This window comes from Balaenoptera musculus, chromosome 2 (genome assembly GCF_009873245.2).
Source record: "Balaenoptera musculus isolate JJ_BM4_2016_0621 chromosome 2, mBalMus1.pri.v3, whole genome shotgun sequence".
Lineage (NCBI taxonomy): Eukaryota > Metazoa > Chordata > Mammalia > Artiodactyla > Balaenopteridae > Balaenoptera > Balaenoptera musculus.
The window spans coordinates 43797409-43869497 of NC_045786.1; the positions used below are offsets into that span (position 1 = coordinate 43797409).

Sequence of the window (72089 nt, forward strand, 5' to 3'; positions counted from 1 at the left end):
CAAATGATTTTGAGCCTGGTTCTAGAAATAGAAACTTAAAGCACTTTGTAGCTGCCCCTGGTGCCTCCCCCGCCTGGAGAGGCCCTGCTGGCTTGGGTCTGCTTCCAATCCCTCCTTGCCATGGACGGGGTGCTCAGAAATCCCTCCAGAGAGTTTACCTGTGGCTGCATGGTCAAAAGAAGACCCACCTCTTTACTTCTCATCATAGGTTCATTTCCAGCAGGAAGGTGACACTCCCTGGGGCAGATCTAAATGTGTGTTTGCCCCCAGATAACCCTTAGCTGAACCTGTTGTGCAGCCCATCTGGACCCCAGTCGGCTCACCTCTCAGGATGCAGCTAATATTCGTCTGAAAGCTGTCTTCATTTCTTGCTCAACACCCTTTCTCTAGGGAGAGTCCTTGAGAAGCACCTAGGTTGACCGGAAAGGAGAAGGTCAGAAAGCTTGGCTTCCAGGAATTGATTCAACAAGTGTCACTTTGGTCTGCCTTTCTCTGGCTGATTGGGATCCCACCAAAGGACAGTGTCGGCTCTTGCAAAAGTCACCAGGAAAGAGAGGTGGAGCCTGACTAGCTCTCTCGTGCTGTTGAGTCTTACTGCCACATGGTGTCGCTGTTCAACACTGACACTGCGCAGCTCCCTGGACTTGGGCTATGCCAGCCGTGCAGACGCCCTGCCTGGCTGGTTGGTCCCACAGCAGGCTTCTAAAAAGGAAGATGGTCCCACTTCCTAGATGTTAAGTTCACTCTAGGATGCTCCACCTTTGAGCACGCATGCACACACACACACACACACACACACACACACATGCACACACACACATCACTCACAGTCACTATTTTCCAAAGCACATCCAGTGTGCCTGAGTGTCTGGGTCAAGGGTTGCTTCCACCCTACCACACTCTGTGCTAGAATCCCACCCTTTCCTTAGCTTACGCTCTCTTTGCACCTTGCTTATGTTGAGCCTGGGTCAGCAGTCTTTTCTCAAGGTAATATTTTATGCCTGAGTTTGGCCCACCCTCATCTACCCCCAAAAGAGTGCAGGATTTTGACTATCAGGAATTAGGGGTTGGAGTCTTCCCCAGAAGACCTTAGGTCCTATGCAAATAATCCACCTCCTCACCTAACTAGCTTTGCATTCAGGGCAAGTCACAGAAGGTTCTATAACAACGAAAATCCATAAAAAATGACTGCTTGCTCTCACTGTTTCTGCATAACTAAGAGGGATGCTCAAGTGGGTTTTTAAAGGGGAAAGATTAGCTTCTCTCAATTTAAAGAAAAATTGAAGCCAGCTACACTAACATTCCTTCTGTATGTGTGGTCCATTCTGTCTACTTGGGGAATATGGTCACCCTTTGGTGATCTTTTATTTATTCTTTATATTCCACTAAAGAGTTAACTATCAAAACCTAAATTCTAAGATTTGTTAGCATAGGCAATGGGTCTTCCCCGTTTAGAGCTGGAAAATAGAATAATTTCCCATGGGCTGTTCTTCTAGAAAAAGACTTAATCTAAACAGAAAATCCCTTGACCCACTTACTCATAAATAGTACTGATAGTGTTCAGTGTGGTACATGGAATGTCTGAAAAAAAAAAAAAACCTAAACTCGTTTGTACTCTGGGGCCATATCATAAATTGTATCACATTTGGCTCCATTTATAACTCTTCTTTAAACTTTTGTGATATTTAATTGGGGTGATTAGAAACCTAAACACGCCAAACTGTATTGGCCATGTGTTGCTTTGTAGCAGACCCTCAGCAGCTCTCTCCAATAAACATCTCAAGGAGGGATTTCTTACCTCACTGCCTGTCAAACCATTGCTCCTTCTAACTCCTTGTGACTGGTTTTATAACAACAGTTGAAGACCAGCCGCCAGCCAAAAGACCCCTAACCCCCTGGTCAAAGACCACATCCAATCTTATCAAATTATTATTATAAGTTTCTCTTTGTCATCAAAAAAAATCTCAGATAAAATAAATCATTGATGGAGAACCAGAATTTGCCCATCAGATCCAGGGAAGGGAGTTGTACTGGGAAGAGGGAAGAACGGGGAGCAGGTAAATTCTAGCATTCACTTTTTATTGAGTATCATTTCAGATCATTTGACACTTTTTACAGTAAGCAGTTACTTCCATGCTTTACTTTTATAATTCTTAATTTTTTAAGTTTTAGTAAAATGTCATTTCATTCTTAATTAAATCAAGTTATTGCTGTCTTCAGCTAATGTTGTACAAAAGAAAAAGGGATTTAAGCAAAATGGTCTAGAGCCAAATTGGCTTACTTGTTTATCATCCCAAGGAAAAAAACTTTTAGGAATAACATAGGCTATAGCTTGTGTTGAGTTTTGACTCCATTGACAAGAAACGCTTTGAAATGTGCTAAATGAGACCAATTCAGATCCCTGCACTGATGCATGTAGGAATTCTGTACTTTAGTATCAAAACAAGGCATACAGAAACTGTCATCTATCAGATAAGAATTTCTAGTATAGGTACATAAGAATATAGTCTTATAGCCATTCACATTTGTTAGTGACTTGAAACCACTTTTAGATGAACCAGATACAAGTCCTCCACTGTATAGGGGTAGGAATAGTTGAATTCTCCTCCATGCACATAACATGATTTCATTGCCATTAATAGACAACTGGCCCTGTACCCCAATCAGCTATTACAAATTCTGCCCCCATAACTTGGCTATATCCCCATACTTTTATTAACTGGGGTGACATTTTGAAGACATGTCTTTCTTGAAGGATGCAGGAAACTACTTTGCTCAAAGTTAATTGAGCATCTTATAGTGATTTCAGAAATGTGTCTCTAGGCTAAGGGGGCAACAGTTTACAACTGTTCAGAATGGTTCAAGCCAGATGAAAAAGCACAGTCAACAAATGTGAATAAACATGTATTGTGTTTGGTTTGGTGGAATCAAAAATTAAAACCTAAGATTGAAATTTAACTACATGTCACAGGTTCAAAATAGATCAAAGCTTTAGAAAGATATGATTTTTAATTGCATGAATTTCCACACTAAAAATACTGGCATGGGTTCATAATTGTTATGTTTTGTTCCTAAATGGTAAGAGAGAATGGTCATGCACATTCCACATATTCACATATAACACGTTACAGCAAAAGAAGGCTTTTCTTCCCACCTCCCTGAAATGCATGTTCATTTTCCTCTTGAACACTGGTTTTTGAGGTACCTCTCGATGTAAGCGTACTTCAGAATGCTCTTCAAACTAAGGATTTTGATGAGATGAAGGCAACCTAGACATCTGGCAAGGGTTATCCTGCAGCACATCTGTAGAATTATTTTCATGCTTACGCTCTGCATTGACTTGTAATTCAACATCAGGTTTCCCTTTTCTTCCCAATTTAAACTAACAAGTCCATTCTGGGTCTAAAACAAATACCAGAGGACTAAGGAAAAAGAGTTAAAACTCTTCGTTGGTCAGAAAGCATCTTGGCAGCTGGCAGTGATCAAGTCAGAGCTCAGCCCCTCAACCACTAGAGTCCTGAAGATGCTCAGAGCCTCCCTGAACTTCCTCCATGTGCAGCCAACACATGCACAGAGCGCCCACACTTTGCCTTAAAGGGGAATTGTTTAAAAATACATACAGATTTTTTTTTTTAATTAGACACTTACCTCCTTTAATTCCTCCACATGCCTCTCAGAGTTCATGAGCGAACAGTTGGGAAATGTCTTCTAGGACACCTGATGGAAAGACACAATGACTAGGACTCTGAAAAGTTTCAAGTGTTTGTTTAGGGGTGCTTTTGTCAGTTGGCTTGTTAGGAGGGTGACATTGTTCCTACAGGCCTGTGTGTGCTTTCTCAACCCCATGCTCTTCCAACCCATGGACTTGTTAGGATTCTCAGCTTTCCCAGAAGATCTCAAACCCACTCTGGTTGTACTGCATGTTTACCAGCATTGTGAAGTACTCATACTTGTGGGATTCATCAGGGATGATATACCATCCAGTTGAGAAAAAGAGGGGGACTATCCTGAAATATAGGCCAGTTCATTTGGCACTCCAGAACTGCCTTGTTCAAATCCGGTCCTCATTTTAATAAACCCCCAAATCGCATGCTGTCCTTTTAAGTTATCTGAAGTTTCAAAATAAATTCAACCCTATAACTTGAAAATTCAACCCTCAAGGCAACAAGACAACATGCCAATTTGTTTTCAAACTCTACAATAGAAAGGAAGACACAAAATGTTTGATATCTGTAGACTACAGTATGATATGCACCAAGATAATAGAAGAGCATCAACTAGAAAATTCTTAGTATTAATAAAATATTAAGGAAGTGGTAAGATACAAGATAAATATACAAAAATCTCCAAAATTGATACCTTTCCTATATTCCAACAACTGGCAGAATATATAGGGGGGAAATTGCACTCATAAGAATATTGAAAAAAATGTATAAACAACACTAATGAGAAATGTCTAAGACATATTAAAAACACAAACTTTTTACAGAGATTAATAAAAGAGAAAAGTTCATTGAAAGACATAAACTGGGATTGAAACATTGGCTATATTGACGCCATTAATCCTTGCCAAAGTAATTTTTAGGTGAAATACAATCCTAATTAAATTCCAGTGGGATTTTTTTTAACTTGGTGAAAGATGATAAGCTCATCTGGAAGAAAAAAAAAGAAAAGTTGAGAATAGCTAAGAATTGTTTAAAGAGTATCAAGAGATCAAGGAAGTACTCTCCCTAAGAGATAGATTTAACTATATTATTATTAATAAAGTAATTAGAATAGTGTGGTGCTGGTGTAAGACTATGCAAACCAATCAATGAAGTAGAACAGACAATCCTGAAATCTATTATATATTTTTTAAAAACTTAAATCTGAGAAAGGAACCACCAAAAAGCAATAGTTGGCAGGGGTGGGGGACAAATTAGGAGTTTGGAATTAACAGATACTACTATATATATATATAAAATAGATAAACAACAAGGACCTACTGAATAGCACAGGCAACTATAGTCAATATCTTGTAATAACCTATAATCGAAAAGAATCTGAAAAGGAATTGATATCTATATAACTGAACTACCTTGCTGTACACTAGGAACTGACACAACATTGTAAATCAACTATACTTCAACTTTTTAAAAAAGCAATAGTTAATGGTTGAATTATCTAAAAGTGAAATTGGAAAATGCGGCTTTTGGGGGGGAAAAAATCAAATTTTATCCCTCCCTCATACCACACTCCAAAATAAAATCCCAGTGTATTTGTTAAAAAAAAAAAAAAATCCAAAAACATCTAGAAGAAAATAGTGGAGTATATTTAACTAAAGCCAGGATGAGCGAAAGCTTTCTGAGCACGAAGCAAATGAAAGTGGTGATCGTAACAGAAGAATCAGTTATTTTAAAACAGTATCAACAGCCCAGTGCTTTGTGACCACCTAGAGGGGTGGGATAGGGAGAGTGGGAGGGAGACGCAAGAGGGAGGAGATATGGGGATATATGTGTACGTATAGCTGATTCACTTTGTTATACAGCAGAAACTAACACACCATTGTAAAGCCATTATACTCCAATAAAGATGTTAAAATAAATAAATAAATAATATAATATAAAGTAAAATAAAACAGTATCAAAAACATCCTACATAAAACATAAAGACAAAAGATTAAGTGGTTAAACATTTTTGAGGGAAATGAGCAATAGGCTTAATCCAGCAAATACTTCTATATATTTTTTTTTTTTTTTTTTTTTAATGGCTGTGTTGGGTCTTCGTTTCTGTGTGAGAGCTTCCTCTAGTTGCGGCAAGCGGGGGCCACTCTTCATCGCGGTGCGCGGGCCTCTCACTATCGCAGCCTCTCTTGTTGCCGAGCACAGGCTCCAGAGGCGCAGGCTCAGTAATTGTGGCTCACGGGCCCAGTTGCTCCGCGGCATGTAGGATCTTCCCAGACCAGGGCTCGAACCCGTGTCCCCTGCATTGGCAGGCAGATTCTCAACCACTGCGCCACCAGGGAAGCCCTACTTCTATACATTAATAAGGAAAACAACCATGGGCAAACTGAGAAGCCAGGCATACGATTTTTAGGAGAAACACATGTGTAACTAAATTCATGATAAATGTTTGAGCTCAAGGTTAATCAGAAAAAAGTCACATCAGCAAAATGAGACCATTTTTGCAGTTAATCTTTACGTATTTTGATTATATTCACAGTTGATCAGGTGAAATGGGGCAGTCTTGGGTGGGGGAGGGGTGCTGCTCAGTCACCTCCAAGAGAACCTGCCCCAGGGAAGCAGAGCTGACTGACAGCTCCAGCTGCCCGCCCCTTCCTCACCATGGAGGTCCCTAACCAAAGCCGGAGAGTGAGGAGTGTCCTTGTACCAGCCCATTCCTGCCTGACTCTCGGAAATCCACCTGCTAGAAACTTGGGTGGGGATTTCCCGTCCCTGTCCAAAACTTTCTTAAAATCGTGCAGCGGTCCAAGAGTCTCCTACCCAATCCTGTCCTCTCTCGCCTCCACAGACATCAGGCCTGAAGGCTCTCCTGCCCGTCCTGTTCCCTCCACCCTTTCCCCTCCCCTGGCATCCTCCTCCCCAGATCCATCTGGGTGTGTGTTTCTCAGACACCAAACTGGCAGATGAAGTGACACAAGCACTTTCATGTTGAGAACAGTGTAAATGAGCGCTTTTTGGAAACTTCTGCATAATGGAATTATGATACTCCCTCATTCAATAGACTATTGTGTGGTCAGTAAATGTCAGGTTTGGGAAGAGCCCTGGCTGGGAAAATACTCGTGTTATAATCTTAGCCAGTTAGAGTGAGAAAGTACTTTGATGGCATGGTATCAATTTTACAAACCATCACGTATAATGGATACATACACGGAAAAAAGGAAGCAAATCCACCCAGATGTACATGGTGACTATCTCCAAGGATGCAATTATGAATTATTTTTTCCCTTTATACTTTTCTGCCTTTTTCATATTTTCTGCCAAAAGTATAAATTCTTTCATAACCAGAAGACGTTGCTTTAAAAAAAAAGACAGATTCAAACGTTAAGCCAAAACAAGAGGGTTCAGTAGATCCAGAGCCTGGTGTAATGTCCAGAAACTGCTGTGAAAGGCAAGAGGACCCCTGCCCAGGCTGGATGGAAAGGGTGACATTGAGACAAGTGGAGTGGCCATGGTCACAGGGAAGAAATGATATGCACAGAGCATGATCTGAACCTCCAGTGGGAATGAGGGCTTCTGAAAAAAGGAACAGGAAATAGTAAGAGAGAGGTCCAAGTCAGACCAGCAAAGAGTCTTCAAGTGTTACACTAACTAGCAGTTGACACCCCTGAATGTTATTGGCATGGCCAGTTGACTAACACTGCTTTCTCTTCAACTTTCCTCAAAATCCCCCAACTAAACTGTTCACCCAGAGAAAGCACTGACACTCCTCAGTAGCCAGAAGGAGTTCAAGTCTTAATGGTCATGTGTGCTCCTACCTGACTCGATGGCACCCATCTGGAAGAGAGCCTGGGCAGCCGCAGCCCCTGGGGAAAACATAAACGGTGGGGGGCACCATCCCACCTTCCCATCCAGGGTATCGGGGCTTCCCTTGAAGAAGCTATTTCTTGGAACTTGTTTTTCTTCTCTTTTACTTTGTCTGTGTTTCAGATTTGAAAGCGGACATTTGGGAAGGAGTTTTTGAGTGTAGTGGTAGTCACACACCCCAAGAATGTGACTCTGAACATCCTCATGTTCTAGGATGCGGGCATGTTGTTGTATTCTGGGATGTGTAGAAACCTCAAGAAACATTGTGAAGGTGGGAGGTCATGATAAACAGAGCCAGTACAGGTGCTAATCTCTGGGGGAGCCCTTCCCGGTAGAAGCATACCTCACTGTCCCTCACATGGGCAAGTGGGACTGGGACCCATATCTCCCAGTCAGGCCTCCTGCCCCGAGACCTAGGAGGACATCTGAGAGGAAGGGGGCTGAAGACATTTCCACTCCCCCCATCTTCTTGTAAACATTGGCCGTGCAGAGTCCTCTTCTAGGTCAACAATGAGCGAACCAAAAAGAAGGGAAATGGGAACAGAAAATAAATTCCCAGCCCCGAACTTGAAGACTTGGAGGAAGAACATAGTTGTGGAAATGACCTCAGGCAGTGTTTCTTAGCCATGGTTTAGCCTGTATCTTGGGCAAATTATGAAAACAGCTCTTCTAAAGATGCTGCAGTTTGGAAAAATAATAGCAAAGCCCTGGTTCCCGCTGGAATGCCTATGTTAAGGGACCCTCCATTGCCAGTTAAGCCTGTCTCATTTTCCTTTTTGACTCTTAGGACCCTCGAGGATCCATCTCTGTCCTCACTTCTTTGATTTTATTTTTTTACTCCTGTATCTTGTAGCAAAAGCTACACTTGTCACTCTTAGACATAAACCATGAGCTCCCGTTCTAGAAGACTCCTCCCACCCCCAGCACTGTTCCCACCCCCCAACTCCTTCATAGGGTCTCCCTGGGCCACTGTGGGTCTGACCTACCAGGAAGAGGGTCCCAGATACACCCAAAGGTTGTCTTTTCCAATCTCCCTCCCATTGGAGGAGTGGGGGAGGGGTGCTCAACAGGGAGGGAGGAGTGGGAGAAGTGGGAGGAGGGAGGGGGAACCCAACCTCGGCTCTCCCCTTCCTTCCAAGCCGCAGCAGGGCTCTCTTCTTCCAGTCTGTGCATCTCAGAAATTCACAGGGATTCGAGGGGTGAAGGAAAGTCCTGGACACGTCATTTACACTCTTCACAGGTAAATGTTGGTCCTTTCATTAAATTCCCAAAGGGCAGCCCCTCCTACCCAAGTACTCTTGGCAAGGCCTGCTCCAAGAAGGGTGGGGACACAAGGCTCGTGATGGTTCCCCAGGCCCTGAAAGGACCTTAGACCCTCCGGGGGCCAAGCAGATGTCTCACATCTAGTCCAGGAAGCAGATGAAAAGGCTCAACCCTTTCTTTGGAATCTTTTTTTTCCCTCGTTCTGGGCTTCACTCTCACTCTGCATAACTCCAGGAGTAATTGGGATCAACTGATACGCTCTGGGACAGTTGTTCAGATATTTTTTTTGACCAGGACTACAGTAAGAAATACATCTCACGTGGGCACCCATAAGAAACACCCATTGGTGCACCTAAAGATGAAACATAAGTTTCACAAAACAATACTTACCCTACTATGTGTGGTGCACTCTGATGTTTTCTATTGTTACTTCAACATTGTCCAAGACCTACTAAATTATGTCACAACTCACTATTGGGTGGCAGCTGGCAGTTTAAGAGGTGCTGCCCTAGAAGATGGGTGTTATCCCTTGCACTCCTGGGCACCCCCGCAACCTCGTCTTAGGTGTCAGAAATGACTGGAATTAGAAGGGAATGGTGACAGGGCTCCCCTCCTTCCCTGTTTCTCCGTGGTGTGCCACAGGAAACACCTGGGACCCTGGCAGAGCTGCCAGGGAAGGCGGATGAGACACTGGAAATTTTGCTCCTGGAATCTGGACCACAGAAAAGGCACAAGATGAGTTGTCTCAGCAGAGAGTCCATTGTATGGATGTCATTCCAGAATCTCGTGTTTCTCCAACACTCACCCCTGCATACTTCCTGTCACTTTTTAGGTTGAGGAGGCAAAAATCTCATGGCCCCCCCACTGGGGGTGGAGGGCCGGGCCTGTAGGAAAGACCCTGGGAGAAGGGAGAATTTCCAAGGGACCCTGCTTGGAGGTACAGCCCACGTCCAGGTCACAGGCCAGTTTGCACAGCAGAACCACACTTTCTCTTCCCTGCTGAAGAAACACTATTTACCCCACAAGACAATCACTCAGGGAATCCTGGACTCCCGGACCCTGAGTCTCAAATAGAGCTGAGCTTATCACCCATTTCCTGAATGAATGGAATGGAGGAGCACCTGGGATGCCTTTAAATTCCAGCTTGAAGAGGGCGAGACCAAGCTCACCCAACACACATCCACTTCGGACACAAGAAACAAATGATTCCACCTCCCTGTTGCACCCTCTGCTCTCTTAGGGCAAGAAGCATCACCTGAAGGGTCCCTGGGGGAATGAAGCAGGAAGGGTGGGTGAAGCCCCCCTCCACAAGCCCTGCTTTCCTGACTGCGGCGCATTCTCATCACGCTTGCTTTGCCTCACCTCCCCATCTCTGGGAAGCTGTTGTCCTGTCCATTGAGCTGAGTGTTTCCAGTAACACCCCTCAGGTTGACAGCACCCTGGCATTGCCCGGACAGCTCCAAGACTTGGGGTGCTGCACACTAGGGTCTGGTCCCTCCAGAACTGATTTCACTGAGTGAAGGTGGGAGCCCCTCCTTTTTGTTCTCTCTCTTGCCGAGTCTCCTCTTTGGCTCCTGGCCACCAGAGACTGGCCCAGTAGAGGGATTTTATCAATCCCTGCCATCCAAGATTTGAATTCATTTACGTCTCCAACCCAAGTCACGGCAGACTCTCTCAAGTTCTTACAGACTACCATCACCCACAAGCGTTTACAGAATGCTCATTACACCACACACAAGCCCGAGGAAGCCGCCAAAGACAAGACAAATTCCAAACACTCAAGGAGCTTACAGTGTCACTTGGAAGACATGATGAACATTGACACAATATACACAACAATCCAAGCAACGTATAAGTGCCCACAAGTGGCCAAGATAGGAGTCTAGGGAGTGAGAGTTGGGCAGGATGCCTTCTGCACAGGGAGCTGCAATGTGGGCTCAAGGGCAGTGGTAGAGATGTGCAAGTCCAAGAACAATCAAAGACACCCTGAGGCCAGAAATGGAGAATTTGTGTAAGAAAGTTAATGGGATGGGGAAATGGAGGGGGTGTGAGGAGAAGGAACATGAGGAAGTGAGGTCAGCCACGCTAAAAGACTCTTCATGAGGCAGGCAATCAGGATGCAAGGAATCCTTGTAAAGTCATCTGGGAGTTGATGTTGCCTTTCCTCCAGAATCACAAAAAAATTGTTATCCTTCTAGAAGTGGCAGCCACAGCCATCCAGAAACAGCAGTTACAATTCAAGTCGCTGCAGTTTCCAGGGATCCTGTGACATCATCAGTGACATAGCACATTTCTGGGAGTCCTGGGATAACTAAAGCATGGGGATGACACAATCCCAGTCTCCCAGGACCACAAAGAATGGGCTCTCCCATGCAAGTAGCTTCTCTGGATTTATTTTCTCCCTCCTCTGTGTCATTATGTTTGCCAAGTGACAAGGAATGTGTTTGAAAGAAGAGACCCTTCCTGTTTTCTTCCCACAGTCTTTTGCTTAGTTATTCCTAGACCAGAAAGTTCAGCTTAAGTATGTAATGGAGGCACAGAGCACTTCCAGCAGCAAGAATAGTGCTTGTACTGGGCTGGTCATTGGAAGAGACACCTAAGATCCCTTCCAAATCCAAAGTCTGTAAATCTCTCTACTCCCACCCAAATTCAGTCCCTGTTTCCAAGGTTACTACATATATGACTGCCCATCCACTACCCTGTTTCCCAGTCACACTGTTAGGTGTGGCCAGGTGGCGACGTTCTCTCCAAAGTGAGCGGAAGGGTGTGTGCCACTTCCAGGCAGCCCATGACACCTCCCAGGCGTTCTCCTCCACATTTTCCCATGTCACATGCCTGGAATGATACTGACAATGATAGCAACCTTGGAAGCCACTTGTCGAGTATGGCAGAGCCACTGTCAGCCTGGGTCCCTCAGGGAATCTTACAGCAGAACTTCCTCCTCCAGTTCCAAGATTGTGGAACTATGGCCCTGGACTATTACGTGAGAAAGAAATAAACATCTATTGTGTTTGAGCCATTGTATTTTGGGTCTATTTGTTTTAGCAGTTTGGCCTACCCTAACATAATCTCAAAGACCTGAGTTTTCCTTTATCGGTCCACTAAGTGACTAGATACACAATTACTTACAAATAAATATGGGTGTTGACCACCTAGGGAAAGAGGCAACTAGGTAGTGATTTAAATGAAGGGTTACACATTCATAAACTTTCTCTAACATCTTTCAGAAGTGTCAACTTTGTTCGGTGTATCTCCATTTGAATTTTTTTTTTTTTTTTTGGCTGCGTTGGGTCTTCCTTGTTGCGCACGGGCTTTCTCTATTTGCGGCGAGCAGGGGTTACTCTTCATTGCAGTGCATGGGTTTCTCATTGCGGTGGCTTCTCTTGTTGCGGAGCACGGGCTCCAGGCGCCCAGGCTTCAGCAGTTGTGGCGCAGAGGCCCAGCCGCTCCGCGGCACGTGGGATCCTCCCTGACCAGGGCTCGAACCCGTGTCCCCTGCCTTGGCAGGCAGATTCCTAACCACTGTGCCACCAGGGAAGCCCTCTCCATTTGAATTTGAAGGCAGACTTGGAAAACCGCTCTAAGGAGGCATCTAATTGGGGATTGTTTTCCAATTCCACAAACATCTCCTGAGAGCCTCCCAGGTAGACCAAGTCCTGCAAAGGGAACTGTATACAGAACAGAGGAAACAGCCAGCCCTTGCCCCAGTGCAGCTGCCATATAATAGATAAGTATCAACAGTTTATTTTTGGACTCTGCCCTTTCTTCCTGCTTGACCCAGCTGCTTCCCAGCTCGGGGCACACCTTGTCTGATTCTGACTGAAGCAGTTAACAGGAGTTTGCTGAGCTTGGGGGTGTAGGGGCCAGAGCAGGGGTTCAGGATGCCCAGCCTCACGCCAGTCTTGACATTGTGAGCTGTATGTATGTTTCAAGTGACCTCTTAGAAACAATGGCGTCCTTTATTGGGCTCCAAAAAAGCAATCAAATACAGAGACCCAACGGATTTCTGTCTGCCAAGCTCCTTCTGTAAGCCCTGGAGAATACTGACACAGTGCTAATGTGGCACATATAAAACAGAAAAACAAAGAAGTTCTGGAAGGATGGGCTGGTGCTTTCTCTCCACCCTTAGAATGCTCCTTTGGAGGAGGATTGTGTCTTAGGAAGAAAACTACAGTTGTCAGCACAGCGTCATCCATGACCAGTAGGAAAGCAAGGGGGCACCTGGATTGGGGAGAGACACTCACCCTTGGACAGCTGCTAAGATGCCCTCATGAGCCCTCTATGATGCTTCTAGAGCTTACATTTTTAAAACACATGTAAAGCATGTGTCGGCATGTTGCACGCCATTGAACCTGAAGAATATCCTCTCCCCAGACCCCATTAAAATATCCTAAAATATGTCCATACCTGGGGTGGGGGAGCCTAACTGCTTTATTTATTCACGGTGGCAGATGGAGAAGATGCACCAACCGCCCTCTTATCTAGAAGAGGACATCTTGCCTCAAGGAAGGCACAAAACCACCCTGGCCTCACCTGTCTGCCCCTGACTCTGGGACTCAAGAGCTTCACCAGACCTGAGGTAGCTCCTCTGTACTCCCAGGAAGCTGGCTTCTGAGTGGGAGAGGATGGAGCGCCAGGCCTGCCCTCATCAGAGCCGTGTCTCCATGTCGATTCAGACAGAACTGACACTCTGTCTGAGCCCCCGTGCCGGTGGGGCTCACAGCCAGATTTAGCAGGTGACTAGGCACAGGTGTGTTGCGTCCCCGAAAAGATATTGTGCTGTGAATGCACCAGCTGTCTTCGCCCTTCCCACCCCCGAGAGTTCTGGTCATCACCTCCATTACCTCCTGGGGGCGTGGGTAGCTCAGTGAACGGACAGCCCTTTACCTGGCTGAGTGCGATTAAGGGGTTGGCACATGCAAGCTTAGACCTACAGGGGAGGACTGCCCCTCCTCACAGGACAGGACTGGGGGAGGAGAAGCAGCTATTGGTGGGAGGGGCCCTGCTTGTGATGTACCGGATGACTGGCTGTGGCTCAGCATGCCACTCCCGCCTCCCTGCCTCGTTGAAGCAGCCAAGTCTGCAGAAAGGACCAAGAAATGTCTGGTGGGATTGGTCTGTCTGCGGAGAATGGTGAAGGAGCTGCATTTCACATTTGCTAATTCAAGCAGGAGTCTGAGGCCAGGGGACAGTGAGAAGCCCCCTTCCGGAAAGGGGCAGGAAAACTCAGGCGTGCTTTGGGTTTTCTGTTGACCTGTGGCCTGGAGCACTGGTGATCATGGGATCCCACAGGCTGCAGATGATGCGGTGCCCCCCCCCCGCCCAGGACAGGCAGGAGGGGCGCATCCAGCAGACCACCCCCCCCCCATCTTGCACAGCAGCCCTGCTGTTCTTAAGGGAGCTCAGTCATTTACACATTTTGAGAAGTGCTAAATTGCAATCATGCAAATATGTGATCCATCCCATTTCTTAATCCGTGTAACGGAAAGCTGCAAATGAATGCATCCAGAAGATACTAAGACTGGATCAAGTCTTTTTTTCAATCGCTGCGGCCTTCTGAAGATAGACATTTAAACCCCAGCCGTGTCACCATCTCAGGTCCTAATATTGGGCTGAATGAACTTCTTCTATAACTCTCTTAGCTGACATCTGGGCCACCCAGGGAGTATGCCACATGCTGCATCTGACTGGACCCCAGCCCGCCCCCTAGCCTCCCGAGCCCCGCATTCCTCCCTCCGGTGAAAGACTGCTGGTGCCAACACTGAGCTCTGGTTTCCCTGCAACTTGCCCCACCCCACAGGTCCACACTTAATAAAGGGATCTGCTCAGCCCACAAAGGCTAGTGATAGAAGCTAAAGAAATTCCATGCACCCTAAGCTGCTGGCAAATACAAGTTCTGGAGGGAGCCGTCCTTGTTCAGGAACAAGTCAACCTGCGGGGCGGAGGGGGGAGTTGTGTAGCACAGGGAGAGGGAAATCCTACTCCGAGGGCTTAAAAGAGTGAAAGATTCCTAACGTTATCCTCATGCAGGAAAACGTTCCTAAGAATATGAAATCTACACGGGCAGGGCTTTTTTGATCTGCTTTGTAGGCTGGAGTGTCCACTGAGCTCAAAATAGGGCTTGACACACACAGTAGGTGCTCAGTAAATATTTGTGAAATGAATGAATCAAGTCCTGTGCAGTTACGAAGTTGAGGAGGGTCCCTGCCAGCCGAGCTGCCGAAGGCATGGTTACTGGTTACCGGTTACTGATAGCTGGCTCACTACCAAAGGGCATCCTTCTCCCTAGAGGCCATGGGAGAACCAGGGGGGGCAGGAGGACCTCCACCCTGGCTTTGCAAGCTCAGAAGCCTGGCTTTCCTTGGTATCCAAAACTGATCAACTCCAAGGCCAAGGTAATCATTAAGAAAAAGAGAAAGACTCCATCCCAGGGACCATCAGCATGGGCTGTAGGCATACCTCCCTGGTATCTTCACCCTCCTCTCTGATCTTCTGAGGTCTGCAAACCCCCCCAACAACCCCGACTCCTCTCTCCTCCTGGGCTGTCTCCAGGACACACATGGAGTTGACAATGTAGGAAGTATGGAATCAGGACAAGGCGCATTAACAGGGGCACCTGGGTGAGACTCAAGTTATCTGCAGCTTCTTGGTTTGCAAGCTGGTACAAACTCTGTAGAAAAAACAAAAGCAGTGGTATATAATATACCAAAAACTTTTGCCCTGAGATCCCATTTTCAGGAATCTATCCTGAGAAATGATAAGCGAAGGCAATCATAAGATGCTCATAAAAGGTTTTTCAAAGCATTGGTTATAACATTGGAAGCCACATAAAGGTCCTAGGATAGGAGAAGATTCAGATAAATGACAGCACGTTCCTCAGGAAACCCATCCGTGCCCTCAGCTACGCTGTAGGACTAAGAGATGGCAGGAACCTCAAATTCAACCAAACCAAGCCTACAAAGGAATTTGTAAATTTGCAGGAAGTGTGGGTTTTTGTGGAGAAGACTTACATTACAGAGTGTGCAGCATTTGACTCAAAAGAGAAAAAATTCCTGTCTTCGGCTTTTGTCCCAGAGTCTCCCGGGCTCACCTCCAGTCTCCCGAGCTCCCGGCCACCATCTAGACCCTGTGGACTCAGCATCCTCATTGCCTCTCTCTTCCTCCTTATTTGATATTGATAACAAGAAAGACCTAAATACAATGTATCCTCTGCCAAAGAAGGGATCATTGGCACAGTTGTCCGTGAGACATGGCAGAAGCAGGCCATAGGTCAGAAGGCACAAGCTGACCACAATAACATAGATAGATAGATAGATGATAGATAGATAGATAGATAGATTGATTGATTGATTGATAGATGATAGATAGATAAATAGATGATAGAAAGAAAGAATACATATATAAGTATATGGGAAAATAATTGGAGTGAAGTTGAAGAAATGTAAATGTAATTTGATTTCCACTTGGGCCTCTCTTTTTATAACATTGCCTAAGTTCAGGGGGAAATAAAACCCAGAATACCCTACCTAAATGCTTAGGCAGGAGTCCCCTAAAAATATGTGAGCTCTTTATATCTGCAGGCAATTTGATCCCTCCTCTCTGACCCTTTGAGGTCTGCAGGCGCCTCCAGCACTCCTGACTCCTCTTCTTTCCTTCTGTGCTGTTCCTATCCCCAAAGTTCCTGAGGGAAACATGGACTCAACAGCTGGTGAATGAAGATGCCAGGTCTAGAGGCTTCCTTGGGTGGCCCAGCCGCTGGACCCTTCAAACCCTCCTGGGAAGGGCTCTGACTTGAGGCTGTCCCTCTAAGTTCTTCTTGCCCCAAAGGCCCAGATGAGCCAGCCTCCACCCCTGCCCCAGGGCCCAGCTTGCCTCCCTCCGCCCTTCCCCTACACCAGCTCTGCTGGATACTGTTTTCCCACGGTGGGCATCTCTGAAGCTGGTAAGAAGTCCCATGTCAAGGAGGTACCAAGAGAAGTAACTAAGACTTCCCTTGGTGGAAATGGCCCACTAGGCCATTGAAACCATTCCCTGAAGACAGTTGTTGTTGTTGTTGTTGTTTTAAAAAAAGGTAGAATATTATAAAATGAACAATCTTCTTAAAGGCATCAAAGAGATAACAAGATAGTGGGGAATTACTGGGCAGAGTTATAGAGAAGAGAACCCAGAAGAGTAAACCCAGCTCTCGAAGCTTCTTTTGCCTTGAGGATTCAGCTAAATCTGCTTAGAAACCGATCTATGCTTCCAATGGGTTTGTATACAAAAGCCACGGCACAGTACCCACCAAAGCTGGGGACCCTACCGAGCCCTCCCCTACCTCCTTTACCCTAACCCTGAAGGGCTATGCTCTCAGAGTAAAGGTGAACCAGAATGAGCCAGTCCTCCAGGGACTTGCAGCTCAGCTTCCTGTCATCGAGTTGATTCAGGGGACCTCAAGCTGTGAACCTGAATGATGGTAGTCCTGTCTGGTACTGCCAGCAGTCATGTGTCAGAAGCAGAGAGAAGTCATGTCTGGAAAAAGATAACATCATCCTAGGCTTCTAACTTTTCCTACAAAGAAAGAGCCATCCTATAACTCCTTTCTCACCAGGAACTCCTGGCGGGTCCCCCTCCCTAAAAAGACTCATGGGAGTCACCTCGCAGGGATGCTGAAATGTCTGACCCCTCCCCAGGCTGCAAGGAGCCTTCACTGTTCCCTTTTCTGGGGTGAAACTGGATCCAGATGCAGGTTCTCTATGAAATCAACTGTATTGTTGCTAGAGGCCTCTTCTTGCCAAGTGAAATTTAAGAATCCAAACTAGAACAATGAAAACCCATCACCCTCTTCTCCCACATTTTTCTTTGCAAGGAGTCTTGAGGCTCTCTTAGGAATCAGGTAGCCCTGCCCTGGAGAGGGTGTCTGACGCTGGGAAACCAGCTCCAGTCTCTTCGACAGGAAAGACCTCCTGTGGTGGTCTCAGGACACACCCCACCTGGTAGCCATTTCTCCTGAGCCTCACTCAGGGTCCTCCCTCGTCCAGCCCTGTCCCTTCAAATTCAATTCAGGGCTGACCACCGCCTGTGCTCCATCATCCCTTAGACTCTCAGCAGGATGGCAGCTCTCAGCAGGATGGCAGGATTTTTATTTGCTTCATGTCTGTCTTTTGCTTAGTATAAATTCCACAGAAACCAAAGCTAAGTCTGTTTTGTCCTCTAGGGTGTTCCCAGTTCCTAGAACAGTACCTGGCACAGAGTAGGGTGAATGAATGAAATCACAGCGTTTCCTATGAAGCCCAGAGACTCAGGACAGTCAGCTTTGGGGATTCACCCCTGATTTGCTGCAGTGATGGACTCCCCCTTCCTTTACAAATACTGGGAGCCCCTCCCCTTATCTCACTTCATTCTCTTTTTTGTCTCCTCCTTTCCTACGAGACTTTTCAGGATCAACGGGGGCTTTCAGAGTACTCTTATAGTAAAGTGCTGGTTGACTCTATTTGTCACTCTAAAAACACTTCCAAAGTCACTCACTGCCGGGTCCTCCTACTACCGTTATTGTCACTATCAAAAGTGATCACTGTCGCTCCACCCAAGTGCCCAGACTTGGCACAACAACAACAACAAAAAAGAATTAACAGTCCATGGCCTCCTGGAAGCTGGAGCATCATGGGGAAGGCTGGACCAGTGAGTGCTCTGGTGACCTTGCAGTTATGTCAACAAGTACCTGGGGTACGTCTGAATAATGGCACCTTCTGAGAGAAAGAGTATTGTTTGCTTGGGGCAGGGCAGTGGGGGAGAGTGTGATCGGGGCTTAGGGCAGGAGGTGACGTCCCGAGAGCCTGAAATGGACCATCCCAAGGCTCAGAGAAGAGGGGGAACTAACTGCAAGCAACAAGCGGGGGGATTTGGAATGTTTTTGGTTGGGGGGGAAGGGATGGGAGGAGTACACAGAGGCAAGAGAGGGTGGGCGAAAAGAGCAGTGTTGGCAAGAGTACGAGGCTGGACGTTGGGAACAAGGGGACATTCCAGTGGCAAGAGGATGGAAAGCATGTTTAAAAGCAGGAACATGCAAAGCCCCTTTCTAAAAGTGGGTGCACGTATGTCTGCGGTTCACACGGTTAGCCCCCCCCAGAACACCCCCTGTTCCTCCAGAAAATCAAAACACTGCCCCCAAACATTTTACGTGATTGAGTTTTGATGTCATCTTACACCCAGGGTGACCCAGTAAACAGAGCAGATGTACAGAGGCAGAAACCAGGAGGCCAAGGTGACCCCGTGGTCACAAGCCCTCAGGTCTCCAAAGAAAGCACGCAAAGGGGGTTTGCCTCTGAGCTCCCTAGATCTTAAATCCCAACGGGGCCTGGCCACCTCAGAGAACAGACACCTCTCAGAGCGTCACCACAGCCCTCCTGGTGGCTGGCGTCACCACGTAAAAGTGGAGCTTGAACTGGATCTGGACTGGAAAGGTAGGGCATGGGGCATGTCCAGGAGCAATTGAGGAGGTTGACTGGACACAAACAAAAGGGCTGGTGGGGGTGGGGGGGCAACTAAAGGAGAAGGAGGCTGCGGAGAGCCTCCCAAGCTAAGTTAAAGAGTTTGGACTTTTAATCTGTTGGCAACGGGGAGCCACTGAAGGTTTATTGACCAAAGCAGCACCAGGGTCAAGCCCCGCCCCGTCAGCCCCTGAAGGTGGGCAGAGCAGGCGGGCGGCGCCTAGGGGCCAAGAGACTCGTTAGGAAACTCTGCAGGAGTTTAGGCTCCGGAAGGGAGGAGCGGGACAGGAGCAGGGCTGTGGATAGGAAGGAGGTCCCGAGACTTAACGAAGGCTGGAGAAGTGACCAGGACCAGTGAGCATCTGGGTCGGGGCGGCCGGGGCTGGGGAGGACAGACATTGAATCAAAGATGACGTGGATGTCTCCCGCATCAAAGATGATGCGGATGACGTCAGGGGCTGGGAGGAGGTAGGGGAAGCCCAGGGGACCCCGGAGAGAAACAGGTGGGCCTTGGGGCACACCAGCTGAGAAATGTGCCAGGTGAGCTCATTTGCGGGAAGAGAGATGGGGGAACTTCTGGACGCTCACGCTGCTTTCCTCGTGTGCGAACTTGCTGTCACCCTCCTCCTCTGTCTTGTCAAGTGCACAGAGGCGGCGTGCATGCCATCTTGCCCTTCTCAAAGACAGCCATGTCTCACTGGATGGAGATTTGTGTCACCCCAAAGTGCCCACTCGGCACCATTCACACCTCCACCCCCCGGTTCAGGGCACTCACAAGGATCCTGAGCTAGGCAGCTCCCACCTGCCGTGGGTCCTCCTTGCCCACTTCTCCAGGGACCACCACCCTGCTGTCCTCCCAACCCCACTGAGAACCTACACAGCCTCCCGTCTATTTTTTCTCTTACAGCATTTTAGACCCCACATACTTTTGACATATTTGGCGTATCCCACAGGCAAACGTCTGAATTTCTTTGTGGCACTTAAAATACCCTGCCCACCTGTCTACCATCCTCCTGCACTCGTTTCATGATTCTTCACCTCTACTTGCAAAGTTTGAACTTGTAGCATTTTCTATGTTGTCATTGAAGGTTCTGGAACACTTTCTCTCCTCTGTGTCTGTTTCTTCCTTCAGCTAATTTGCATCACTGCTTGGCTAGTTTCCAAATACTTTGCTGTATTCATCCTCTCCGTGGTCACCATTCCCCTGTATAGATAGTGATCAAATTTGGCCTAAAACGCTATCATTACACCATATCCTGTCTTTCTCTCGCCCCAAACCAAACTCTTACACCACAGATCCTAGAGTCTTGCAACACCTTCTTTTAACTCTCACCCACCATCACTGCCCCAAGCTCTGGCCTTTCCATGCTGCACCGATTACTGGCGATCCCACCTGTGGCTCACTTTGCCTGGGATCTGCCCCTGTCACACCTGGAGGGCACTAGGGCGCCAGCTGGGATGGATGCCACTGCAAGATTTCCCCTTGGACAATCTGGCCTGTGGTACCAGGTGGGCCCTTCAGGGGCATCTGGTCTCCTCATGGGCGAGACCCTCTCTTCCTGAGTTGGAGCTTTTTCACCTGTAGGTTGCTGAGAAGGAAAGAAAACTCTGTAGTACTTTTTGAAGTTTTCTTCCTGCTCACCAGGAAGAGCCAAGTATCCATGTGGGTTGACAACCAACCCTCCTCTCAGACTAGCTGACCCTTCCTCAGACATCAGGGCCGTCTTCCCAGGTACCCAAGGTCTCGGAAACCCTGATCCTCCAAACAGGGTGGTTCTCTTGGTCATGGGGAGGAAACTGTCACCCCACCACGTCCCTGCTCTCCTCCAGGACATGCGTGACATCCTCATCCTTGCTTTCTGGCCTCCAGTATCTGGGACGAGTTGGCACGGGTGACCCTCGGGCCAGGACATCCAGGAGGCATAACAGTAACTAGGGCTGTTGCAGGAGAGGGGGCAGGTCTGGGACGATGCTGGGCCTGTGGCCTAAACCTCCAGGGCCAGAATTCAGAAAGCCATGAGTGGTGGCGAAGCAGGGTGCAGGAAAAAGGCAACCTACGATCTTGCTCTTCAAGTTGCGGCCTCTCCTGGGAGCTTGTTGGAAATGTAGAGTCTCAGGCCACAGGCCTGCTGACTCTTTCTGGGCTCCCGTGGTGAGCTCTCGTGTATCTTCGCATTGCCTTGGCCTCCGTGGACCTCACAGTGGGGCCCACTGGGACCCGTGCCCCTCCTCCTGCCCTCAGTTGGGCGTGCCCTGGCAGGGCCCTCCGGACCAGGAAACATGCAACTGAAGCCCCAGCAGGAGCAGCCCCAGTTGGTTATGGCCAACATTCTGGGGTTGCCACTCTCGTCCCCCTTGGTGAAATTCAAGGCTTTCAGACTCCATAGTCACCGAGCTTACTGCTTTTGGGAAACACCTGACGGCGGTCTCCCTCGGTGGCACGGCACTGTGAATCTGAGGTTTTTTTATAGGTGGGTCCAAATCCACTCTCTGCCCCGCAGGCAGTCACCACACCCTCTCCAGTCTGGACGTGGGGGAGTGGTGCCCCCGACACACCCCTCAGCATCCCACCAACCCCCCGCCAGGTGGGGCGGGAAAGCCATGAGGTACAGGTGTAGGAGGAAAAACGGGAGAAAGAGGAAGACAGCGGCCTCTGCCTGTCTTGCTTAGGGTTCTGGGTACAGATGCTCCAGGCTCAGAGGGAATTTACCCTCCTGTGGAGGAAACAGTTGGAATTCCCATAAACTCTGGGAGCCCAAGTTTACTCAAGCGTAGAATGACGATGCTGGACTCCATGACCCCCCAGTGCCCTTCCAGCCTGCACACCCACCCTACACATCCCAGCGTCCTCCTGCTTGGCAGTGCTCCCGGCTGGGGTGCGGGCTTTGGGTTGGCTCTTTCCAGGCCCTAGGACCTCATCCCAAGGATGATCATTAATACCACAGAGGTAAGATGCAAAAGCTTTGAACATAAAAGTCTGATATAGAACTTAGTGCCTGACCAGGGCAGCATCCCAAGTCAGTGGTGTGGGGACAATCGGAAAGACACCTGAGAACAACTAAAATTGAATCCAAACCTCACACGACGGCCGCTTCAAGGACAGGACTCGGGAGACCAGTGCTTCTGAACCGTCTCTGCACATCAGGACCACTGGGGGCTCATGCTGAGGTGACGCCCACAGCGGTTCTGGGAAGGCTAGTGGGGCTCTGATGGGTCTGCCGCGGGTCAGGAGCCCCAGCGTACTCTGCCCTCCCTGGACAGGCTCCACACGGGCAGCAGCTGCCCTTTGTGGGTTCCACTCAGTGACACAAGGACGGTCACTGAGCTGCTCAGCCAGGGTGGGGACAGCCGAGGGTCAGAACTGCACACAGCTGGGTGGTGACAGCCGGGTCTGGCCGCGAGCAGAGATGATGCTGGACCATGGTGACCCGAGCTCTGCACTCAGGCAGACTTCATCCTTCCCCAGGCTTCAGGCTGAAATATCAAAAGGGGTCTAAAGAGGAGGAAAGAGAAGGAGGAAAGGAAACTAGCCGTCGTCTGAGCTCTCCTTGGGGTCCAGTTCAGACCCCAGGGACCTCACTCCTTGTACTTGGCATGGGGCCTCTCTTGCTCTTTGCTTTTGCCAGTAGAGATCAGAGATGGGGTCCCTCAGTGGTGCAATTCTACAAAATACAGTGCTAAGGCTCTTTTTAAAACCGTTTTAAATATTTGTGGACACCAGGAAATGCTCATAATGGTAAGTGAAAAAATCAGGTTGTATGACCCAAATGTGTAGAGAAAAACATGAAAAGGCACTCACACAGAAGTCCAGAGGCCACTCGTAGTGTAAAGCAGAGCTGGCCCCTCCCTTGTCAAGGCTTCTGAGGCCCTCGCATCCCTGTCACAGCCTTTATGCTCTGTCATCCCTCTAGGTCACGTGTCTGGTCTTCCCCCGAGACTCAGCTTCTCGAGCCTTCCAATTACCACAGAGTCCAGCGTAAGTGGGCGTTCAATAAATGTTTGCAAATGATAAATGCAGATAAATGATGGAAGGAAGGGAGGAAGGAAGGAAGGGGGGTAACATCAAAATGCTGTTAAGGGTATTATTATCTGGATAACTTGTTTTATCTTCTTTATAATTAACTATCTGTCTTCCAAAATGTCACCCATGAAAACATCGCTTTTATAATAAATCCATTTTTAATCAAAATTCTGCTACTTAAATCAGTCTGAAATGTTTTCTCATAACTTCCAGTCCTATTTTTAAGTGAATCCAGAAGACACCGACTAGATCATGTCTCTATAATGGTCACACCTTCCAGAGCCGATACTGGACACGTGATCTGACAAGTCCCCAAATACTCGCAAAAGAACGGGAACCGGGTCTTTGGAATCGGGGTGCCCCCAGCTAAGGAACATCTAATCTTTCACCGAGGGAGGAAGGCAGTAACACTGGGGGGTGTGGGATCCATTTGGACAGTGCTGTCCCTTTGGACCCCAAAGTTGGCCCCTCTGAAGTGCCCATGAAAAGAACAAAAAGAAGGAGGCATTAGAGAAAGGAAGTCATCCCACCCAGGTCCGATATTCCTTCCAGCCCAACTTTGCTTCCCCGAGACCCAACTCACTCTGCTTTTAAGAAACGGAACTTGTCTTCGCAGAGGAGGAGCTGGATTATGCAGGTAAAGGAAGGCCCCCTGCAGCCTCCTCTCCGCATCCCACCCTCCTTTCTCCCCTCTGCCTGGGACCCCACTCTCCCCAGCACCGGTCACCACAAATGCCTTGCCCACAACAGGGGACCTCTAGCCCCCCTACCACCACCAGCTCTCTCTGCACCTCTGGAATCCCACAGAACTTTGTCACTCTGGCAGGACTTAGAGGCAGAGGGGCCTGGGTGGGACCTGGCCCCTGAGCTCGATCCGAGCCCCAGCACTGAGGCGCCCAGGGCTTCGGACCCAGGCCCAGTACCTCCCCCGGGCCCCCCGCTCTGCCCTCCTCTGAGCCTCGGGCCCACATCCCTGATCAAAAGAAGGCACCTTGCTGGCCTCCATCTCAGAAAACCTCCAAACTGATGCATACACAGCTCACGCCAGAAGGGTTTTTTATTTAAGAGCCTCTAGTGCCAAAGCTGTGGCATCTGGAAGGTCATTCTTGGTGGCCACCTGTGCCAGGCCCTGTGACGAGCACCTGGCAGACAGAGGCCGGCGTTCATACGTCAGGCAGAAGAATCCAGCTTCTCCGCAGATGGTTCAGACGCGGTTGTCGGAAAGGCAAGTGTGAGCCACGGTTCCAGTTCAAAGGTCCGGACAGCGCACAGCTGCTAGGCGGCCCATCCCGTTTAGTCACCACCCAGGCCCACGAGGACACGGTGGAGGGTAGAGATAAAGCAGGCCCACCCCTCTGGCAAACAGGGCGGAGAAAGGGAGAAGGAAAGTCAACAAAAGAAGCAAAATCACGGGAGGGAGCCGAGGAGCAGGAGGCCACTGTCCTCAGAGTGGCCGCCCCTCTCTTCTGCAGAGGCCGAAGTGCCACCCTGATGGGCCAGGGCTTCAGAGCACCCATGCCCAGCGGGCCTTGGGAACCAGGGACCCCAAAGCAGGGCAGCCCCTTCTCAGGAAACCGAAAAATCTGAAAATAGGGGCGAGTAGGGAAGGGCCAGAGTTTTCATCCCAAGCAGTGAAGCAGACAATAAACAGGCAAATTTGCAAACCCTGCAGAATGCCAGAAAAGAGGAGATGATTTAAAAAATTACAAAACACCTTTCCAGAGAGAACAGAGTAGCCGGCCCCCAAAGGCGCTGCTAGGAGACTTTAGCAGAAGGATATCCGTTGCAGCAAATAACCCGGGGGAAACAGTGAAATGGGAGGCCTCTATCATCCTGAGAAGTCAGCCCGAGGCCCTGCTTCCAGCAGGTGTCGGGCACTCGAGCTGCAAGAGAAGCCACCACCCAAACCCACCTGCGGGAGGGGCCTTCCTGCAGTAACCTCCTGGGTCCAGGTGGGTTCCTAGGCCAGTCTGGCCTGGACCAACTGCAAACGTAGTCCCTGGCAGTGGGCTTTGTTCAGCCAACCAAATCACCATTCATTTAAATTATCACAGTGATTTTTTTTTAAATTCCATTTCTAAGACCAACAATGTAGAACGGTGACAGGGCAGAGAAACACACAATGGATGTTACTAAGCAAAGGCTGCCAAACACTTTCTTTTCTCTTTAGAGATGGAGAAATTATCTCACATGTACATACACACACACACATGCACACACACACCCACATGCACACACACAGGTCTAGGTTTCTCCCTGATATTGAGAACTCTTTGTGAGCTAGCCATGCCTAATTCTGCTGAACCCTTTCGAAAAAGGAAAAGAAAAGGAGCCACAGGACGTGTTTACATCTGCTAGGAGTTGAGCAGCTCCGACCCCTTGCACTCTGAACTTTCACGCGGCCACCACCAACGAAAGGCCAGAACTCGACCAAGCCCAGAAAGACCACAAAGGGTCAGACATCTAAAAGTTCGTAGATCCAGGAGAGCAGACTGTCAGAAACCCTAAATACGCCGCTGAATATCCTTCAGGCTTTTTTTAGGTTCTTGATAACTTCTGATCTCTTTTACTTTTGTCGGCAGTTGCTTTAAAATTATTTTTTAAACCAGCATGTTTCCCCTTGCCCCTTAGCAAGGCAAAAGCCTTCTTGAGGAGGGAATAAAGGGTGACATTTTAAAGGGGCGTCCAGAGGGTGGTGTCTCCTGCAGTGACATTCGGAGCCGACATTCTACACACAACTGTGCCAGAGTTTCATAAATAATGTTTGTTTTGGTTTCAACACCTCGGACAGGACAGCTTCCAGATCCTTCACACCCCCCAGCTTCAGCCGACCAGCCACAGGATGCCAACACGCTGGGGAACAGGTTTTACCTAAAAGAAGAAGAACAAGTCAGTGGCCTCTGGCAGAGCCGCACACCCATTGTGATCCCTCCCTAACCACGACCATCCTCCAGGCCACACCGTCGTCCTAGCAGGGCAGTTGACACCCCTCCCCGTGCCCCTCCAGCAGCGCCTCCATCTCTCTCACCCCCATCTCTACTCCTGCCACACAAGCTGCCTTTTCAGTCCTTGAAAACGCCACCCTCCTCAACCCCAGGACCTTTGAACGTGCTGCCTGGAACGCACACCCACTCCTCCAGGTAACGCCTTCCCTTCCCTCAGCTCCCAGCTCAGGATCCTTTCCTAGGTCCCCACACAGACCCCTAGTACACCACCTCTCTTACCCTTGTAATCCTCCTTCCTAGCACTTCGGTGGGTGTTTACACCGGGGCTCGGCAAACCTTCCCTGTAGAAGTCCAGAGAGCACTAAATATTTTTGACTTTGCAGGTCCTCTAGTTTTTGTGGCAACTGCTCAACCCTGCCGCTGGAAATGCCTGGCATGGCTGTGTTCCAATAAAACTTTATTTGTGGACACTGAGGTTTGAATTGCATTTAATTTTTACGTGTCATGAACTGTTATTCTTCTTTTGATTCTTTTCCAACCATCAAAAATGTAAACATCACTCTTGGCTCAGGAGCCATACCAAAATAGGCAGTGGGCCGATCTGGCCCAGGGCCCTTAGCCTGCCGGCCCCTGGCTTATGGTTTGTGTAATTATCTGATTCGTGTCTGTCTCTTGCGTAGACTGGGAGCTCCCTGCAGGTGAGACCCTTGTCGGAGCTTGTTCACATTTAAACCCCAGCACCAAGCACAGTGTCAGACAGTTGTAGGGGGTGCAAGAAATATTGGTACGATGAGTGAAAGTTGAAAAACTAAATCTATTCAAGACATCATCCAAAGGGACTTAGAAAAGGAGGGAAAATCTGAGAGGTCCCCAGCATCTATTAATGTTTGAACATGGGCATTACATAATCACATGGAAAAACAGTGGGGGCTTAATAGAACTTATAAAATAATAAACTGCTTTTCATAACGTTATATGACCCCAAATATAAATATCAGGTAACTAATTACTGAAAGATATGGACATCCTATTTTTAGGAAATACACACTTATGTACTGGGGGGAAAGGGACATATAATAGACGTAACTTAACGTTCAGAAAATGGTTCAGAAAAAAAAATCTGAACACACACACAGAGCCATCATAAGGCAAATGAGGCAAAATTTTAAAATAGGAAAATCTAGGTAAAGGGTATCCGGGTGTTGTCTCTACTGTTTTTGTTTTGCAACTTTTAAGTTTGAAATTATTTCCAAATTTAAAAAAAATAGACATGGGTATCCTCATATTGACCACTAGGGTCCCCTGTTCAACAGATTAGAGGAAGAAAAAGATAAATCCCCACGGCCATGTCCACGCTGTGAAGGCTGGCTTTCTTGGCTCACCCACATGCCCCCTCCTCTGGGCTAGGAAGAGGGGGGCTCATCCCCGCTTACTGACATCCACGGATCCCAGACACCCCCACTCTACAGATGCAGCCTGAGGACCTCAAATGTTAAGACTCCCAGCGGCCTTGACCTCACAGTCAGGCCTTCCCCTGCATCCTGCTGCAAGTTCAATGTCGAGCATGAGGGGTCGCGGCCAGGGGACTGGAGACGGAGCAGCAAAGCTTTCAAAAATCAAGAATCGGACCAGAGTAAAGGGACCCGATTCCCAAGAGCTACCCAGAGCAGGTGTGCATATGAACAAAAGCAGACTACCGTGAGCCTGCTGAATCTGGAAAAAGCAGACCGTCAGAATTCGCAGAGATGTGAACTTTACATAACCGCCAACGCACTGAAAATTCACCTTTGCAGGTGTCCCAAGATTGTTATTTTGTTGAACTGCATCTTCCGGATGCCCCAAGGGCACACCCCGGGATGCTCTGCCAGCTTCCCTGCCTGCACCCCATTCCCCCTGTGTGCAGCTGTTGACTCCTTGTGCTTACAGGAATAAACGCGCGCGCGCGCGCGCACACACACACACACACACACACAGTGGGTAGAGACGGAGCAGGAGGAGGGGAGCCCACCACGAGCCATCAAGCACATCTCATTCCTCAGGCTCCCTCCTCAGCAGAACTAAATCTCCAGGGCTGCTCCTGGAAAAAGAAAACAGACCCGCTCGCCCGCCCCATGGGGAGCAGCTGCTCTGGGCGCGTGCCAGCACCTCGGAGGTCACCAGCTCTGGATCTCAAGTCTGAGCAGTGTGCTTGGCTGCCCTTCAGACTCTCTGGTGTGACTGTGACTCGGGAAGCTCTGGGGAAAACCGACAGGGGGACTGGGGTGAGGAGGCAGGTTGTAAAGTCCCGGCTCTCTTCTTTTCATCCCACTGTTCCCCTGAGGCCATGAAGCTTTGGGGCTCTCCCCTGGGAAGGGTCCTGGGGGGACAGGCTCATAGCTGCAGCTCACCCGGTTAGCCCTACACCCGCTCAAACTGGCACCTGTCGACATGCTATTACTTTTTCCTCGAATGCCCTCACTCCTCCCTGCCCGTCGATCTGCTCCTGGCTCTCTCCCTGCTCCTTCCAAACCCCCTGTAAGCTTCATCTCCTCTGGGAAGAGGTGCCAGGGTGATGTGCCCCTGCTGGCTCCCCACAGCACCCTGTTCTTTCCTCCCTGTGGCGTTTACCAGGTCCTCTTATAAGAGTCCGTGTTCCTGGACCCCCCACCTCAGTACAAGCTCCCCGAGGGCAGGGCCAGGCTTACCCGTCCTGCACTCGCAGTGAGCTGGGCGCACGCAGAAGGTGACAAGCAGAGATTTCTACGAGGGCTCTCTGGGCCCTTTCCCTCCTCCAGAACAGCCAAACTGCTATTGACATCCCTGCTTTGTCACTAAGATTAACCAGAAAGGTGGTCCATGCAGACCCCGCTCCCACACTCCCTGGAAACTCCAGGTGAAGTAAAGGCACGTTTAGGTGCCATGACCCATGCTTATTCCCTTCAGATTTGCAAGTGTCCTGTACAGCGACATTGGGTTACAGCCATCCCAGAGAAGGAGAGGGACATGCCCCAACCTGTCCCTGTCCCATGTTTTACAAGAAGTTTGTCTGTCGGCAGAAAGAGACTTCCACACGGGAGCACCTGTCTCAGCACCTGTCCTGCACACTGGCAGCTGACCCCTTGGTGCAGCAGACAAGGACACCTCAGGAAGACGGCACAGAAGCCACGGAATGGAGAAGCCGAGGGAGGAAGCCGGGCCACGTGTGTGAGTTCTCCTGAGACAGACAGACGTGAGGACCACACCACCAGGTGCCGGGGGGCCCTCGGCAGTCTTCCCACTTGCATCCCAGGACATCGAACACAAAAAAGAACAACTGAATAACATGGCTAGCTTTTACAAAAGCACTGCTAGTTAGGATTATTTGTGTGTTTTCCTTTTTTTCCCCCTTTTCTTTGCCTGATCCTTACACAGCACTATAAACTGTGTGTCCATGTAGGCAGGAAACTAAGTCAGATTCACTTAAACATGGATGGACCTAGAGCTTATCATACTAAGTGAAGTAAGTCGGAAAGAGAAAGACAAATACCGTGTGATATCACTTATATGTGGAATCTAAAAAATGATACAAATGAATTTATTTACAAAACAGAAATAGACCCACAGACATAGAAAACAAACTTATGGTTACCAGAGGGGAAAAGGTGGGGAGGGATAAATCAGGAGTTTGGGATTAACATATACACACTACTATATATCAATATAAAATAGTTAGCCAACAAGGACCTACTGTATAGCACAGGGAACTATACTCAATATTTTGTAATAACCTGTAAGGGAAAAGAATCTGAAAAAGAACAGATATATATATATATATATGTGTAACTGAATCACTTTGCTGTACACCTGAAACTAACACAACATTGTAAATCAACTATACTTCAATGAAAAACAGAATCACCTAGCAGTAAATTTTCATCGCCACACAAATTCCTGTTTGCATAGTCTCCCTCCTCATAGATATAAAACTCAAATAGTTTTAAGGCGCACGATGCCTTAGCTGAGAACTGCCCCCAGAATGCCAATATTGGTTTTCAGAGAAACAAAAATGCCTCAGGAGATGCCCATTTATATATAACACATAAGCTCAGCATTCTACAAAGCAAGAGGGCTGGCAGAGAGTTATTCAAACTGCTTTGGGGATGGCCTCTGATGCCGTTTCAGGTCCAGGGAGGATGCTGCAGCCACCCTGGGGAGACTGCAGATCACCAGGTCCCCTCTGATTCCTTCCAGGCCCCAGAAGCTCAGGGTACCCGTTGCCTCTGCAGCGGTCCCCACGCTGACGCTCCTAGCAGCCTCACTCCTCGTCCTCAGGTGATGAGGGAGCGTGGGACGGGCTGAAGGGCCCTCCGAGCTCAAGGATTCTAGAAGTCACTGCCCTGAGTGTGCTTAGCAGGGCCTTAGCTTTGTCTGTGCCATAGGGTGGCCATGGGGACCCTGACCTCGGGCCTCAGTCTAGGATAAGCAAGTCAAGTCCGTTTTCTCCCTCTCCCACCACAGCCTCCAGGGGCCGCTGGCTGCAAACAGCCACCAAACGCCTTTTGTTCTAAAGCCAAGATGCCAGGCACAGCCCCCAGAGGTGCGGGGGACATCTCATCTGTTTCTAATTATATTCCCTCCGGAAGCCCTATCCACAAGAGGGTGGGAGTCAGGCATTTCTGGGGCACACATCTGCACCCCACGGGCCACGTCTTTTCCAAACCTAAGAAGCAGGGGCACCAAGCCCACCCTCCCTCCCGACGCCTGGAGACCAGGAGTGGCAGGAGCTGCGTGTTCTCCCAGCAGCACACCTTTGGGCTGCGCTTGTCACGGCTTCTGGTGCCACCTACCAGACAAACAGCAGGAAGAGCGGCATCTGCCTCACCTCAGGGGACACCTGGAGGGTGCCACAGAAGGCTCCGGTGATAAACCAGGGAGGCCCAGAGGTCCACGACATCAGCCACATCTGCACGCTAGGCCAACCAAGCTCAAAACACATGCAGCCAGGATGCACACGCCTTCTGAAATACGGAACCATTTCAAAACCCCAGGGGTCTCTGTACTCCATTTAGCCATCATTTCCCTCTTCCAATTAGCCTTTTTAAGTACAGAGTTGGAAACTCACTTCCACAGACTCTTTTCCCTCCCCACATCTGGCCCTAAACATCGGAGGCCTTACCTCATGCGTTGTGACATCCCAGTGGCATGGGAGCCTGGGAGGAGGGCTGCCCACGGAAGCCTTGCCCTGCCTGCCTTCTCTCCACCCCACTTCCTGCCTGGCTGATGCTCACGGGCTCTAAGGCAGAAGATGTTATCAGAGAGCTGCACGTGTAATACAAGGCAGGTTACGGCCTTACTGCCCGGGCGCCAAAAACGTGACTTCCCTCTTTGCACTCACTCATAAAACCACCCAAGGCCATGATTCAGCCACATCCGATTTAAATGTAGTCTGTCTCCCAGGGGGAACCAAAAAATTTACTTGAGCCATCTCTAAACAGGAAAGACGAGGACCTGTGAACAGATTATCATGTGCAGACAGAGCAGTTCTCAAAAACGCTAAAGCCAACATAAAATGGGTCTTAAAATTCTTGTTCTTTCAAATGTATTGACCTGAAAAGTCGTTTGTGATATGCTGTTCGGGTGGAAAAATGTTCCAAAGCAGCACGTGTAACATGGTCCTATTTCTGTAAAAAAAGAAAATTCCACGGGTACGTACTCACACACACTCTAGTGGTTATCGTTAAGTAGTGAGATTAAAGGTGATTTTATTTTCCCTTTTTCTTATCCGTAATTTCTATACCATATATTACATTTGTAATAAAAGCTATGACCTGGTCTTTTTAAATGGTCAATCATCTTTGGTCCCGAGGACTAGAGTGGTTTTGTGTCCAGTGACTCACCCCCAAGTTCACTCACATCCTCACAAACAGCACCAACTTCTCACATGAACCACTTGAAGTCCGTCCTTTACAACAAACAGGGAAGCAGGATAGCGCCTGGCAGTGATAAGGAAAGCCTGTGGGAGGCAGCTGAAGTAGATAAGATTACAGAATAAATGCTTACACCAGAAAAGGAGGATGAAAATGAAGGCGCTAAATATGCAATGGAAGAAGTTAGAAAAAAAGAACGCACTCAAAGAAAGCTTAAGGAAGAAGAGCAGAAATCAACCGAAATTGAAAATGCTAACATAATAGCGAGGATCAAATAAACCAAAAGTTGGCTCTCTGTATAGATGAATAAAATTAAACGTCCAGCAAGACTGATCAAGAAATAGGAGAAAAGGCAAACAGAATCAATATTAAGAATGAAAAGGGGACCACAACTACACATTTGACAAAGAATAAAAAGATGATAAAAAGAGAATGTTGTGAATAACCTTAGGACAATACATTTGAAAACTTACACGACATGGACAGAATCCCAGAAACATACAACCCATCCAAACTGACCCAAGAAGAAATAAAGACTAAATAGTCCTATGACTATTCAAAGAATTGGACATCAACAGTGTTTTCCAATCTTCAAACAAAGAAAGCATCAAGGTCCAGCCAGTTTTAGCATATTCTACTAAACATTTAGGAAACAAATAATTCTAATCTGATACTAACTATTCCAGAGAAAAGGAAAATAAGGAACAGACCTAACTTGTTTTATAAAGCTAGTAAAACTTCTACCAAAGCCTGACAAGGATATTACAAAACAGGAAAATGACAAACCAATCTCAGTCACTAAGAGAAACAAGAAAGTCCTAAGCAAGATATCAGCAAACTGAATGTAGCAATGTGAATAAAAAGGTAACATGACCATGACCAAGCTCCTTTATCTCAGGAATGCAAAGTTGGTTTAATATTAGAAAAAAAAATCAATGAATATAAGTTCACCACCTTAACAGATTAAAGGAGAAAGTATAATATTCTCAACAGAGCTAGAAAAAGAATTTAATAAAATTTGACATTAGCAAACTAGGAATAGAGGGAAGCTTCCTGGGGAAAAAAAATCTACAAAACCCTACAGCAAACACTGCTCTTAGTGTCAATATTGAAAGCACACCCTTTAAGATCAAAAACAAGACGGGATGCCTATTATCATCACTTCTATTTAACAATGACTTAGAGGCCAAAAGTGAGTATAAAAAGGCTTAAAAAAGAGAGAGATAGAATGTTGAAGGACCTGGGGGGAAGGGAGGCAGTCTTATTAGTCTCAAGTGATATATCTACATAGAAAACTCAAAAGATCCACATTTACACTACTAGAATTCATAAGAGTTTAATGAGGTTACTGGATTTTTTTAAATCAATATTTTTTAAAAATCAACTGCATTTCTAGACACCATGAACAGAAAGTAAGAAAGTGATATTTTTTAAAAAAAAGAGATCAGATTGAGGTCATGAGTCATGTGGCAGTGGCTTGCAGAGGAACCTGTCTTTGAAGCTGTCCCCAAAGTGACAGCAGAGAGAAGCCAGCAGCCCCAGAAGCAGAAACCCGGGAGTGGAGACTGATCCTGTGGGATACAGGGGTCATTACCGTGGATGATCTGGGATGAAAGACTAATATGAATGGACTTGCTGAGTCCTGAGTTTCTGCCCAGAATCGGGGTGGAGGAGAGGCATGGAGGTGTCTGGGGGACCTTAAGTGATTCCTGTATTAAAAATTACCATGTGTGAAAGGGTCCCGTGCTATCGCTGTGTCACATAGAGATAGAGGGCCCATTATTACAGTGGCCAACAAAAATGCTCCAGAGCATTGCAACAGACCAGGGAGCAAGCTCGGACTCTCAAACAGCAAAAGTATTACCTGCTACCTTAACACCTACCAGGTAGTTCCATGTAATCATTTGCCTTTGGAAACAAAATCACTATGCTGAAGAGATATCTGCACCCCAAGGTTCACAGCAGCATTATTTACAAGAGCGAAGACATGGAAACAGCCTACGTGTCCAACAACAGATGAATAAATAAAGAAAATGTGAAATACACACACACACAGACACACACACAATGGAATACTAGTCAGCATAAAACAGAAGGGAATCCTGCCACTTACAATACCATGGATGGACCACGAGGGCATCATGTTAAATGAAATAAGTCAGGCTGAGAAAGACAAATACTGTACGATCTCACTTATACGTGGAATCTAGAAAAACCAAACTCATAGAAAAAGAGATCAGATTTGCAATTATCAGAGGCAGGGGGTTGGGGATGGAGGAATTGGGTGAAGGTGGTCAAAAGGTACAAACTTCCAGTTACAAGGTGAATACCTCCCGGGGATGTAATGTACAACATGATGACTACAGGTTAACACTGCTGTATGATAGATCTGAAAGCTGCTAAGAGAGTAGATCCTATTAAGTTCTCATCACAAGGTAAAAAAAATGTTTTTGTAACTATGTGAGGTGCTAGATGCCAACTAAACTTATTGTGGTGATCATTTCACAATATATGTATGTCATTATGCTGTATACCTTCAACTTATACGGTGCTGTATGTCAATTATATCTCAATAAAACTGAAAAAAAAAAAGTTTTAATTTTGAAATCATTTGCCTTTGATGGTGAGTTTCACAGCCAGGAGCAACGCCAGTACAGCGCTAACTGTTCCTAGGAAAGGAACTTGCTCCATTATTTGAAGAACTGAGACTCGTTGTGGAAGGTTCTTAATCTGACAGTGGTTTCAATACTTTCCTCCTCTTTGTGACACCAGACACGACCTCCACCAGCAGTCTTTGAACCACAATAATATTTGTATCCAGATTCTCTAGAGGGGCCCCTTTTCCAGCTTATACTCAAGAAAGAGTCAACAGTTAGACTTTCTGGACAGACAGTGATATTTCTTTGCTTAGGGTCTTTTCTTATGTAGTTGGGTCTGAGGCTACCACAAAAATGGTTCCATCTATCCTAGCCCCCGTGGAGTTGGCTCACACACCAAATATGGATGAGATCCCATCCCACGGCTCAAAATCAAAACAGTCCGTTGATCCACTTAAGCCATCAAGGGCTCCCTGTTGTACAAGAACCCCAGGCCTGCAGGATGCAGCTGAGCCTTTCCATTGTGACTCATAATGAGGACATTGTGGTCTTCACATTTTGTTTCATTTCTGTGCCTTGAATGTGAGACCGATAAAATGGCTTAGCAATAAAATCAGTATAATCACTTTCTTATGTACATAGTATTTTGCAGTATGGGTGCAGGTTAGTAATTGTTTTGATTCTTCTCAAAGGGGGCTGCTCTCTACCTAAACTGCAAATCATAGCTAATGGTTTGTTCCTCCACTCTATCTATAACCAATCCATGTCAATGTTGTGCGTTCTTCATAAAATTTAGGTGTGATTTGTTAACAAACTCTGTTTCCAATATTGGTATGTACGTGAACATGATAATACAGGCATTATTTTTCAGACCTGAGTATAAATAAAATCATTTTTTAAAGTAAACAGTATTTTAAAGTAAAAAAATTTGGGAGATTGGGATTGACATATATATGTGTCAAATAGATAACTAATAAGAACCTGCTGCATAAAAATTTTTAAAAAAATTTAAAAAGATACATGCTACCTCCCAAAAAATATTTTTTTAAATAAAGTAAAAAAAAAAAAACACATATATATATATATATATCTCAAAATGTAAAACACCTGGGAATATATCTAGCAAAAATTTATAATACATTTATGGAGAAGTTTTTAAAAGACATCTTTTACAATACCTAAATCAATGGAAAGTTATTCCATGTTCATGAATGGGAAGAGTCAACATAAAGGGCCTGATTCTCTTTTTTTTTTTTATTGAAGTACAGTTGACGTACAATGTTATGTAAGTTACAGGTGTACAATATAGTGATTCAAAATGTTTAAACGTTATAGTCCATTTATAGTTATTATAAAATACTGGCTATATTCCCCATGTTGTACACTATATCTCTGTAGCTTATTTTATACAGAATAGTTTGTAGTTCTTAATCCCCTACCCTTATCTTGCCCCTCCCCACTTCTCTCTCCTCACTGGTAACCACTAGTTTGTTCTCTCTATCTGTGAGTCTGCTTCTTTTTATTCTGTTATATTCACTAGTTTGCTGTATTTTTTTTAATTCCACACATAAGTGATATCATACAGTATTTGTCTTTCTCTGTCTGACTTATTTCACTTAGCATAAAGGGCTGATTCTCTTTAAATCAATCTACAGAGTCAATGCAGTTCTAATCGAAATCCCACACACTGTTTTCTTGAATCTAACTCCATTATAGCCAAGAATACTCAAGGCTGTGCTGGAAAAGGACAAGTCAGGAGGTACAGAAAAGCTGTGTGTGATGCGACTCTTACGGGTCAACCTGACTGGGTGACACGGTGCCCAGATATTTGGTAAAACATTAGTCTGGGTGTGTCTGGGAGGGTGTTCCGGCTGAGATTAACAATTGTCTGGGTAAACTGAGTAAAGCAGATCGCCCTCCCTGGCATGGGTGGGCCTCATCCAACCCACTGGGGGCCTGAATAGCACAAAAGGCAGAATAAGGGGGGATTCGCTCTCTCTGCCTGACCATGTTGGAGCTGAGACATTGGTCTTCTCCTGCACTCTCGCTGGAACTTACACCATCGGCTCTCCTGGTTCTCAGGCCTTCAGACTTGGACCTTTATAATAAATCTCTTTCTGTATGTGTATATCCTATTGATTCTGTTTCTCTGGAGGACCCTGGTGGGGAGGGAGGAATCTCCGGATAGGGTCCAGCCTGGATTTGTGTCTCATCTTTGCCATTAATAACTGTGACCTTGGGCAACCCATGGCCCCTCTCTGGGCCTCCAAGCCCTCATCCCTAAATTACACTTGCCCCCAGCTCTAACACTGAGAATCTCACATACCCAAAGTAGTATATCCCAAAAGAAGCCAAAGTCCAAACTACAATCCTGAAGTCACAAAGTCATTCTGACTTTCCTACTGGCCACCTTAAAGAAACACACCTGCCTTTGGAATTCAGCAGTAAATTCCATCCAAGGAGTAACCCCCACCCCATGCTCTCCATTACCAACTAAGCAAGGTTGAAAAAAAAGTTTCCATTTGTGTGCATGGCGTGTGGTACATGGCGGTTGCTTGGACTAGATTCCCCAGAGTCTGTACATGACAAGCTCATTGTCCGAAATTCAGCCCTCCTTTCGCTCCCACAAAGCTGACTTCTCAAGGGTTCGCATCAGGAAAGAGTTGAGAATAAGCATTTCCCTGCAAGCACTTCCCTGCTGGCTTTCTGGGTGCTGTGCATTCCTGGGAGGGATCAAAGCAGTTCCCCCCATAAGCAGAATGCCCCAAGGTCAAAGACTTAGCCAAAGAACAAGAATACACGCCTGGCCACTCACTGTCTTCAAAGGTGAACCGCGCCACCTCCCCAAGCCAGCGAGCCCAGGAGAAAGCCACTGTTCCCACCCGGTACCTGTATTTGATGTCAAATACTGTGGAGTCCTCGTCCTCGTCATCCTCTTCGTTCAACGGGGCCATTTCCACTCGCTCAGCCGGAGTGGTGATGATGTCATACTTGCGGGTCTTCTTCAGCCTCTTCCCCGACCTGGAAGAGGGGAAGCACATTCCTGAGAACTCAGCGATGCCCACTGGGGTAAGCCACGCTGCTGCCCCCAGCCTGACTCCCAGGAGATCTGGCAAATACCCCAGCTCCTCCACTTCCGGCCATGGGACCTTGGGCGGGGTCCTGACCTCAGCAACCCTCGTGGTCCTCACCCACACCTGCCCAAAGCACCGTAAAACCCAGTGATCAAGATCTATAATGCCCAAATGCAAGATTTTAAAAGGCAAAATTAATGCAAAAAAAATCCACGATGAGCAAAAGATCAAAATGTTCAACATGGACGGAACTCAGCCCTGCCCCTGGGCTGGCATGATGCCCCTCACCCTCATCCCAGCCCTGCCGTGTTGGCAGGTCACTGCTCCAAGCACAGGCGTCACAGCCTGGCACTGTGTGCCCTGCCCCATGGGCCAGCCAGGTGGATTAGAACGCAGGCTTGCCCACTTTCTACCTGTGTGATCATGGGCAAGTCAGTCAATCTCTCTAGGCCTCAGTTTCCTCATAAATAAAATGGGATGAGAATAGTATCTGTCCCTCACGGGCGAGGGAGGATTAAGTGAGATGAGGCATTTAACAAGCCTACACACAGCAAGCTCTCGGCAAAAATGACTGTCTGCGAAAATAATCAACAAATAGGAGTTAAACGTGCTACAGCCTCTCTCACATGACAAGGACTTGTACAAATGAGTATTGTTTCCATCACAAGGATTTATGAGCACTGGGAGTTATAACCCTATGCTTTTACCTCTGGGATGGTGGACGGTCACTGGGGACCACGGGGAAAGTGCCGAGCAAGCCTTTCCATCTCCAGTGTCAGACCCTCTGCATGAAGCACAAGACATTGATCAGGGCACAGCTGAAAGTTTATGATGCCACAGGGAACAATATTGTTATTATGACTACTGATGCTCTAAGCATTTATTTCTGCACTATTTTGAACTTTTGCCCAAATGCCTTGTATTCTCTGATGTCCCTCCTTTTTAACAAATATTTGAAACTGTCTATGAGAAACCAGCCAAACCCCCAAAATCATAAATGGGGCATTGAAGAATCATATTCTCTAAACATGCTTCCTGCAGACTGTAAGCCGTACCCAGATGGAGACCACATCAAAGACACATGTCGGGTCTCTTTGTCCCCAGCACACAGAAACTCCTCAAGAAGTTTGCAAAACAATGAAAACAGAAGTTCACCGTCAAGTAAGAGTTTCTTAGCAACAGCAACTTGCTCTTTTCTTACCTAATATTATTTATCAAAGACATGATTTGTGAAAGGATTGTTTACATAGAAAATATAAATATTTATCTATACCTTTGGCATAAAGCAACCTATACAACCTATAGTACCTACTCCTCGTGGTTCTTTGTGTAGAGACTTTGGGAAATCAGCTATAAAGCCTGATAATCCCCTAGCCTCATTACAAAGCAATTTGTCCTTTCTGCTTTCATCATAGGCACGCGCGCGCACACACGCAGAGGTGTGGGTGTGAAACTGCGTGGATTTCAAACACGGTGCGAACACCAAGCCAGGTGGTTAAGAGGTAAGAGGGCCACAGCCAGTCACCTACCCAGTGGCCACGGGACAACAGTATTTTGGAAGCAGGCTTTGTACGGGAGCGTAAATGCTTACGTTATAAATACCACTGGTCCAGATTCTCACAATCAACAGATTCTTGTTTTCTCTCCACCTCCCCACAAAGGAGTAAAATAGATCTTAGTGTTCTGCCCCAGATGACATAATCCCTGACCAATTCAATCTCCAATATGGATGGGGAAATTTAAGCCCAGAAACAGCTCCATATGCCACAAGCAACCCAAGACTAAGCCACAAGGAAAACCACCCACCCCCCAAGCCCTCTAGACTAGGCTCAAGCTCCGGATCTACACAGACGCACACATCACACTTTTCTCAGAAGTCTCCTATCTCTGCCCTGATGGGTCACAGCTGTTCAGAGGAAGCACTTGGCTTCGCAAAGGAGCCGGACTTGCCCTTCTGTTAACTGTGTCCAGTGCCAGGGCTGCCCATTCCCAACACACATCTGGACAAGCATCTGGAACTCTGGAATAGGATTCATCCTGTGGACCCGAGGGCTTGAGAAAGCTCCTGTAGACACCCAAAGAGACTGGCGCCCAGATGGTTTCTGGATGAAGAGTCACCATTGTTTGTAACTGTCTTTCAAATATCATGAGGCTTAGAAAAATGCAAAATCTGATTCATAAACCTTGTCCTGCACTTGGAACTTGAAATCTCGCTTAGTCTTTGGCTCTGGAGCGGGACTGACTGCTGACCCTGGGAGAAGGTTCTGGAGGCTCTGACTTCAGCCCTGCTTCATGGAAATGGATCCCCATCAACCATAAAATCACCTTCCTTCTTCCTGATTGTTCATAGAGTCTTGTGATGAGAAAATTAACCTGCTGAGCTTAAAATAAGACCCTTGAACACTTACCCATGGGAGAAGCTGGAACACAGCCCAGCCTCTAGAACACCATGGCCTACTTGCTTTAATGACAGCCATTCCAAGCAGGTCACCTGAGAAGGTAATTTTAAACCCAAGATTACACCAAAGGTGTGATGGTTAATTTTATGTGTAGACTTGACTGAGCCACAGGGTACCCAGATATTGGCTCAAGCATTATTTCTGGATGTGTCTGTGAGAGTGTTTCTGGTTCAGATTAACGCTGGAATTGGTAGACTGAGTAAAGCAGATTGCCCTCCCCAACTCAGGTGGGTCTCACCCAATCACTTGAAGGCCTGAATAGACAAGAAAGACTGACCTCACACAAGTGAGAGAGAATTTCTCCTGCCGGACTGCCTTTGAGCTGAGACATCATTCTTTTTTTTTTTTTTTTTTTCCTGCATTCAGACTAAAACTGAAATCTTAGCTCTTCTTGGATTTCAAGCCTGTATGTGTGCATACACACACACACACACACACACACTCTTGGTTCCATTTCTCTGCAGAACCTTGCCTAATCCAAAAGGCCATTAGCAAGAACCCTCATACATGCATCAAACACCAGTTTTGACACAACGAGCTGAAGAAATTACATTTCAAATAATCAACTCTCTGAGCCACAACACCTTTCACAAAAAAGGAGTACTTTCTGCTGTTTCACTACTGGACATGTTAATAAGGGAAAACCAGGACTTGTGAGAAGTTGAAAGAGACTCAGCCTCATCCATGGCAGAAGGAGACTGGCTGCGCCAGAGAGAAACCACATGTGTGATTGGAGTCGCGTGGGGTGGGATGGGTGGAGGGGGCCTCACCTCATGTATTTTTCAAATTAAAAGGTGAGCCCTTCCTTTACTAGCTATGTGTGAGTCAGAAGCTGGGAAATGCATGAACAGTCGATCAGCATTTCCCGCAGACCCTTAGATTCCCGAGCCTCACTGTCCTGGGTCAGAGAACAGAGACACCCTGCCTCGGAGAGGAAGACGTGAGATAAGGGGAAAACAGATTTGTTCGAAGCCTATGTGACCTCACCGAGTCCTGCTGTCTCTTCTGAGTGTGGATGCTCTAACGCATCTTTTCTGATCAATAGCAGTCCCTAAGAGTTGAGCTCCTCCCGGGTGCCAGCTAAGCAATTTACATGTAAGATCGCATGCAAAACATATAAATCACCCTATAAGGCAGCGCTGTTATCTCTGTATTCCAGACGAGGAAACTGAGGCTCAGAGAGGTCGATCTCCCCAGGACCAAGGACCAAGGGCTGCGCCAGCACGAACCTTCCTGGAGGCTCACTTTGAACCACCTCGTGCCGGCCAAGAGGCAAGGTGCCAGTTCCCCCACTCACTCCCTCTGCAAGCCCACTCCACACCGCCACTAGACTCCGCCTCCACTTATCTTTAACACCAAGAAACTCTTTGCCCTTGGTACAAACTTTCTGGAACTTGTCGCTTACCACAGCTCACACATTCCTATTTCAAATTGATCTGGGCAGACTTCTCATAAACTCTTTCTAACGGTGACTCCCTCAGGACACATGTTGGTTTGGGGCAGGCCAGCCTCCATCTCCTCCCTCCTTTGGGCATCTGTATCCTAGGTGAATCCCCCTCCCCATGGTCCCCGTGGGTGAGGAGGTCTGACCACTGGCCACACCCCCAGCTCCAGAAGTGGACCATGGGACTTAAACCTGAGTCAAAATCAGTGTATTGCAACCCCTGGGGCCATGGCTGGGAGGTTGGGGGGAGTATATGGGACTAATCGGAGCCAGTGATCTTTGCTAGGCAGGCAGGAAGGGGGTCAGTAAATCACCCAGGTGAGAGCTGCATCGCCACCTTCTAGAAATGGAAAATAAAGCCAACATGGTAGAGGACAGATTGGAGGGAGAGACCAGGCTCCAAATCTACTATGATGCCAGCCCTCCTTGACACCAACGATGCTACTCTCTTTGTCACCGAAGCCAGTCTGGTCAGGGCTTTCTGTCACACACAAACAAAGGAACCCTAACCGTTGTCACAGGGTCTCAAAGGAAAAAAGGCATGGCTGTAATGATAAACACCATCTCAGGATTCTCCCACATTTTAACAGCAAACCTTCCACATGTAAGTATAATTTTCCCATTTTGTCAAATCCTTTAAAACCCTAGGACTCTTCCCTGTTTCTGGTTCTAGAAACAAAGAACCACACATATAACGCACCTCAGTGACAACATCGTGAAAGTTTTCACTCAGGGCGACCTGTGAACAGGTTTTCCGAGACGACAAACATCCTGGTGATCTTCCCACAGGGCTGTTCACCAGCATTCCGGTCTGAGGAAAATGCAAAGGCTACACAGCTGCAGAGAATCTGCAGTCACCCAAGTGTCCCCAGGGGGGCAGTGCGTCAGCCTCGAGGACACAGCTTGAGAAAGAAGCAACTGGTTCTAGACAGAGCCCCAGGTTAGAGTCAGACTTGGGTTCCTATCCCCGTGTTTCTACTTACAGCCCTGCTTCCTCGCCTACCCGGGGGTGGGTGGGAGGCACAAGCAGGAAGGCAGCTTTGCCACAACTGTCACAGCGCTCCGTGCCCAAGAAGGGGGAGATTCAGGGAAGAAGGAAGGGAAAAGATATTGCTGGTCCATCTGCAACAGCATGGCCCCTTCGCCGTAATTTTTCTTTTCTAGTACAAGGTCCCGTTAAACCAAGTGGCCTCCACGAAGAGACGGTGGCATTTACTTAAAGGGTGGTTTTAAGTAAATGCCCACGTTGTGCTTCACAGGACCCAGCAAGACCAGAGAAGCTGGAGAAGAGACAAAGGATCGTTCCACTGGGGCCAAAACAAACATTTCTAACTAACTAGACAGAAGAGAAGTTCAAATTCTCTTACTCTGAAATGTAATCCTAGAGCCAGAGGGTTTGTTTACTCAAAGGCCCGCTCAACAGCTGGTCGGAAACTGGTTTCCCAATGCGCCCCGGCGCACGGCCCAGGCAGACACGGAGGGTGGGGAGCAGAGCGGGAGCCCAGAGGACCCACGTGGAGAGGGGCCTGCTTTCCCCACCCTCCCCTGCAAAGAGACACAAAACAATGCAAAGCCGGACGGGTTAGTTTGCTGTCAGTAGTTCAGTTTGCAGGTGTGGCGGTCAGACCCATAGGCTCCACGTCCAGGGGTGCGATTCCATCTCAGCCCTGCAACTCCTTTGTCTGTGAGCCTCCTGGCAAGTCCCTCACCCTGAACCCGAATTTCGTATCCACGTCACCCACTTGCCCGGTGCAGCTAGGGTTCAGGTGGCAGAGCTCACCGCGGTGGGGCTTGGGAGGGAGATGGGGAGTGACCGATAACGAGCTCACGTTTCTTTCTGGAATGACAACAGTCTTCTATCATTGACTGGGGTGATGGTGCACAACAACTCTGTGAATGTACTAAAAACCATGATTTGGACACTTTAAATGGGACACCTGTATGGCATGTGAATTACATCTTATAAAGCTGTCATTAAGAGCAGGAAAGATAGATATATATGCATGTATGTGTATCTATCACATTCATTCATTTCTATACTTAATAAAATCTCTCTGGAAAGAGTCACAAGAAATTGACAGCATCCGGAGAAGGAAGCTGGGAGGCTGAAGGGCAGGCTGGGCTAAGAAGGAGATTGTTCACTATACCCTCTGGTTCCTCGTGAATTTCAAACCATGTGAATATATGAGCTATTTTTAAAACAAACAAGTAAATAAATAAAATTCAAAGAAGGTAATTAAGATAAAAATTTAAACAGACCACGTGTGTGTCAGGCCTGCCTCTCGGACAGGAGACCCTTCTCCTGGAGAGGCCCTGGGGGCCCCCCTGTCCCACCCAGAGGCTGCCTGCCGTCTCCTGCTCACCTGGTGACTTTAGGAGCCAAACCCAGCGTCTCTGGCCTTTCCTCCACCTGAGCTGTTTTCACTGTGAAGCCGACTAAAGTAGTTCTGTGGCTCAAGGACCAGCTTTCTGTTGAAACCACACTACTCGTTCCAAAGAGCATGTTACCTTTGACATTTGGAAAATTAATAAAGAAGATGAAAACGGCATGTGTAGGGGAGAGATCGAATCAAGCAGCTGCTGTGAGTTAGCTGCCCGCCTTCCCGCCCGGCCGAAGATTCCAATGCTCTGAGGACAGGGGCCTTTCCTGTTTTTAACCTCCGATCTCTACCCTGCATCTTCCCCCGCAGAACATGACAAAACTGAGCCTTCCCTAGAAAACCAAGCAAACTTGGAGAAAGAATACGACCCCAAAACCCACTGTGCAGCCTCACCATGTAGGGAAGCAGGTGCCGAAGAGCCAGTGACAACAGCGCCATGTCTCCCAAGAAGGGGCGATGACCTGGGATGGGCCCCAGGCTCGGGGGCAAACCCAAGGCTGGCGACCAGGGTACAATTCCCGAGCACCAGCCTCCTCCCTTTCCTGCCTTGGGCACAGCCCCTGCGCTCTACCCATCACCATCCTTTTAAAGCAGTGTAAACGAGCCCAACACCAGCGTGATCTGAATCTCATCTGGCTCCGCTCCAGATGGGCAACTTGAGACTCTCGGTTACATGAGACAAAAGCACTTTCCTCTAGTGCAGTGAGAGCTTCAGGAACTCAGGCAGCCCAGCTCTAACAGGGCTCCGGCCAAGCCTTCCCAAACACAGGTGTTCCAGAGACTTCCAGGTACACGAGCAGCGCTGCCACACCTGACGCCTGTCCTCCCCGCCACGCCAGACACTCTGCTCCAGTACCAGCACCCAGTCAAGCGCGATGACTCAAACGCCCCAGAGCCCACAGGCGCAGGAAAGCAGTGAAGTGAGCCTGGTGTGATGTAAACATTAGAACAAACACGGTGACAAATGGCAGCCAACGCTCAGTCTTGGAGTCAAGGAGACACGAGGATTGGCACTCACAAACACAGACGAGATGGGACGGTGGCTACCCAGCTCCCCGCCCCCCCTACTCCCCCCTCATTATAGAGGCACTGCGTTTCCAGTATTCCCATCTGTTGAGAAAAGTAGATCTGGATTTTGATGTGAAGACTCCCAATTTTAAGTGTTCTCAGTTATCTCAGTTGTTAAAAACACTGCATATATGTGAAGTCTAAAAAAACGATACAAATGAACTTATTTACAAAACAGAAATAGACTCACAGACATAGAAAACAAACTTATGCTTACCAAAGGGGAAAAGGTGGGGAGGGATAAATCGGGAATTGGGGATTAACAGATACACACTACTGTATATAAAATAGATAAACAACAAGGACCTACTGTATAGCACAGGAAACTATATTCAGTACCTTGTAATAGCCTACAATGGAAAAGAATCTGAAAAAGAATATATATATATATGTATGTATGTATGTATGCATAACTGAATCACTTTGCTATACACGTGAAACACTGTAAATCAACTGCACTTTAATAAGAAACGAAAACAAAAACACTGTGCAGATCAAAACAAAACAAAAAAACGTATCTGTGGGTCGTCAGTCTGCAACCTCTGACTTAGCTTCCTGGCCATGGTTTATTTGGTCCTGGGTGCCACGCATGAGTGACACTGAATAATTGAGCTAAAATCATGGGCCCAGAGAGATGGCCTGATACTCACAGTCACCTGAGGTCCTAGATCTGTTCACCAGCAGTTCAGTCACAATGAAGAGGTACTAGTCATTACCTATACAGCCTAGCTGTTCCCCTCCTCTCCTGGGCACTGTCCCCTCAGGATTAACAAAGTGACCCCACTGTTGACTGATCGCAACGCCGGCCTCCAGCACCCAATGCACAGTGTGCCCCGGGCTTACATTTCACACAGGACCACATACTGTTGACAAGCCTTAGGGTTCCTCTTCATAACTCCTCAGGGTTACGCCTCCACCTGCCCCCCACCCTTGTTTCCCTTTTCTTCCCTCAATCCCTGAGGGACAGATCCAACTCTCATTCTTCCAAGAAAAAAATAAGCACGCCCCAGCTTTGACCTGTTTAAGGAGCCACGTGAAATATGGCCACAGCAAACGCCCCAAGACCTGTTCCTCCCAAGTGTGTTTGCAAAGGGTTGGGTCCACTTCACCCGTCTGTGAGGTGCCAGGAGAGGCAAGCGAGGCCGAAAGTGAGGAAGGAAGCCTCTAGGGGCAGCTCTGTTGGTTCAAGGGCAGTGGCAAGATGACCGAGAGGGACTCTTTGGTGGACCCGGGGACACAACCACGGCCTTGAAATTCTGGGGTCACTGTGCTTCGGGACACATGTCATAAATGACCCTTTCAGCATCCACTTGTCCCTGCCACGTGGTAGGGGAGGCGGAGGGGTGTCAGTCCTTGCTGCCACTGCCCCCCACTTCAGGGACAGTCCACACTTCAGGGACAGTCACTTCTTGACAGAACTCCCAACCCCGCCACCGCAAGCCAAGATGTCCAGCTGCGTGGCTGGCATTTCCGTGGTGTTTCTGTCACACTCTTTCTCACCAAGGCTTCTCCCCTGCCTGACCATCCCCTTCACCATGCCCGCCTCTCCAGGCCCTTCCGGTCCTCCTGACACTTTCCTCTTCATCCTCCTCTTCACCCACTCGAATCTCCAGCCCTCGCTACTGGTCCTTCCAGCACCTTCCACTGGTCTCCCCCGCCATCCTGCATCCCCGAGGCAGCCACATCACTATTCATCCATTCACTCAGCAAATACATATTAAGCACCTAAAAGGGGTCAGCATTACTAAAGCAGCCCTTTCATCATTACACTCCTGTATTCAGATCCTCCATTTGCTCCTCTGACCCACTACTAATCCCAAAATCCTCTGGCTGGGATTCCTGTCTTCCAAAATCCGGCTGCAACAGGAAAAGGAGTGGCGGAGGAATACTGGATCGGAAATCAGACTCCCGCCCTTCACCAGCCATATGGCCTTAAGCAAGACACTTCATCACTCTGCAACTTGATTTACTCATCTGTAAAATGGGATTCCGACAGCACACTCCTCACAGGAATGAGGAAACATATAAAATGTTTAGCACAGAGGCTGGTATACAGTAAGGGCTTAATAAATATTAGTTGCTATTATTATTATTGTCACCATTATTTCGAGGTGATCATTCTCACAAACCCTGCCCACCGCAAAACCTGCTCGGCCAGCCTGTCCTGGAAGAACCTCTTCTTTTCCCACCCCATCAGGTCCTAATCCTCCTACTCCTCCCCATATGCCTTGCCTGACCATTATGTCCCCCGCCAAAGTCCCTGGGGCTTTGATAAGTCCTTTGGCAACTTATCAAGTGTTGCTTTTGACACATGACTCCCCTACAGAATTAGATTGCCTTTCACCTGCCAAGTAGAATCATACAAAGGCATTATCCTATCTCCCAGATTGAATTGGAAACTCCTTCACCTCAGCTGTGTTCTCTCAGCACCTTCTAGGCTTCCAGTGGGTCATTAAATACACTGGTAAGATTGCTCCATCCATTCAGCCATGCTCTCTCCTGGGTCCCTGGCTGAGCATTGGGGAGACCCAACTGACCAGGCTAAAACCCAGCCCACCACATCTTGGAGGCCCAGAAAAGGCCAGGCTGAGCATCAGAACACCTGGCCTTGAGTCCTACTTTTCCTACAAACTCACTGGGTGGCCTTAACAAACCCTTCCCATTTCCGGGCCTCAGTTTCCTCATCTGTACAATGGGTAGAAGGAGGGAGCTCAGTGGCACTCTGAGTGCAAAGAAACCCCACACCCAAGAGGTTACAAGGCCCTGAAGCCCTCCCAGGCCTGAAGAGCCCTGCCCAGGCTCTTTGCCATGGCCCCTCTTCTGCTCCACACCTGCCAATGAGAGGGCGTTGCCTTCTCCCTGCACCCTCAGGAAAATAAATATCAAGTCTGGATTCCTGGCAGATTGCCAGGAAGATAAAATACAGATTTTTAAAGTGAAACCATGACAACATGATTCTAAATTCATGGTCCCAGAATTTCCCTTTGTGAATAGTTAGAACCAAAACATCAGCCATAAAACTAAAATCCCAGACACAACCTATGAAGCCTTCTCTGCTTAAATCTGGGAGGGTTTCCCTCCTGTGACACTCTCCTTACAGGATGCCATGCAGACACTGACACTGGAGACAGACCCCCGCCCCACCCCTAGATGTGCCCCGTGTCTCCAGAAGGGCCTGTGTTGGCAAAGCCCCCAAACTTGATGACTACATGGGCATGAGAGTTTACAGGCAAAGCCAGATAAGCCGGAGGGCTCAGGGTTAAATTAAAGAGGGATTTTCCTCCCTTTCCAACTTGATAGAAGGGATCAGTGGCAGGTCCTAAGTCCTCACAGGCCTGTTAATAAGGGCAGTCATGAGGCACCTCCTTCCCCAGGGGAATTCAGTTGTGTGCGGGACCCTACATGGGGTCCTAGGTGTCCAGGGAGGCTCACGGAGGCTAAAGAGTCACCAATTTCATATTTGCAAGGCTCAGAAACAGATTCACTTGCCTGATGATCTTGGCCATATGGCTGAACCCTCATTTACAGGCAAAAGCAAGACCAAAACGTTGGGTATAAATTACATCTGTTTTCAGAATCGTTTTTTTAAATACAATAGGACACTTGGCTGCTTAAAGGAGAGCCAGGGGTTTGGCTGACCCAGTCTCATTCCAAACATCCCAATAGCCCTGGGCAGCAGGTACTTTAATTAGTGCTGGGAAGCAGATGCCCAGAAAGGTTCAGTAAACTGCTCACGTAGACAACCAGGAGGCCCGCACCTGCGCTACTGACATCTTGGGCTGGATCATTCTTTGTTAAGGGGGTCTGTCCTGGGTACCGTAGGATGTCCAGCAGCATCTCTGGCCTCTACCCACAAGATGTCAGTAGCATCCCCCTCCCCAAGTCATGACAATCAAAAACGTCCCCAGAAACTGCTAAATGACCCCAAAGCAGGCAGAATCCGCCCCAGGAAAGAACCACTTGAGGGACCCTATTCCTCCCACACACTATGACTTCTTTTTCAACTTGGTGGAAAACTGAATCAAAGGCATACTCTCTACCTTGTTTTTTTTTTTTTGCAGGTTGTTTTTTGTTTTTTTAACATCTTTATTGGAGTATAATTGCCTTACAATGGTGTGTTAGTTTCTGCTTTATAACAAAGTGAATCAGTTATACATATACATATGTTCCCATATCTCTTCCCTCTTGCATCTCCCTCCCTCCCACCCTTCCTATCCCACCCCTGTAGGTGGTCACAAAGCAGGAGCTGATCTCCCTGTGCTATGCGGCTGCTTCCCACTAGCTGTCTATTTTACGTTTGGTAGTGTATATATGTCCATGCCACTCTCCCACTTTGTCACAGCTGTTTTTTTTTTTTTAATCTGGATTTTTGCTGGGTTAGATTTATTTAACACTTTCTTTACTGTGGTGTGTAAGATTAAACATCCATGGGAATTGGATGAAAGTACAACCTTCCAGTAAGACTAATAAGTCCTGGGGATGGAGTGGGCATCATGACTATAGCTAACACTGCTGTGTGATAGACGGGAAAGTTACTAAGAGAGTAGACCCCAAAAGTTCTCATTACCAGGAAAAAAATGATTTTTTCCTTTTTTCGGCGTCTATGAGATGATGGATGCTCACTATGCTTATTGTGGTCAGCATTTCACAATATATGTAAGTCAAGTCGTTATGTTGTCCCCGTTAAACTTATACAGTTCTGTGTATCAATTTTATCTCAGTGAAACTGGAAAACAAAGAAAAAAGAAAACCCACTTGAAAAGTAAAAATTAAATTAAGATAAATATGTTTCACAACTATAGCTTTTCCCCCAATTCAAGACCTTGGTCAAGCAATCAAAAATGACCTCCTGATAAACAACAAGGTCCTACTGTATAGCACAGGGAGCTATATTCAATATCCTATGATAAGTCGTAATAGAAAAGAATATGATAAAGAATATATATATGTATAACTGAGTCACTTTGCTGTACAGTAGAAATTAAACACAACATTGTAAATCAACTCTACTTCAATAAAATTTTTTTAAAATGACCTCCTGGTGCTACACAAGTGCCACAATCTCAAAGTCATAAAAAGGGGCTTAACTTTCTAACCAGGGCTCTGCCCAAAGCTCCAATTCATTAAAATAATATTGATATACTAATGAGCAATAACTAAAAACTTTTCAGAACACTTTCCCCAAATCCTGAAAGCATTAAGCTTCTATATTTTCTCTTAAATAACTTTTATTCTTAGGACAAATGTAAATACACAGACAATGGGAGATCTGGGGAATCCAGGAGAAGCAGGAACGTTTTTGTTCCTTTTCAAAGACCTGGCTTAGTAATTCACTAAGCTCCCGTGGTTCCAGCGTCTTCAGGACACGACAGCATGCACCTTTGCCACTGATCCAAGTGCAACAGCTGGGCAATGTCAGATCACCTAGAATTTACCTTCCTCTTCGTCCCCCAGGAAGCACCAAAACAACCCTCCTTTCAGATAAGACGATTTTACACAGCTTTTGAAATAAGTGGCTGGGCATGCAGCCAACAGAGATCTGGGAGAAGTGTGGCCTGGGCAGGAGAGCTGGGAGACTCGACAGGATGGGGAAAGGATCCCCAGGAGGAAACGAAAGTCGTGGTTTCAGGTGGCAGTTTCTAACTTGTCTCTACCTTGTTCATAAGGCACCACAGAGTAAAGTCAGATTCCCCCTCAGATCTCAAAGGGTAAAGTCAGACCTCAGAGAGCATGGGGGGCAAAAGGTACTGAACAGCGGCCACTGGCTTAACGCTCGTTATCCCTGAATCCATGCAACCCCATGAGACGCTTTCCAACATCCAAAAATTGGAGGAGTTTTCTACTTCCTAAACACAGCTTCTTTATTGATTTCCTTCCAGCTCTCATAAACATGTCAAGCAACAGACCTAGGGGGGCTGGCCCTACTGCGAGCCAGGCAGAACCGCACACACACACACACACACACACACACACACGCACACACGCACACGCGCACATGCGCACACACACACATATACACGAAGGTACTCTGGCTCGAGGGCGCTCTGCCTCCAAACTGCCTTTCCCTCCCTCCAAGTTTGTCTCCAGTCTTTAAACAGTTTTCCTTAATGATTCCAATACATGAAAAAGCTGTAAATGATTCTGCAGATGGGACATCACATTGATTAATAAGTATGGGAAGAGACAGCTACTCAACCTCAGTAAGAACTGGAGATCTGCAAAAGCAAGCAACGAGATACCCAATCATACCCATCTGATTGAAAAACATTAGAAAGTCAGATAATACTAAGTGTCAGATATGATGGGAGGATCTGAGAATCCCCAGATACTGCAGGTGGGAGGGTAAACTGGTACATACTCAAGGAAACCGTGTAAGAGTACCCCTGGGACCCAGGAATCCCACTCCTAGGGGTCCACCCCATACTCTCTTATACAGGTCCTCAGGAAGACACACCTAAGGATGCAGCAAGGAGCTGAGTGCACAGACAGGGAGAAAGAAAATGAATAAATGTCCATTGAAAGGAAATTCAGACAATGTAGAAATATATCATAAACAATAAATAAATACATAATGAAGAATCTCGCACAGTCACACGTGTACACACCCATACAAAAAATTCTTTGCACATTCATATATATATATTATTTATTTATTTAATGAGCTCATACTACACATGCTGTTTTGTAACCTGTTTCACTCAACAGTATATAGTGAGTATTATATTAACAACATCATCTTTCACAGCTGCACAGCATTTCATTGTAAGGACTACCATAATTTATTTAACCAATGCTCAATTGTTAGATACCTAGGTTACTTAAACCTTTTCACTATTAGACAGAACTGCTCTGGACTTCATTGGCCATGCATCTTTGCTTCCTCTTCTAAGTAATAAAATTAGAAGCAAAGAATAGGTATTGCAGTAAAAAATGTGTGTACCTTAGAAATGGAACTGCTTGGTTAAAGGTATGTATCTTTCTTACCACCATACACATTATCTGCTTCTAATTGTTTACCACGATACACATTCTTTGCTTCTAATTGTAACAGTTTCCTTGGATCCACATTCTTTCTGCTGTCTGGCAAAGCGACTCCTTCAGGGAAAACAGACACACGGGTTATGTATAAGCAATAATACTTACTACACTCTTCCTCCTTTACCTCCCTCCCTTCTCTGTATCCATCGTTACGGAAATGACGGCCACTGTCCAAATAAGTCCCGATCTCACAGGTTCCCAGCATCAGCCATGCAGCTCGTCACAGAGGACATCTTGAGAAGCATCAGCAAAGCAAAATACTTAGGGGTTCATTCATTTGCTAAAATTACCTTTATCAGATGCCCGCTTGTGCTTGGAGCCACAACAGGCGTTAGAGAGGCACAAACGATTAAGGGCCAGTCCTGCTCTTCGGAGCCCTCCGCCTGGTAAGCTCAGCGACACTCTTGACTCCAAGTAGAAAATCCCAAACTCACATGTGCTCTGGAAGGGGGCCTGGCTGGGAGGCTTCTCGGAGGAGGTGACACACAGGCAGGCAAACAGCAATGAGCTGGCCACGTAGTCTTGGTGGTGGAGGGGACCCCAAGCAGAGGGTCAGAGGGACATGCGGGGCTAAGGCCACCAGATGCCGCTGGAGAACGCCTGAAGGTCCAGCAGGGCGGGAGCAGTGGGCAAAGCTGAGATGGGGGCTTGAGAGGGAGGCGGGGCCCTGGTTAGACAGAGCCAGCTCGCCACCACACTGAGAAGCCTGCGCACGGGGGGATGAGTGGGCAGAAGAAGGGTGAGGCCAGACGAGGGAGGATGGATGGGAGTGGGGACACGGCTGGCTGCAGGAACACCAGCCTGAAGGATACTGCTGTGACTCCGGACACGAGGGAGGGAGGTGAGTCAGGCAGAAGGGCTGGCAGGTGGGGAAGCTCCGGTGGGGGAAGGGGTATGACCCAGATGAGACAGTCTCAGGGAGACGTGAGAGGCAGAATAGCCAGGATGTGGTGACCGCATGCTAAGGAGCTAGGAGGGGAAGCAGGTAAGGAAGACGCCCAGTCAGGGCAGCAGGCCTTCGGGAAGCCCGATGGAGCAAGCGTACAGAGGCCCGTGGAAAGGTCACAGTACAGACCACAGACTTGTAGTGTTCTCGAGTCTACTGGATGACTTACTCCCCTCCCTGGGATGCAACTTTCTCCTCTGCAAAGGAGCACATGGGACCTGTGTATCATCAAGGCCCTTCCCAGCTGTAAAATGCTGTAAGTTCCTGTCCACATCAGAACTGGGGTGTCAGCTGTCCCCCTGGAAACTCGCCCCAACAAGAAGGCCTTCCTGGAAAGAGAAGGCACATCCATAAGCAGCCTCTCCTGTGAAGTCGGAACCTTCCTCCAACACCCAGCTCACAGGCCAGCAAGGACCCATCCCTTCCAGCCCTGAGTACCGGCTCTCCTGCTCAAACACGTGCCCTCACATCTGGCCACATGCTGCTTGCTTTTCTCCCCCACTCCTGGGTAATAAGGAGCAGACTGGCAAAATAGTTCAAATACCGTCTTAAGAAGTACACCGCCTTGTGGGCTGAGCAGCCTATTTTGAGCAAAATGTTTCAAACCTCCAGGCTCAGAGCTGCTCTAGGCACCAACGTTCAATGCAACTGAACAATCAGGAAGGCGGTAAAGGACTACGGCGCGTCTGCTGAAGGCCAGGCCATCCTTGGGCAGGGGGACTGGACATGCCCACCCTCCAGGACTGTCTGCTGAGTGTGGGAGCCACCAGCCTGGCGTGAGAAGGGCCGTATGGAGGACGCACAAGGCTAGGGCTGGGGGAGGCCAGAAGAGGAAGCAACCGCCTGGCTCGGATGTCCAGGTTCACTACCCAGAGGACGGAGCACGGGAGCTGGGCCCTGGTGGCTGCGTGCAGTCATGGCAAGTGTGCAGTGGGAACTGGCCCAGGAGCGGAAGAGCACAAGCCAGCAGCAGGGAGAGTCAGGAGAGAAGTGACAGGAGGTTCAGAAGGGCTGGCTGGTGGCCACAAGGTGCACTGGGGCTGGTTTGTAAGGGTCTGAATGCCACATCCAGGCAGTGGCTACAGGGAGCCACTGAAGTTTGCAAGCAGAGGATGAAGGGCAGCGGGAAGGATGGGGTACAGAGAGGGGCAATTCAATGTCCACTGCACATCAGGGGATCAGCACAGTGAAAAGCAATGTAGCCGGAGCCAGGGCAGGGGATGGGGCGAGGGGATGTGGGTCCACAGTTCCCCCTTCTCCATTTTCTCAGGACCACTGCCATTTAATCCTATGGCCCCACAAAGAAGCACCTTGACTCAAAGTCACACAGCAACCAACAGCAAACCTCAAGGGAGAGCTCCCAACCCTGCCTTTCCAGATCTGGTTTCTGCTCCTGCTCTGAAAATGCCCACAAGCCCCTGGCCCCAAACCTCCAACAGCTGATCAAACACCCAAGCACACTGTATACACTTGGAAGGGGAAGGAACAGGCTGTGAGTAACTGACACACACATGCCCAGATTTCCCAGAGGCCCGCCTGAGTAACAGGACACACTTGGTTCATTTCCTGCAAAACCAGAATTTCCCAGGCATTAGGGGGAAATGCATCCCTCCTTGCATCCCTCCATCTCCCTACTCCAGAGACCGCGGCCATCCTTTCTAATTTCCCACTTTCTCCCTGAACTTGAGCAACCTACAAAAAGCCTCTCCAAGATCCCTCATGCCCCTGCAAATCTTCATTGCGCAGTTCATTCAGGCAGGGTGGTAGGCAGAAAGTCACTGAGGCCACCAAGGATGGCCAAACATCCTAAAGCCCAGCTCCAATCCCTGGTGCAATGCGCGCCTCCAGTAGGTATCCCCACAGGCTAGACACTGCTTCTTTTGGTAGCAGAACCGATGAAAAGAAAAAAAGCAGGTGGTGCCTGAGAAGCCCTCAGAGGGAACAGAGGGAGGGGCAGCAAGGTGGGTAAGGTTCAAATCCTACTTCCACCACTGAGCTTACTTGGACAAGCCACCTTGCCTCTCCGGAAAATTTTTCCTCATCTGTGAAATAGGTATAAAAATAAATTCCGTGTAAGGCTGTCAGAATTCGGAGCGCTATCGTTAGTTGTAAGCATTAGTGGAGAGTTAAAAGGAATTCAATATTTATTATATATTTATTGATATATAGAGATACATATCATAGCTATAGCTATAGCTATAGATAGAGATATCGTTCGAAGGGGAGAAAATTCCTGAAGTGTATAGCAGGGGAAACCAGCCGAGTGCTACCCTGTGGGGCAGGGTCGGGAGTCCCAGGCTAGCAGGAGCGCACCCAGGCGCCGGGGCCGGAGCATCGGTGCGCGCAGGTGCGGCGGGCGCGCAGTGACAGCAGGTTGGCGGTGCAAGTTGGCCCGCGGGGGCTGCAAAGGGGCGGCGGACCCACCTGAAGACGCGCAGCAGCAGGCAGGCTATGAGGAAGGCGGAGAAGGCGCACGCCACGATCACGGCCGCCTTCAGGGTGGGCAGGTCGCGGAGCAGGCTGGAGATGCGGGTCACCAGGGCGTCACCGCTGCTGTTGGAGCTGCCGCCGCCGCCCGCCGCCTCCCCGGAGCCCATCCCGGTGGCGTTCCCGGGCCCCGGGCCGGGCGGCGGCCGCGGCTGGCGCTCGGATCCGGACTGCGGCGAGGCGGCGGACTCGGCTCTGCTGGCGCGGGCGGCGGGCGCGGCCAGGAGCGCGAGCAGCAGCAGCAGCGGCAGAAGCCGCGCGGGAGGCGGCGCGGCGCGCATGGTGCGGTCCGGCGGCCCGGGGTCGGGCTGGGCGAGCGCGGCGGAGCCCTGGGTCCCGCACCGGCGCCGAGGCCTGCACCGGCTACTCCCGCGGCGGAGCCAGGCGGCTGCGCGGTGCTTGGCAGGAAGCTGCGGCGCCCGGAAGAGTCCGAGCCGCCCGCCGCCGCCACGGCCGCCGCCACCAACACGTTGCACGGAGTCATTCGACGGGCCGCAGCCCCACGTGGGCGGGGCAGGCCACCAGGCCCGGTGCGGGCTGCGCTGCGCTCCGGGCGGCCCCAGTTCCCCCGGGACCTGGCACCCCCTTGGAGAAGTAACAATAGCCAGGCGCTGTGCTGCACATTTCACATTTTCTCTATTTCATTTAATCCTGCATCCCCCTTAGGAGACAGGTATTTCTGTTACCCTCCTTTAATAGTTGATTCAAGACCCAGAGAGCCAGCTCATAGCAACCCAGGTTGTGTCAGACTAAGAATCAAAGACCATGGCACCCGGGGCAAGCCTCCATTCTACAGATGCGGAAACTGAAGCCTCCAGAGTGAAATGGGCTGCCCGATGCCCTATGCAGTGCACATAGTTCAACATCTCCCCAGTTAACTTCTTTTTCTCTGAAAGAGTTTCTTATCTCATGGCTTCCATTTTTCAGACATTGTGCACCTCTGCTTATGAACTGGATTAGGATGTGCATTTCTGCATTCATACCTTTGCTGTGGAATAGTCTTCCTCCCAGGTTGAAGTTTCAGACGCCAGGGAGTAATTGGCTTGCTGCCTCTGGTTTGTAAGCTAAATGATACTTAAGTGGAGAAGGACAGTTAATGGATGTTCTAGTGTGAGACCCAAAGTCGGGAACTGATGCAGGGCACAGAGGGCTTTCCTGTATCACTAGGAACTATACTGCAGGCCTCAGGTTCCACCTTTCAGCATGAGGATGGATCCTGGCAGGAAGCTCTCCAGTAACAGGTAAACAGGTAAACACACATAACAAGTACTCAGTGACCTTAAACAGCTCACTCCTGGTCCTACTAAAAAAAGCAACAGATAAATAAAATATAGTACAGTGTAGTAGTTAGCTATTGCTTCCTAACAAATTATCCCCAAACTTCACAGCTTAAAACACACACATATATTATGAGTTTCTGTGGTCTAGGAATCTGAGCATAGCTTAGCAGGGTCCTCTGCTTCAGGGTCTCTCGCAAAGGTGCAATCAAGGTGTCAGCTGGGGCTGGGGTCTCATCTGATGGCTCAACTGGGGAAGGATCTGCTTCCAACTTCAATCACTGGTTGTTGGCCAGATTCAGCTGTTCATGGGCTATTGAACTGAAAGCCTCAGTTCCCCACTGGCTGTTGGCCAGAGACTGCCCACCGTTCCTTACCATCATGGCAGCTTGCCTCATCAAAATGTGCAAGTCTAGAAGACAATAGAAAGATGCTGTTAGCAAGACAGAAGTCACTGTCTTAGGAAACCTGACCACAGAAGTGACATCCCAACACCTTTGCTATATTCTGTTGGTTAGAAGCAAGTTACAGATCTTATCACAAGGGAAGGGAAGTGTACAAGGGTGTGAATATCAGGAAGCAGGGATTATTGAGGCATCTAAAAAGCTGCCTGCCACGTATAATGTGACACATTTTGATTTAGTGGGATGAACAATAATCAGGTTATCAGAAGTCATTGCCCGGGAGGTACTATTTGAAATGCACGTTGAATAGTCCAGCATGCCACAGTGGTGAGAAATTTGGACAGATCACATGCTTTAGGTCTCTTCCAACTCTAAAATACCACTTTATGGTATGTCAAAAATGTGTTGGTAGAGAGCCAGCATTTTATCATATCATCATGATAGAATTTAGAAAAGAAATTTCTTAAAGAACCACTGGCGACGTCCATGATTTTGCAGCACTGCCCTCTAAGGCATAAACCTCAGACATCACAGGCTTATATTTTTGTCCTTATCAAAAATTCCTGCGTGGTAGAGTAAAGAAGGCCTGGGCCTTGGAGCCTCTAGCCAGGATGAGCGGTTTGACCGCTGAGTGGCCTTGGCCAAAGACTTAACCACAGAATTCAAGTCTTTAATGTCTAAAGTGAGGATAATAATACTTAGCTCAGGAAGGTCACTGGAAGCATGCATAAGAAGGGAGAAAACATTAGTGCCCTTATCCTTCTTTTGCCGCAATTCATGGACTGGAGTAGACTTGCTTGGTTGTTTAAAATTGACTTAACACCAAGAATGTACATAAATGTTAGATTATTTTAGTAAAGTGAAACTTTAGAATCTTTCCTTCTTCCTGATTATTTGCTGTGCAAGTCATCACAACAAAGAACTTACTTATAAATTGCCCTAAATTAGAGTTCCTTAAACATTTTGAATCAACCAACCATAAACAATGACATTTTAACATGGAACACTGCTGACAGGCAACAGAAACCAACTGGGACTGATTTCAGGAAAAGGGAGTTTATCGGAAGCATGTTGGGTTGCTTCTAGAATCAACCATAAGCTAAAGCAGAAGTTCTAAAAGTGTGGTCTGGGGACTCCTGGGGTCCCTGAGACCCTTCCAGGGAATCTGCAAAGCCAAAACTAATTCCATAATAACATTAAGATGTTATTTGTCTTTTTCACTGATGGTGCAAAAGCAATTGTGATGAAAACTGATGGTGCCTTAGCATGAATCAAGACAAACTATACTCATAGTAATTGTATTCTTCATGACCATGCACGACAGAAAAAAAAAAAAAGAGCCAGTTTCATTTTATAGTGTCTTTGATAGAGCCATGAAATGATTAAATCTTGACCCTTGAGAACAGAACATTTTACTGTTAGATGTGGTAAAATGAGAAGTATGCATAAATCTCATCTGCTGCACTCTGAGCCATGATGAGTGTCTCAAGAAAAAAACACATGTGCGATTCTTAAAGTTGCAAACTAAACTAGCCACTTTTTTCATGGACCACCATTGTTAATCAAAAGAGTGCCTGACAAACTTCAGACCTGGTCTTTGGCAGGCATTTTCTCAAAAATGAACAAGAATGAGCCTGTCACTTTAAGGATGACAACTGACAGTATTGTAGCCAATGATAAAATTCAAACCTTCAAGCTAAGATCTGAATTTTTAGAAAACTTATCCATTAGGAGGCTTTCTGCTATGAGCTGGACTGCTTCCCAATACTTCAAGACTTTTCTGATGAGCTTGGTGGTGATACTAAAAAGTGTGGCGTTTTTGATATTATATAATGAAATATGTCAAATTTTGAAAGATCTGCTTAAATCAGCAAGCCAATTTTTCTGCATGGCCAATGCACAGTTTTACAAAATCATGCTTGGGTAAAAGATCCGTTCAAAGTGCAAGATAGACCAATGGATTTTGATGAAACGGAGTATAAAAGTTCCTTGATATGGTTCCAGATTTCACAGTGTAATCTTTAAGAAACTACGGCTCGCAAATTTTGGTGTGAAATTAAAGAAGTATATCCATACTATCTGAAAAGGCTATTAAAATTCTCCTTTTTCCAACTGCGTATCTGGGTGAGGCTGGATTTTCTTCCTATTTTTCAACCCAAACAACAAATCGCAACTGAGTGAATGCAAAAGTGTATATGAGAATCCAGCTATTTTCTTTTTTTTTTGATAGAAGTTTATTTTATTATTAAAATATAGTTGATTTACAATGTTGTGTTAGTTGCAGGTGTACTGCACAGTGATTCCGTTTTTTTGCAGATTATATTCCATTATAGTTTATTACAGGATATTGGGTATAATTACCTGTGCTATACAGTAAATCCTTGTTGCTTATCTATTTTATGTATAGTAAATAGTTTGTATCTGTTAATCCCATATTCGTAACCTCTCCTTGCCCCCTTCCCTTTCCCCTGTGGTAACCATAAGCTTGTTTTCTATATCTGTGAGTCTGTTTATGTTTTGAATATGGATTCATTTGTATTAGTTTTTCCAGCTATTTTCCATTAAATCAGACCATAAAGAGGTTTACCCAAAAATGTTGAAACAATGCCACTCTTCTATTTTTTTAGAATATATAGTTATTTTCATAACAGTGTATCGATGTTAAAATGTTAATGTATTTATTACCCTGTTTCTAATTAAATTAATATTTTAAGGTGTTTTCATTTTAAATGTCTAATGCAGTAAATATCAGTAGGTATAACCCACGTAACAAAAGCTCTTTGAGGTCCTTCCTTTTTCTTAAGACTGGAAATCAAAAAGACACCAAAAGTTCCTGAGACCAAAAGATTGTTTGAGAGATGATGAGCTTAGATAATCAGGCTTGAGTGGAAAAAAGAAGCAAATCAATTAGAATATCTTCTGCTATGAGAAACAGAAAAACCCAACTTGAACTGAGTTAAACAAAAAGGAAATCTCTTCTCTTATAAAGGAAAACCCAGGTGGTTGATTCAGCAGTTACATGACGTCTAGGACCCTGGATTTTTCCATCTCTCTGCTCTGTTGCCCACAGCACTGGCTTCAACCTTAGGAGGGTTGCAGTGATTGCTGGTCACAAGAACACTGCAGTGACAACTGGGGTAACCTGCCTTCTGGTTCATATACATCAAGTGAGAAAGAAAAACCCTTCTTCCAATCGTGGAATAGAAACCCTCCTCTTGGACTTTCCTGGTGGCGCAGTAGTTAAGAATCTGCCTGCCAATGCAGGGGACCCGGGTTCAATCCCTGGTCTGGGAAGATCCCACATGCTGCTGAGCAACTAAGCCCGTGCGCCACAACTACTGACTGAGCCTGTGCTCTAGAGCTCATGAGCCACAACTACTGAAGCCCACACGCCTAGAGCCCGTGCTCCACAACAAGAGAAGTCACTGCAATGAGAAGCCCGCACACAGCAACGAAGAGTAGCACCCACTCGCCGCAACTAGAGAGAGCCCGCGCACAGCAGCAAAGACCCAACGCAGCCAAAAAAAAGAAACCCTCCTCTCAGTCTGATTGGTCCATCTTGAGTTGTAGCCCATCAGGGGAATGTCATGCACTGATTGGATGGGATCTGCCTCGGAACTAGGGTTAGGACAGCCCCCTGAGGAAAATAAAAGGAGAGTGAAGGTTCCGTTAGAGAGGAGGAAGAGAAGATACAGATGCTACATAGTCTACCCCTCCCATTCCAACAGGCAAGAAACAGGGAACTGAGTCTGGCTGGATTTCTAGAACCAAAGCCAAAATCAGACCCCAGGAAGGATCCTGTTAGGGAAGCTACTGACCAACGGCACTGCCCAGCAGACATTCTGCAGGCTCCACCATCACCACTGCCGCCTCTGTAACTGGACATAGACGCCACTGCCGTCACCACTGCTGAAAGAGTGAACCTCTAAGCTGCTCTTGAATCGCATCACTCGCTTGAAATTCAAAGTCCTGGGCTGGAGCATCTGATTGGCTGCCCTAAGTCACATGTCATTGTCCCAGCTGTTCAAGGAGGGGAAGAGGGCATATTTCACCGCCTTCAGCTCCGTATGAGAGGTGGAGTCCTGCTTCACCAAGGCTCACACACCACTGAGGGAGGCCACTTCAAACTTAGATGAAAATTCTTCAGAAACAATACAGATCAATGAGAAGAGAGAGAGAGAGAGAGAAGGATAGATAAATGGAAAGATACGAGAGGTACTTATATATACATGCACATATATATATATTTATATATACACAGCAAACACGAGAGAAGTAATTTAGTCCCAGTACACCATTTACTAGCTGTGTGACCTTGCTTAAACCTCTTATGCCTCCGTTTCCTCATCAATAAAATACGGATAATAAGAGAACCTATCTCATGAGAGTATTTCCAGGACTAAATGAGTTAATACTTGTAACATGCTTAACATGACACTGAAGAAATGGTACATGCTCAGCAAATGTTAATTATTAAGATATCAGAGCAATGAAGAAGGAACATTGAAATAACTGAAAATACTTAACTATAAAGTGTTTTTCCAACCTTCAATGCTCACCAGTACCCAAGGGAGAGAGTTTCCAGTATCCTGCCTGGGACGCCTCCAGGGGCAGCAGCTGAGAAGCAAAAGCAGCTACCTTAGTTAATAGTCTAGATTCCTTTGAATTCAGAGGAGGAACAGCCATGGGGAAGCTCTCACCTATTCCTGGTTTCACATATGTCAGCCCTGAGGAGCTTGGTCTCAGGCAAGTAACCTAACCCTTCAGAAGATCAACATTCTCTGTTCCCTGGGACTAACAGCTGACTTAAAATGGGAAGACACCCAAGAAAAAAGATTGGAAGGAAACATATCAACACATTAACAGCAACTATCCCTAAGTGTGCAGTCAGTCATGGGGCATTTGTATCTTCTTTTCCTTACAGAATTTTCTAGTCTCTACAATAAGCATGTATTAATTTTATAAGTTTTTAACCTGTAGTATATATTTTAATCTGAACTATTTTGTTGCCTAAAATGGATAATGACAGGAATCCCCTTCTTCGTAATATAGCTTTGGGGGAAAGGTTTAACAAAGGTGACCAGAGATCAGACTTCAGATCGTGGGTAAGGAAAATGGGAAAGGCGGGCTCGAGAACCTCAGAGCAGGCTCCCTCCCTTCCTGATCCACCCCCCCACACCCAACACTCTTTACTGGAAATAATTTCTAAGGACAGATTTAATGGGGGTAAAGAAGTTCCAGATAATAGTGGCCAGTATTCACTGAGTGTTACATGCATAATCGCACTTAACATTCCAACCCTATTTTACAGATGAAGAAACGGAGGCTCACGGCAGTGTCTCAGTTTAGGGACTTCAGAAGGACACACGTGCTTCGGCAGTGGGAGAAAGGGCTGGCCTGGAGAGGGGTGGCTTTCTACTCCCATTTGGAGGAGGAGGTGAAGGGCACCCGTGGCAAAGAAGTGGATGCAACTCAGCAAGAAACCCGGAGGAGGTGGGGGGCGACCCCACAGTGACTCAGCCAATCTTTCATCTCTTCCTCATTATGTCAGCAAAGCACATGTCCTCTGGAGAGCTTCTTACCACAGCAGCAGATATTTTATAGGCTGGGCACCATAGGGAGGGAAGAAGCATGTGACATGTGGCCTCTGGCCTTAATGAAAGCCATTCGATTTGCAGACAAGACCTACTGGCTGGTAATCTAATCACTAGTAAATAAAGTTTCCAGACCCAAGAGAAAAGGGTCAGGGAGAGTAGGTAATAGGTTTTGAGTGTACTATGCAATCATTGCTGGAGAAGTTCAAACAGAGAGCTAATATTTATCGAGTGCCCACTGTGTACCAGGCTCAGCCTCATACACGGCATTTCTTTAGCCGTCACAGCAGCCCGCTGTGGTCTGCTTCCCTCCCCACACCCCTGGGGAGGTGCCCTGTTCTTGGCTGCTGAAGCCTCCACAGTGCTGTGAATCTCAGAATGCATTTAGAAGAGCAGTGCTGGCTTAGAGGGAGAAACTTCTGGAACCTCGTTCAAAACCTCTTTTGCACAGGCCTCGGTCACTGGTATAAAACGTAGTCCTGGAATACCAGTGAAATGCCATGTTCAAATCGAATCCTAAAATGGGCCCCTTTATACACATTTTTCTGCCCTCCACATAATAAAAGGAATTGTATGTCTTTAATTTTTACGTGCTTGCACAGTTCCTCCCATTTCTCTGGGGTCGGCTGGGAGGCTTGGAGAAACCCCACTGAGGGGGGGCAGGTGGCAGGGAGGAGCGGGAAGGCCCGGCCTCACGGTCATTCTGTCACAATACTCTATGACCAAGTGGCCAGGCGGGGCAGATGTTGTCACGCAGAACTTGTTCCGGGCAGGTAAGGTGGCCCTCTCCTCCCCTTTCTGCGTGCCGGGTAGGTTAGTGTCCTCGTAACCCAGAGAACAGGTAACCGCACGCATGCTGGAGCTCTGGCCCCGTGACACAGTCTCGGGATGAGAAGGGAGGAAGACTAAAAGCGGACAAATTCAGCCCAACCTGACTCAGGAGGGTGACGTGGCTCCAATGTGTTTGGTCTGGGGGTTCCCAGGATGCAGGACTTTCCATTTTAAAAACAAGCAACTAGGGGCTTCCCTGGTGGCGCAGTGGTTGAGAGTCTGCCTGTCAGTGCAGGGGACGTGGGTTCGAGCCCTGGTCTGGGAGGATCCCACATGCCGCGGAGTGACTGGGCCCGTGAGCCACAACTGCTGAGCCTGCGCGTCTGGAGCCTGTGCTCCGCAGCAAAGAGAGGCCGCGATAGTGAGGGGCGCGCGCACCGCGATGAAAGGTGGCCCGCGCTTGCCGCAACTGGAGAAAGCCCTTGCACGGAAACGAAGACCCAGCACAGCCATAAAAATAAATAAATAATTTTTTAAAAAAATACAAAAATAAAAATAAAATAAAAAACAAGCAACTATATAGCGATGGATGGAAACTAAATTTTTGGTGGTGAGCACACTGTAGGGTATGATGCAGAAATATAATGCTGTACATGTGACAGTTATATTATAAACTAATGTTACCTCAATAAAAAAGAATTCTAAAATAAAACGAAAATTTTAAAAAATAAACCAGGCTGGTCCTGGACAAACCAGGAAGAGTTGGTCACCTTACTCAGCCTCTCCGTGTTCAAGTACTGTGACCTCTGCCCACGTGCACACCCCACCCTGTGTGTTCCCTAGCGGGCAGGCTCTAATAACAGCTAATGTTTATTATTTACTCAGCGTTGGGCACTTTCCATATTTGTCTCATTTGCTCCTCAACACAGGCCTAGGGAGAAGATACACTTATCACCTCCTTTCACAGGTGAAGAAACTGAGGCTTAAAGAGGGTAAATAACTTGAATACAAATAGTTCCATAAAACCAGAGTCTGCCCACACTTGAATTTAGAAAGGATCTCTGTACTGTGGTTTCTGAAGTTCGCCAGAGAGAGACGGAGGGAGGGAGAGAGGAAATAGGAAGGAAGGAAAGAGGAAGGAAGGAAGGGAGGGAGGGAGGGAGAGATGGGGAGGGCAGGGGAGGGGGGAGGAAGGAAGAGGGAGGAAGGGAAGGAAGATAAGAGAGAGAGCATGAGTGAGAGGGGGAAGACTTGACCATCCTCCCAAGAGAACGAGCTGCCTCTCAGCAATCAGCCCCTTCTCAAGGCTGCAGCCCCATCCACAACTTGCTCCCGCTCAGCTCTCCTGGGGAGCTGACAGCACCAGCTGCAGCTCATTTTACTCCCTGCTAGAACTGAGGGTATTATCATATGATATTCATGCCCATTTTTATAAATAATTCATCTTTTTTTTGCACGAAAGTAAAATAGCCTGAAGCTAGAACATTTAAAATGAACGTTGATGCCTTATTCATAAAATAATAATGTGCTGGTTTGCCAGACAGTTTGTAAAAAGTCCTGAAGCTAAAATACACTGAGTTCTAGGTCTATTTTTAGCCTGGAAAAGGCCTCCTGATGTCTTTCTCAGTTCACACTTGATAAGGGCAGTTGTTATGCTTTCTCTGAAACTGGGCTTTCCCAAATCAGTTGCATTCACACAGGGAAATCTAAAAGATAACTTGGCAAATAAGCATTTATGAAATCCAAACCCCCAGTACACAAATGCTTTTTTTAACCGCACAAAAATGAATTATAAACAAAAGGCTAATGGAGTCTCTGGTCAACCACAGTTATGGGAAATGGGGTCACAGACTGTTACCGTTTACGGGACTCTTTTTCCCAAGCCTGACAGGGAGATTTCTTTTGCAGAGGAATAGCAATTCCAGAGCTGGAAATACTTAAAACAACTGTTAGATGATAAGATTTGTGCCCCCGTGTTATCATGGTTTCCTCCTTCCCCAATACTATGTGCTAGTCATTTATGACATCTTTATTTTGTCACCCGTGACGATTTTGTAAATAGTAAGGTCGCTCTTGTCAAATTACCTCCAGAAGGACATGCAACAGACTCATAATGTCAGTTGCCTATGACACTGGGTGACCAACCAGGTTGCTAAGGACTTTCAGTGCTAAGCCAGAAAGTCCCAAACCAGGACCAATTGGTCACCCTACCTTTGCAGAGGGAGCTTGAATTGCTGGGATGTGGTGGGGGAGAAAAAGGTGACTCTATACCCTTTCACATGTTTGGAATATTAAACCCTGTGAGTTCACTACCTGGTCAAAAAATTAGGTTAAAAATATTCTGTCAGATGAATGGATAAAGAACATGTGATAAATACACACACACACACACACACACACACACACACACACACACACACACAATGGAATATTACTCAGCCATCAAAAAGAATGAAATAATGCCATTTGCAGCAACGTGGATGGACCTAGAGATTATCATACTAAGTGATGTAAGTCAGACAGAGAAAGACAAATATCACATATCACTTATATGTGGAATCTAAGAAGATGATACAAATGAACTTACGAACAGAAACAGACCCACAGACATAGAAAACAATCTTATGAAAAAAAAAAAAAAAAGAAACTATCTTATGGTTACCGAAGGGGAAGGGAGGAGGGATAAATTAGGAGTTTGGGATTAACAGATACACACTACTCTATATAAAATAAACAACAAGGGCCTACTGATTGCACAGGGAACTATATTTAATATCTTGTAATAACCTATAATGAAAAAGAATCTGAAAAGAATATATACATACATAGATATATGTATATCACTTTGCTGTACACCTGAAACTAACACACTGTAAATCAACCATACTTCAATTAAAAAAAAAATTCTGTCAGTATCAGGTGAGAGGACTATTTACTTAAATTAGTAGATCTCTAAGAATGACAACAGTCTATTAGACCCAAGTGAAATTAACATCGCTACATTTAAGTTCTGCTTTGTTTCTTATTTCATTTGTTTCTAAAATATACCCTCCAATTACTCTTTATAAAAGAACTCAACATTTTGCAAAGTCCTTTAACGCTCTTTCTCACAACAGGAGGTAATTAGAGCTTGTATTATTGTTCCATTTCAAAGATGAGGAAACGGAGGCCAAAGGAGGTTATCTAACTTGCCCAGGGCTGGACCTGAGTGTGTGAGGGCCTTCTCTCCAGGCAGGCCTCCCCTTTGCTGGCCAACTTTACATCTGGTTAGTATTGTCAAACCATGGAAACAGCGGGCTGTTGCCAAAGAGAAATATTTCTATCAAAGTTTCTCAAGTGTCCCCTAGGAGAGCCCGCCAACAACTAGTGATGACATAGCATTAGCTGATGGAGCCCTCCCAGCCAGTCAGGCTGTGGAAAAAGTGCCACCCACAGAGAAACATTTTATGGGATTTTGATAGGACACAAAGTCCTGAGGTGCAAATGTGGGGAGAGCCCCAGTCTCTGAGCTGAGGGCGGACTACCCACAGCTCCTTCTGCAGTTCAGTTATTTGTCTCCTACACATCAAAGTCACGTTCACTCGTTTTCTGCTCAAAATGAAGACTTTTGAGAGGCAAAGACCACCTGGGCAGAATTAAACAGGCTACAGACTTCTTTCCCCAGAAAAGCTGAGGGGGAGGCAGGGGCGGTGGGAGGGGCAGTTCACCCTCCCGATGGCTGTTTGTAAAACAAATAGCGAATGTGAGGCAGACTCCAGGCTGCTTGTTGAAAATTCACCAGCTGTTGTCTCTGCACGTCTCAGGGTCACCGCCACGTCCGGAGACACCCCCTGCATGCCTATCCCGCTGTGATCCCACAACTGGCATTGTCAGCCTCTCACTGAAGGTCAGAATTAAGTTTCACATTTGCACAAATGCATGTTTGAATTCCCAGACAGAGCTCTTGAAGAGATGGAGACGCAGGAGAGATCAATTTTTAGGTGGTCCCGAGTTGCATTTCTCCCAACCCCCACTGTGTGAATTTCAAACCTCTGCCTCTCTGTGGATACCTCTTAGCCCCACTCTGGACCCTTCCATCTCACAAACAACCTGGCCATCTGCTTCCCAAGAAGCGTGGCTCTGCATCCCTACCCATCTTTCCTTGCTCCCCTCTGGTCCCTGGAATATGCCCACCCATTCAAGACCGTTCCCTCTGCCTTTCCTCTGGATCCTGTCTCCTCCATCTCCTCTAAAGCATTGCTCCACGAATTGCCTCCACTTTCCCCTGTGCCTTCAGTCCTATACTAGATACTTCCCATTCTGGGTTCCCATCGCTTTCAAAAAAATCCCCTCAACTTTGTGTGTCTCCGTCCTGGCCCCCAACATCTCTAGCTGCTCCTTCCCTGGGCCTCTAAGTGGCATTTGACGATGCTGGGGCTGCCTGCCTTGGAGCTCTCTGCTCCCTGGAGGGCCAGGGCCTCTTTCTCTCTGGGTTTTCCACTCTCCCTCTGACTTTTGTCTCCCTCTCCTCTGCCCTTGGCTCCTCTGCCCTTAGCTCAGTCTACAGGGTTTCCACCTGAGACCTCTTCTCACTCTGCACCCTCCCCCAGGGTCCTCAACCATGGCCCCAGCTTTAAATGACTTTCTCAACTTGCCCCATGACCATCCTTCAGAGCTTTCGACTCCAGGAGACTCCAACTCGACATGTCCAAAACTGGGCTCTTGTCTTCCCCCCAGGTCTGACCCGAGCTCCGTGTCTCTGCTGACAGCGCACAGCAGATGGCGGAGCCAGAAACCTGGAGGTCCCTACACTCCTCCCCCAACCCCTCACTCCCGCATCCCCAAATCCTTTCTCTTCTCCCTCGAAATGGAGTCCAAAGCCATCCACAAGTAAGTTATATTGACTGGTTCGTTTGCTTATCCATCTTCCCAACACACACACACACACACACACACACACACACGCACAAATGTAACATCCATCAAGTCAGGAACTGTGTAGGTTTTGTCCACTGCTGTATCCTCATCAGCCAGAAATGTGCCTGGCACATAGTCAGTGCTCCATAAATATTGCTCCAGCGAACGAACAAATACGCAGCACCTTAGTTTCCATCAGGTAATGTGTGGTTAAGCATATGTAAAGTCAGAAAGCAAGAGTTTGCATCTTGGCTCTGCCATTTACCCTGTGCGACTTTTTTAACTAAATTAATTTCAGCTAAGTCTGAATCGCCTCATCTGTTACAGAGGCATAAAAATAGCAGCTGACTAAAGAGTTCGATGTTAGGATTAAACGAGATAATGCGTGTGAAGGGCTCAGCACGGTGCCTGGGACATATCAAGTCATCAGTAGGCATTAGATATTGTTGTTGCTGTTGTCATCATTCTTTCCTGTCCTCTAGTCTCACCCGTGTTATAATAGTCTTGCAACTGTAACTCCCACCCTACTCTCATAACCAGCCTCATCTTTTCAAATGCAAAATCGAGCGTAATTCTCCCTTGCTGAAAACCCTTAAGGTGAACTCTTTGCCCGCTAGAGTCCCACTTCCTTAGTGTGGCCCCAGCTTCCCCATCTTCAGCTTCATCAACACCCCCCACCCCCATGCACCCCAAACTCTAACTCTACGAAACTGCTTGCTCTCCCTCCCCTGCAAGCCTTAGCCGAAGCTATTTCCTGGTTCTTCCACCAGGAACGCTCTTGCCTATCCCCCTCCCCTCCATTTTTGACCTAAAAGAACTCCAAATCATTCTATAGAAAGACATAAGCTCCTTTGGGAAGATTTTCCTGATCTCTTCTCCACGATGCCCCCCACCATCCCATGCAAGCCCCAGCCCACATACAGTGCTCCGTGACAGCCAGGGTGGCCAACTGTCCCAGTTTGCCCAGGACTGAAGAGTTGCCCAGAATTCAGGATTTTAGTGCTAAAACCAAAGAACCCTGGGCAAACAGGGGCATTCGGTCACCCTGATAGCATTGATCACATTGTTTTGGAATTAGCTGTCTTTCTGATAAGATTGGAGAGCAGAAATTTTGCCTTGCTCATCTTCACATCCCCAATATCTATCCTAGGGTCAGGCACATATAGGGTCCACAGTCAATAAATATTTGTTAAATGCGTTCATTTAGATAGCAATTAATTGTGACAGCTGTAGAGCTAAAGGCGGTGGTCCAGATCCTGTCCCCCTTCCTGCATGACCTTGGGCACGGGATTACTTTCACTTATGTATTTATGTACTTGTCCTTGAGTGATTTAAGGCAAATTCCTTGGTCTCGCTGAGCCTGCATTTGTAAAATGGAGATAATAACATGCATTTCACAGAGATGTTGTGAAGGTTAAATGGATATCAAGTGGTTAACATAACACCTGGCATATAACAAGCTTTCAATAAATAGTAGCTGCTATTACTATTTATTATTATTATTTAAATAGTGAGCACAGTGCACTCCGTAAAGGTTGGTTCCCTTGCCCCTATTAAAGAAATGAATACAGGTGGTCTTCAATGTAATTATACCATAGAGAAAGCTTCCCTTCAAACACTGGTTGGCCACCTTGGCTATACATTAGAAACCCCCAGGTATCTTTTGCAAAGACTGATGCCCAACCCACCAATTAATTCAAATCTCCAGTGATGGATCCATGCATCAACTCCTTTAAAGGGTGGTGCTAAGAGGAAACCACTTTGAGAACCTCTGCCTTAGGGCACTGGATTAGCTGCTCTTTAACTCTTAATTGCTGCCCTGGGTCTTTCCAAATAGTTACCCCCTAATCTAGCTGTTGTCAACAGCAAGTACTTAATTCCCTTTGTCCCCCCTCCCTTTGTCTTCAGGGCAAGAACTGGAGAATTCTCAGCCCACCTGAGGGGAACAATATTGCCTCTCCTCTTAACCATTCTAGGCTGGTACCCTCATTCCTATAGCCCTTACCTAGGCCTCTGCTTCTCCATTCCTTTCACAATCTTCACAGTTTGATATTCTCTCTGGAATTTGCAGAAATGAATAAGAGGTCACTTTATCTGTGTCTTCCCTAAGGGTACACACAGATGGTTTCATTTTCTAGCCAGTATTTCTCAAACTGGGATCCACAGACATCTCAGGGATCCACCAGTTCTGCATGACAATTTTCTGTTTGCATTTTCAGTTTGCTAATATATGACTATTGTACATTATCTAGTCACCCCTTTATAAGTTACCTGCAAGATTTGAGTGCTCGTGCTTGTATTTTGTAGCATAAAGGCAGTGTACATATGCAGATTTTGAAGTAGTCCGAGCAAAAGGACCAAGGCACAAAGCAGTAGAAGCAGACAGATTCGAAGCGATCAGCAAGTAGCCATTAGTGTCAAATTAGCTGCAGAAACGGGTGCAGTTTGTGCGTCCTGTCTACACATAACAATTTGCAATAAGTAGTAAATATACATTTAAGATATTTTCGCATTCCAAAAACAGTAAGAGAAACCCCATTTAAAGTAGGTTTTAATAAGGCTAACCATATCTTTTCATGAACATTAGCCATCTGCAGATTTACCAAGTGACACTTCATTAAAATCAACACTTCGGAATTACTCACTGGCCAAATTTTGGTCATATAGTGCCTGATGGTCCAGCATTAGCAAATATAGTCATGATTTTATCAATACCATTTGTGCCTCATTCCTATGAGAAGAAACAGTCTTTGTGTTAGTGTTGTTAAAGTGAAACTACAGAAACAGATTCTAGAACAAGACCCAAGTCTACATCTTTCCATTATTAAGCCAGCAATAGTGATTTATTTTTAGTAGAGCCTCATCATAAATCCCATCAAAATAATGTTGTTTATTTAGGTGTTGTGCCCATTTACTCCTTGGCTTTTTTTTTCTAAATTTGTTTTCGGTTTCATAGGTGTATAAGAGCGATAAGCATGAACAATGTATACCTAGTTTTATTGAATCCTTAATTAAGAGATGATAAAATAATTCTAGTTACTATTGTCCCTTGTCAATTATCTTTTCCCTCCTGGTTTGGAACACTTGTCCTGGCTGTAGACCAGAATCAGCTGGGGCGCTGTCAGAAATTCAAGCTCCCAGGTCCTGCTCTGGGCAACCAGAGGTTAGAGACAGGAGTTTGGAGGAAATGACACTTCCTGGGCTCCAGGGAAATCAGTTCCATTTCCTATGGCCAGTCCCCCGGCTCTTTTAAATTCTAAATGCTCTTCAACTGTTTGATTGATTGCTTTTATAGGACCTTCCTTGTCTCAAATTAATTGATAAGCTTCTCCTTTCCAGAGTAGTTGGTTTTCTACTTCTCTGATTCAAGGCCCTTCTCACCTCCATCTGGCCTCAAAGATATGAGCCTGTAACTAGAGAGATGGCAACTGGATTCTTACACTACTTTTTTTTTAAATTGGACCTCAGGTGTAGAGGTTGAATTAATCACACTCCTCAAATATAACATACGATCATCCTGGGTTACTGCAAAGCCCTTTCTTGT

The 72089-nt window shown here is 47.1% G+C and overlaps 1 protein-coding gene and 1 pseudogene across 1 annotated transcript; one reads left to right on the forward strand and one right to left on the reverse strand.

The window, feature by feature from the left end:
- Window positions 1–24324: 24324 nt before the first annotated feature.
- On the reverse strand, window positions 24325–57280 carry FAM174B (family with sequence similarity 174 member B). The gene is made up of 3 exons (XM_036845178.1): window positions 55541–57280; window positions 37596–37727; window positions 24325–26150 (listed from the first exon to the last, which is right to left on the reverse strand). Exons 1-3 carry the CDS (start codon window positions 55882–55884, stop codon window positions 26147–26149), a joined length of 480 nt encoding a protein of 159 aa, XP_036701073.1. The 5' UTR covers window positions 55885–57280; the 3' UTR covers window positions 24325–26146.
- On the forward strand, window positions 28336–34838 carry LOC118891117 (annotated as a pseudogene).
- Window positions 57281–72089: the final 14809 nt, after the last annotated feature.

Bases quoted from the DNA above. Each gene is read 5' to 3' on its own strand.
- FAM174B (XM_036845178.1), bottom strand. From the start codon at position 55,884: ATGCGCGCCGCGCCGCCTCCCGCGCGGCTTCTGCCGCTGCTGCTGCTG. The intron at 37,728-55,540 runs GTGGGTCCGCCG...CCCCTCTTCCAG, and splicing joins CTGCTGCTGCGCGTCTTCAG to GTCGGGGAAGAGGCTGAAGA.